Source organism: Natrix helvetica (assembly GCF_964273705.1).
Source record: "Natrix helvetica genome assembly, chromosome: 2".
Taxonomy (NCBI): Eukaryota; Metazoa; Chordata; class Lepidosauria; order Squamata; family Natricidae; genus Natrix; species Natrix helvetica.
Window position 1 is genome coordinate 242,762,810 of NC_138552.1, and position 72,089 is coordinate 242,834,898.

General features: G+C 38.2%; 1 long non-coding RNA gene across 1 annotated transcript; it reads right to left on the reverse strand.

The window, feature by feature from the left end:
* Positions 1 to 22,940: 22,940 nt before the first annotated feature.
* On the reverse strand, positions 22,941 to 31,227 carry LOC309386609. Its single transcript, XR_014174454.1, has 3 exons — positions 31,148 to 31,227; positions 26,305 to 26,431; positions 22,941 to 23,416 (listed from the first exon to the last, which is right to left on the reverse strand). It is a non-coding gene; the product is annotated as an uncharacterized lncRNA (long non-coding RNA).
* Positions 31,228 to 72,089: the final 40,862 nt, after the last annotated feature.

Below are 72,089 nucleotides of genomic sequence, written 5' to 3' on the forward strand. Positions count from 1 at the left end.
ACTTGGCAAAGAGGCTGCTTCTCCAAGTCCTCTTCTTTGAGTATAAATTCCATATGAATTTGTTGGAAACTGTGTAACATTATGACTTAATTTAGGACTTGAGGCTCAACCAATTATCCAATACAAAACCTTTTTCCCCCCTTTTAAGTGAATATATGAGGCAAAGGGTAAAACACATGGAATCCTTTTCAATGTATTTTGCTGTTCCCGGATCAGATAAAGATGAGTGGGACTTATACGTATTTGATATGCTGATGTTCCTTAAATCAAGGTGATTTCAAAAACTGAGTTATACATAATCCCTAGTGTACTTAATAACTGGATTTACAATTATTTGTTAATTGTAAATAATAACATAATTATTGGGATTTTAAAAATGCAGTAATACACATAAAATCATTACTTCTCCCTTCCCCCTTCTTGGTCTTTCTAAATTACATCCAATTCTATCCTCAAAGAAGGTCATTATATAAAGTTTAAATTCCATCTTTGAAGAATACCTCATTTCATTATCTGTCTGGCCCTCAAAACATACCATATACACACATATATATTAAGAAGTAATTTGGATTCTTTTCTTTAGGACTCAAGCTCTTAGCTGTGGGTTTTCCTACCATTTCCCACACCATGTATATTAAACAGCCAAGAACATTGGCCTGTTCCTTGAAAGTGACCTGAGACTTCACTCAAATAATTTTGTTGCATGGTTTCAAAATTGTTACACGTTAATGCATCTCTCCTTCTCTTTCTCTATTTAAAAACTTCCTAACAATCCCTGCAACAATTTTAAAGCCAATGTAACAAGATAAAAAAAAGAAAAGGAATATTAAAATTGTGGAAAACTTGCACAGGACTTCCCTTTGTAATTTTATCATTAGGATCCTATTCTATTTTTGTGAATTGATGGTGTGTCTCAAGATTTTTTCTGGGGAAGGTATACAGAATGATGCCTTCTCTTTCTGTATCAGGCCAATCAGCTCAGTAATGAGGGACCCAAACAAGACTATGCTAACTAAAAATACAGAACTACTGGGCTCAATGCTAATCTTTTGAAATAAGAAACAGAGAAGAGGTCAACAATCCTATTCTTCATGTCTGCTTCATCAAAGCATACAAGACACACACACACCCCATTATCTTCTACGTAGCTGCTGATTCTTGCTCAGAAGACAAACCAATTACTTCCTAGAAATGGCATAATCCAAATGCACAGCAGAGCTAGTTTAGAGTCCTTAAAATGACATTCCAATTACCTCCTAGTCCCACTCCTCTGGTTTGGCTTCCTGGACAATTATCCCTGCAGTAATAATCTGAAGGCAAGGATTCTGCAGCATGGGAAGGATCTTTCAGATCCATGCCTTCAAGGTCAGTCAGAGTCCTGGAAGACTAGTGATAGTTGCCTAAGCTTCTTGTGCTCTTTTTTTAATCAGTGACACGGTCCACTTGCAGAGCCCTTCCTGTGTCTCCAATAAGTAAAAGGCAAAGTTCTTTCTTCCTAGGGAAGGAGTGCCATTTCCTTTCCTCTGAAGGAAGCATAGATAGATGGAGAGATAGACTTAGGGAACCAATTTCATTGTATTGAAGTACAATGACAATAAAGATTATACTTATACCTATAAAAAAGAAAGGCTGAAACAGCGGCAGCTTACCTCCTCAGCACTCTGAGATTTAAACCTTGCTTGGTTCTAACTGTAAACCAGGAGCTTATTTTACCCCCTTGTCTTTGGTAGGATGCAGAAGGTGAATAATGAAATCCTTTTGCTAATAGTTTATGAGCCATGAGATTGGAAATGTATATGGATAGACCTGAGCCCCGGTCTCAAAATCACTTGAGAGCCTCTTGGAGCCTGCCAGAAGTAACCATTTAATATCCCCACCTTGAGCAGAGGGGAAGCAAGGCTTAATCGATGTATTTTTCCAGCTACTTTTTAGTCCCTTCCTACCTCAGATACATATTTATTGCAAACGTGGAGTGGATGGGCAGGTGAAACCTTTGTCGCGCGGGCACAACAAGCGCCCTTGGGTCTGCAGCATGTGTTTAATTAATCCGAAGGGAGGTATTTGCGGGGAGGAGGGAGAAATGAGACCTATATGCTAGACACCTCACCGGCCGCCCTTGCGATCACATGTGCACGGCAGCAGGCGACCCTTTCATTGTATATCATCGGGAGCCCGCTGAGCTGTCAGTTGGCCACCGATGTGTCCGCGGTCTGGATGAAGACAACATCCAGGGCGTCACTGACAGGATGGCAGATGAAAGCCTGTCGGGACGGGAGGGGACGGTTTTGGAAGACGCAATAAGCGCGTGTAGGAGGAGAAAGCGGCCCCCGAGTGGGCGCTCCAGAACTAACTCCGCGGCCTTAGGGAAGCTGCCCGAAGGGAGCGCCCAGCCGTAGGGGGGAAAACCTCGGGAAGAGAGGCATAAGGAAGCAGGAGGGCGTTAGATGGGCGGAAGAGGGTGGGGGAGAGACTAATGGCCCCAGAATAAAAGCAAAAGAAAGGAACAGGGTGCTCCAAGGAGAAATGAACTTTGAGAAGGGACAAAGTTAATTAAAGCGAGAGGCGAGCGGAGGGGAACCCCTCGAGGTTTTTTCCCACTGACTTCGCACTTCTCCGGGAGGGGGTCGGTTGGGGTTTCAGGCCGACGGCTGAGGCAGCTGGGAAAGCCCCGCTCTGAGGAGGGTGGACATTTCCCAGAGAGTCAGGGCGCACCTGACGCCAGGCTGCATCTCAATCACACACACGCGCGCGCACACATCTCCCGCCACTCTCAAGCCCTACGACCCTGGCTTTCTCAGGGCGCCCAGCCGAGTGAGAGCGAACTGCCCCATTCACAGAGACTCAGCCGGCTGCCCTCTGTCCCTCGAAGGGTCAGCACTTCCTCGGAGGGCAGCTCTGGCGGAAGGTTTGAGAAAAGGTCTTGCCGAGCTCCAGGGCTCCGGACTGTATCCTGAGCAGCCGAGGCCACCAATGGCTCACCGAATCCATAGGCCTTGGCGACAAGGGAAGCCCCCACCGCCAAGTGCCCGTCCTGAATCCAATGAAGGGGCGAGGAAATGTCTCCTCCATCCCGGTCAATGATACCGTTCTACCCTCCTGCAATTCTGCAGAAAAGCCTTAGATTGTCGCGCAAACTTATTGGCCGCCCTTGACTTGAGCGCGTCTTGTTGCCTTTTGATGACGTGAGTGTCGGCCTCCTCCTCACGTTTACTCGACGCCGAGGGGCACTTTTTCTCCGTAACGATCTGGGCGTTATTGGAGCGAAAAGGGCAGAAGAATGGGGCCCAAAACTCCGCTTATCGCATCCATTTTTCTAGGGCAAGGAGGTTTTAGGAAACCATAAAGCAATTCTGGACTTTACAATAATTTGCCCATCCTGATGCCGAGATCTGAAGGGCTACCGTAGGTGTAAAGGAGGCGGATTTCAAAATCTGAAATTCCAAGCATATGTGGGCAATTAAGAATCCACCAGCGCCCTAACAACACACAGTAAACATAAGCACAATTACCGCCGAACTAAATCCTTTTGCTACAGTACACCCACACTTTTCAACCCTGGCAACTGCCGGGGGGGGGGGGGGGTTAATCTTCCGAAGAGAAAGGGGGGCTCCCTGCGCAAAATTACGCCTTCTCTTCTCATTTGTTAGCTGATTCCATCAAAAGTTCGCTATTTATAGGCTACACACATGAACCTGGAGTAATGCAAACCCTCCCGTGTTTGTTCCCTTTTGCAAAGTGACCGGTGCCGCAGCTTTTGATTGCCGTTCGGGCAGCCGGAGCGGCGGAGAGGACGAGCTGCAATCAAAGGAGGCTGGGAGCAGATCTCCAGCTGCAGGGAGTCCGGGCAACGCGCTCGCCGCACAACCTTGTGAGTACCATACCGCGATCCCCCAACACCCCCCGCCCACCAAGCACAATTTGTAGATTCGTTTAGGAAAACCCATTGTGAAAGAGGAGGAGGCGAGCCTTAAAAAAAAAAGAAGACGAAAGAGACCGCGAACTCGAGGAAGAAAGACTTCGAAGCAGAAGAGGGCTGAGAATGAGCCCCGCCGTTATCGCGGAGTGTCCCTTAGATCCAATTATCTGAAGAGTGGCGTTTAGCGATTCTCCCTAAAGTCAGGCAGGATTGGATTGATCCGTCTGAGAATCAAAGCTGAAGGGAAAGGATCTTTGCGATTCCCAAACAAAAGTGATTGGTGGGCAGCTGCTTCCCAATACGATTGAGAAGCAGATAGAAAAGCACCCTAAAGAAGAGGAGTCTACTTTATTATTATTTTTTAAAATGTAGACAGAGGGCCCTAGAGAGCCCGTAAAGGATTGAAAATCATAGCTACTGACACCCACCCCCCCGGCCCCAATGGATTGTCGGTTGTTATAAATTTGTAAGGATTCCTTCTTGGACATTCCTTAAACTGCCTCACCATAAATTAACCAGATTCCCGCTTGAGTCGGGCTAAAATACCAGTTTGCGCGTGGGAAAGACCGGAGGGGATGCAAATCTTGCAGGGGCCGGGAAATGCGGCTTTGGTCAAGGCGTGCGTGCGATGGCAACCAACTGCCAGCCAGAGAACTCTGAACTGTGGAAGGAAGGAAGGAAGGAAGGAAGGAAGGAAGGAAGGAAGGAAGGAAGGAAGGAAGGAAGGAAGGAAGGAAGGAAGGAAGGAAGGAAGGAAGGGACGGGGATGGCTTTTTGTTAGCGAAGGAGTCGGACTTGCAGCCCATTGAGCTGAGCCTGGCCTAAAATCTACCCACTGCAGCGACAGGGTGCCCTGGATCCCAGCCCTGTCCTTAAGAGCGGCAGGAGCGCTCCGTGTGCTGCTCTGCCTGCCCTTGCACGGTGTCGACAGCCAGAGGATGGGGCTTGCTTGGGCTGGAGGTCCGGGCACCAGCTCCCGAGATGGGCATTCCGCGCGGGAGGAGGGTCTCCGTTCCTTAGGCGCATAGCGGAGGGGCCAGCGCAGTCCCAGAAAATAGCAGCAGCAGCAACTTGCTGGGGCTCCGCTCGAACTTTGCTGCCTCCAGTGGAAAAAGTGACTTCGATCCAAGGCCATTTATAGGCGACGGAAAAGTCTCCTTTCCTGTGAGCGGCGGCCGAGCGAGCAGCCAGCCTTTCAGCTTCCCCGCGGCCCCTTGCGAGTCCTCGCCTATCCTCTTTCGGGTGGGGAAGACGCGAAGCCGACGCGTTTGCTGACCCGTTAGGTTGGCGAGGCCGGACTTCTGGCAAAACTTTATTTCGCTAATCTTTGGGGTCGGCCTTATTAACGCAAAGAATGCGATGGATCACGGGGCAGAAATGGGGACATATTATATTTTTAAAAGGGGGTTATTGACACCACTTTACCCCCATATAATGGAACCGCTAGAGAGATTAACCCAGTTTTCAAAAGTCGTCTAGAAATAGGGCTGTATCGTCCATATTTTGCATTTCTCCCTCACTTTTTCATCAGGAGTTCTACAATAGGAAGACGTTTAATATTAAAAATTCATTCAGTACTTTAGGGGCAGATGCTCTTTCTTGAAACAAAGAGTCCTCCAACTTCACTTCCAATCTCTCTACACTGTTTATTTTTTTTCTTTTGACACTTTTTCTTCCATCATCAAAATTTGAAGAGTAGTGTAAAAGAGTCATAGTGTCAAAAGAGAAACAATGTCACAAACCTGGGAGATGGATGGGAGAGTATCCCTTTCTATAATATTTGATAAGGGGAGAGAACTTTAAATCATTTACATCATTACTATTTAACTGTAGAAAATTGACAGTTTTAATTGTTTGGCCCCAATAAAAAAAAAATTTCAGTTACAATACAGTTGCAGTAGGGCTCAGACAACTGAAATTATTTACAGTTAGATCTTTGTTCTATGTTCTGCTGCTTAATTTGAAAAGCTACTTTATTGGGGTCAAAGATGATTAAAAATTAAACTTGGCTTTGAAATTAGCTTGGCATATCTGAAAAGTTTTGCCTTTACTGTAAAGCTGTTTTGGGAAAGTACATGGTTATTTTCTAACTAGCTGAAACATGTAAAGAAAAACACAATGTAGTTTTGTGTTTTTATCCTCTAATTATGAAAAAAACTTATATATCCAGCCATTTCTATGTTGGAAGAGATTTTACAAAATATGAAACCCTCATTTTCCTAGTTGGGTAACATCATAGTTTCCTCCAATGGTAAAGCAGTTTACAGCCTATTCACAGCAAAATTTCTAAAGTTGTGAATAGTAGATATATTTTCTATATGTGAGTTAGGAGGATAAAAAAGTTTTTTTTTAAAAAAAGTCATCCCCTAGCATAGATTTAATGTTTGAAGTAAAGGAAGTAGAAGAGAGTGATAGGAAGTACTTTCATTATACAATAGCCTATATTTTCTTTCTTAATGGATGATACCAAGAACTGCAAAAGGTCAAATGTTCCTTAAAAAATCTTACAGTCTGTTTACATAGATTTCAAGTTAATTCTTTATAGGAAGAGTATAACTAATCATTACATTATAAAGTATTTGTTATCAAGAGTTAATTTTCTGAACCTACGTAGGATGTTTCTTTGCCTTGTTCTCTATCATTAGTTATAAATTTATTGGAATGATTATGATCATTAAACATAATGAAACTGGAATATTCTATATGCCTTCCCAAAAAACTCCTTGTTCAGAACATTTAGAATGATTTTATTTTGTAATATAATATGTTTATAACTGTATAATGAAGGTTCTAGTAAGTATGATTTCTCATTATTTACTTAGTTAATATTTTATTATTTATATACATAAATAATAAATTTATATACAAATTTATATACATAAATAATATTTCACTGTATGTATTTGCCCCCCTCCCTTTTCATATTCACGACTCTGGACTAACAATAGTTAAAACATCATGAAATTAGACATAACTATAGAAATAATACATATCTATCTGTCTGTCTGTCTGTCTGTCTTTCTGTCTGTCTGTCTCTGTGTGTGTGTATGCATTTGTGTGTATAAACACACACACACACACAAATACACACATACCTGGCAACTGATAACTGAATTATCTGATTACTTTCAGCTGAACAATTTCTCCTGAGAAGTACTATTTTGAGGAGTTAATCAGATGATAAAATGATGGTCCAATTTGGTATTCATCAAAAATACATCGGTTAAGTAATAAAAATATAGGAGTGTAAGCCAGTATTTATTTCTGAAATGTAAGGACTTGCTCTCCCTTAAATTTTTCAAACAGAATAACTTTTATTACTGTTAGTTGTAGTGGACTGCCTCTTTCAGCATGTGTGCATGCCTATATATGGAATTAATCCCTGACAACTAGATTCAATTTGATCCAGATAGTAGCCTCAAATTCTAGCAAACCTTCTTCTAGTTTTCCTTCTTCAGCCACATTCAAGATTCTCCACATACTAGTCCAATCTTCACATGTAGCCCATTGTTTTCCCTTTAGTCCTTCCTCAAACTACTCTTTCTATCTAGAGCTGTCTAGTATCGTTTATCTATTTCAATATTTCCATGCTTTTTCCTTTCCAAGAGAAGCTGCCTTCCTCAGAACCCTTACCTCTTAAAACACTGGGTTCAGCTATTCATCCTATTTGACCATTAGTTAATCAGACTGACAGTAGATTTCTACCACTCTCAAAGTGGTCTTTCCACTCATAATAACTCTTGTCCATTTGAGCAAGAAAATTTCATCTCACTTTTTTTTTCCTTCCTAGTTTTTCCCCACTTTTCTCTTTTTCACAGATCAGCCAAGTGTTGATTCATTAGTTACATGTTGCATGGCAAAATACTTTAAAAAGTATCTGCTTTTTCAATTTCTGATAAAAATAAATATCTTTAGAAATGTTATTAATGGGCCTCATATACTATTTGTAAATATCAGCCTGTGTACAGTTTATATATGTTAGGGCTATGTTGTCTTGGCACAGTACGGAGGATTAAAATGTAGGTTTCATGAGAAAAGCCCTCTATACGTTTTTAAATTTGAATGAAACAGATTAATAAGAGGGAAAGCCATTCCTTGTATATGTATCAATCAAAATGTTTATACATCTCCCAGGTGTTATGAGACAATGTGCATTTAATCTGAATCTTGTAAATGATAAAAAATGGGCAGAGAAACAACTTCACTGAAATTGTTAATAAAGAGTACAAGGATGCTTCATAGAGATTAAGTTTAGTCTTGAATGAAGGAAAAAGGTGAACACCAAAGGTGAAAAGAAGCAGGTACATTGTTTCATTGTGAAGATTTAAACACTGCTTTAGTTAAGGAACAGAAATCAGTTTATTTGGAATTGGTGGCATTTTCTTCAGAGTTATAAGTTGTATTTTAGTTTACTGTTGCAGTCTCTTAACTTTGTAACTATAGATAGTTCAGCATATATTTAGATTACAATAAACATAATTTTCCATGAAAGAGAGTGTCTCTGGTGCCACTGCTCACTTTTTCAGTAATGTCAAAATATGTGCTAGATAACTTACAAATGTCAGTATTGTTATCTCCCTCCCTTTCCCTGTTCTTCAAAACCATGCATGTACTTTTCATGCTAAAAACATATGTGTGAACCAATATACTATATATTATTAAACAAACAGAGAACAAAGCAGTCAAGGATAGCTATAAAAGCAAAAGCTGCATAATAATTTAACATTTTAACTAAATACATTTTTACCAGTTTCAACTCTCTTATATACAAGAGGGTCAGGACATATATTATTCAGTGTTAGTGCCATATAGGCAGAAGTTCCAATTTGAATCAGAGAGAAAAGGAAGATATAAATAGAAATACAGTGGAAAACAGGAACACATTAGAACATCTCTTACCAACTTTTATCTTTCTTGCATGCTCATTTGAGCAGGTACAGAAAAAAACTCCATTCTAGTCTTGTTTTCATTAAATATTCCATATATAAACTGTTTTAAAAGTGGTTTATCTCTCTTATTCCCAACCCCACACAATTTTGCTATATGTATTAAACTCTTAGTAATGTCATCCGTATTCCAAATTACTTTCAGGTTATAATCCTATTTAGAGACTGTACTTGAAATACGGTAATTGTACAGAACAGAACTTTAATTTAATTTGATAATTGGAGTAAAACAAAACCTAGTGTTTTCCTTCCTTCCTTCCTTCCTTCCTTCCTTCCTTCCTTCCTTCCTTCCTTCCTTCCTAGTTTTGTACATTTGTTGTAAAAATTCTGGTAATCTACTTAGAAGCAGTCTCTATTAGCCACAGAACAAATAAAGAAGGCAGCATAATGCTCCTAGTTGCAGAAGATCTAGCATAGAAAAACTACAGATAGTCCTCAAGTTAGAACAGTTCATTTAGTGACAGTTCAAAGTTACAATGGCACTGAAAAATGTAACTTATGACTGTTTTTCACATTTTTGACCATTGCAGGAATGTGGCAAGGCCATAACTGAATAAGTAAAACTATACTGCTTAGTGATTTTAAAATATTTTAGTCAATGACCTCAATCAAAGCAGAGTAATAACATCAGTAATTCAGCACAAAAGTACATGATCTTTTTCACCTGAGAACTGTGAAATTATCTAAGGCAGAAAATAAAAATGAAGCAATCCCCCCCCAAAAAAAAACTTAGAGAAGACAAAAATACAGAAATATAGATCTATAAAACTTTTAAAAAGTGCAAATGATAAAGAGAGATAGGGAGGGAGGAAGGTAAAGGAAAGATGAGTTAAGTGGAACACAAGAGAAAGAAAAAGGATTCCTTTTTAGAATGAACAAAATTGATATTGAAAACTAAAAGAGGAGGAGAGCACTCTCAAAGACTTCTCCACTGACTTGGCACTACTGGACTGGGTGATTGGGGTCTCAGGCCAACTGCTAATGAAACTCTATAAGCCCTGTTCTCTTGCAGTGGACATTTCCAAGAGAGTCAGGGCCACCTGGTGCCAGGCAGCATTCCAGTCATGTACACCTTCTGCTGCTACAAAGCCAGACAGTCTCCAGCACTTCTCAGCTGGATCAGAGTCCCACCAAGTGAATGGGAAAATTCACAGAAATGCCAAATTCACAGAGAATTTGGCATCTGGCTGTTACCTTTCTCTGATGGGTCAGCACTTCCTTGCCTGGCATCTCTGACAGCTTCCTGGCCAAGGGAAAAGGAAGCCCTTTGCAGAGCTTGGTAGCTATACCTCTAGAACCAAGCTCTCAAGTTCTAAAAATGCAGTTTAGATCCCCAAGTTCCAGAACCTTAGAATCAACAACCTGCCCCCCCCCCCTCTTCTCTGCCCCAAATGAATGAAAGGGGCAGGAAGTATAGAATCACACTCAAGCTAGCAGCAACTTCCTTCCTGCCTGGCTAATAATAGGTGCATAACGGTATGTTATATATTTATGCTAGGCCAGAATTATAATAGCCATATGAGGTATAGAACATAGAACAGTAGAGTTGGAAGGTCTTCTAGGCCAACCTCCAGCTCAAGCAGGAAACGGTATACAATTTCAGACAAATGGTTGTGTAGTCTATGCTTGAATATCTCCAGTGAAAGACTCCACAACTTCTGAAGGCACGCTATTACATTGGTTGAAAATTCCATAGGAATTTTCTTCTTAATTCTAATTGGAAAATAGTTTGAATCCCTCATCTTTGTAGGAGCCCCTCAAATATTGTTTCAATCCCATTTTACAGATTGGAAGACCATACAATGAATTCAATTAAATCAATATAAGATTTGAATGCATCCCTTCAGAGGTTTAAGTGACACACATACACACACACCCCGCCATCCAGAAACCGTCTATCAAATTCTACTCTGATTCTCCTTCTCCCTTTAGATTTTGGTCTATTGATACATTTCAGTGGAATTTTCCTGTCATATTTTCCAAGATTCAACAAGAGTAGCCAGAATACTACCGCATAGCAAAAAGTTTGTTCTATTAGCCACTGCCACTCTACCTTCCACCACTGTCAGAAGGCATCAGATCTATTTTGATCCTTTTGTTATTGCTTCTTCTGGGATAAATCAGGGATACCCCCAATTATTCTTGGCTTCCTAATCCAATTTTATTTTTAGAAGTGTTGCGTGAGAAAAAAAAATGTTTTGATAAGTATAGCCAAGCTAGAAGTAGGCTTGGTTATTAGCATAGTCATAAATCACAATAGTTCAACCAGATGCCAGAAGCACATCTGGGGACTTTCTAGGCCTTCCTCTCTAGGGGCCAAGGGAGAACAGACAAAGGTTATAGAAGGGAAAGTTACAAGGTAGAGAGGCAGTAAATGCGAAGATATGAAGGAGTGCTTTGGGCTCTCTAATATTTTGGGCTCTCTAATAATCTGTAGACACAAGAACTCATAGTTGACAAATTCTGGGACACCCGCAAAGCCCAAAATTACTTCACTGAATTTCCATGTTTCCCTGTCCTTAGTTCAGATAGGTTAAAGAACAACTCTCTCTCTCTCTCTCTCTCTCTCTCTCTCTCTCTCTCTCTCTCTCTCTCTCTCTCTCCCTCCCTCCCTCCCTCCCTCCCTCCCTCCCTCCCTCTCTCTCTCTCTCTCTCTCTCTCTGTGTGTGTGTGTGTGAGAGAGAGAAGCATGACTTTACATTCTCTTCTAGATGCTTCCCACAATTTAAGCTCCATTCCCAACTTCATTCAGGCTCTGCATAGACCTTTTCCACTCTTTTATTGAAAACCTTTGCACTAAAAAGTTACCATCAGTTTCAGAAACACAGAGTGGAAGATACAATTTGTTGCCTATGTGCTGTTGGGGTGCGGACACCCAGATACACTCAAGAAAATGGGTTTTTTCACTGCAAAACAATTCCTTCTGTCTCCTTTGCAGTGGAAACATACAGTTTGCCAGAACCTTGAGTATAACCAATCTTCCCGTTTTTCTTCCCCTTCTCAAAGTAACCGGGACTGCAGCTTTATCACCTCTTTGCTGAAGAAACAGCTCGGAGGAGCCACGACCCCCACCAAGCCTAGAGCTGCAGAGGTTCCGGGCCGAGGCAAGTTGCTCATCCCACAGTCATGTGAGTACCGCCCCGCCATCTACCGCCGAGTCTTGCGCTGACTCGCAGCTCGCGCTCCTACTTGACTTTAGCCTTTCTTCCTTGCTGTGCCTTCAAGCGACGTTTCTAAACAGCGCGGCTAACTGGCTTTGATCTAGTCGGAAAGCAATGTGGCCGAGAGCAGAGCAGGGAGAATGGGGGTGAATGGAGAGGGCGAAAAGAAAGTTTGCGATGCGAAAGGCTTTATCCAGAATCCACATCGACCTAGAATTTAGCCCGGCATCGTTGCATAGTTCCTACAAAGTTTGCAGTTTCAAAGAGCAACAAAAGCTTTTCACTACTTAAAACCGAACTTCACAGGGCTGAAAAAACAAACACCAGAGTCTTCGAAGAAAGCTGCCCGGGATGGGAGCTACGAGGCAGGCAAACATTTCAGCTAAGGAACCTGGTCGATTTCTTTAAAAAAAAAAAAAGAGCAACAAGGGACATTAAAAGTGCCTCTTTCCGGGCAAGGGGCATGGAGATGCTCTCTGTCGGTCTGTCTTCTCGTGCACTTTGGCGGTTTGCGCTTGGGAAAGACCGAGGGGGATGCAAATCTTGCAGGGACCGGGAAATGCAGCTTTGGTCAAGGCGGGCGTGGGATGGCAGCTAACTGCCAGCCAGCGAACCCTGGACTGGGGAGGGAAGGAAGGAAGGAAGGAAGGAAGGAAGGAAGGGAGGGAGGGAGGGAGGGAGGGAGGGAGGGAGGAAGGGACGGGGATGGCTTTTTGTTAGCGAAGGAGCCCGACTTGCAGCCCACTGAGCTGAGCCTGGCCTAAAATCCACCCACTGCAGCGACAGGGTGCCCTGGATCCCAGCCCTGTCCTTAAGAGCGGCAGGAGCGCTCCGTGTGCTGCTCTGCCTGCCCTTGCACGGTCTCGGCAGCCAGAGGATGGGGCTTGCTTGGGCTGGAGGTCCGGGCACCAGCTCCCGAGATGGGCATTCCGCGCGGGAGGAGGGTCTCCGTTCCTTAGGCGCATAGCGGAGGGGCCAGCGCAGTCCCAGAAAATAGCAGCAGCAGCAGCAACTTGCTGGGGCTTCGCTCGAACTTTGCTGCCTCCAGTGGAAAAAGTGACTTCGATCCAAGGCCATTTATAGGCGACGGAAAAGTCTCCTTTCCCGTGAGCGGCGGCCGAGCGAGCAGCCAGCCTTTCAGCTTCCCCGCGGCCCCTTGCGAGTCCTCGCCTATCCTCTGTCGGGTGGGGAGGACGCGAAGCCGAGGCGTTTGCTGACTCGTTAGGTTGGCGAGGCCGGACTTCTGGCAAAACTTTATTTCGCTAATCTTTGGGGTTTCCCTTATTAAGATTATAACGCAAAGAACGCGATGGATCACGGGGCAGAAATGGGGAGATCTTATTTTAAGATTTATTTTATTTGACTCAAATGAAATAGTTCCCCGTCCAATACTTTTTTCTTTCCGATGCACTGACGTTAAATAGGGCGGGGGCATTTGATAAGATTGGTAATGATGTCTTTCCTGCGGTATAAAGATCTAGCTGTCAGGACCATCCACTATAAACTTTCAGTTTTACATTTTAGTAGGATGGTAAAACAAGGTGGATTTGGGAATAGCCTTTTCTCTAAGCTGAAGGAGGCAGGATGGAAAGTAAACATGTCAATTGAAATATATAGAATAGTAAATAGCATTTTCTGTTTTATCAATAAAAAAGCTGAAGGTTACAGCAAACAAGGAAAATTAATAAAGCAAATTGCATAGTTTCTTCCAAAAAAATAGCTTAGGGCACACAGGCAAGGAACAAGACTTTGAGGTCATGTCCCTACTTGCACCTAAACATGGCACAAACATATCCTGGCAAAGCCTGTTTTCTTCTTTGACCCAGTGAGTTTGCCTTTATCTCATCTGCAGCCAATGGTCTAAATTGTCCTTAGCTGGACTGGTGTTAAAATAATATTTTCTCCTTTATTCCAACAGCGTACAAGGGCAGCCTCAAGGTGTATAAGATCTGTTAGGCTTTGTCACCTTGGAAGAAAGTCAGGTGACTGGCAGTAACTGTAAATAGAAGCAGGATAGTGATCAGAAGTGGGAACAACAAATTTCATGCCAGTACATTTTTCTGCCAGCAGAAGAATAGGTGGATAGCAGTGTAATTCAGCAGAGAAAAAGGCCTTTAGATTCCACTTGGAAGAAGATTTTTTTTCAACCCTCCATCCTAAAGATTAACTAAGAATTGTCCCTTAATTCTTATTTAGCAATAGAAAGTCAATGTGCTTCAATATTTGTTCAAATTATTGTAACTTTTGTTCTAAGTATTGCGTGCTGCAGAGCATCTAATACTATTTCAGATTTGCCCAAACATGAGTGAAGTGTAAGTCCAAAGTTGTAGCAGGCAAATATTATGGGGTAGGTGACATGTAGCCATTAAGCCTCCATCCTTTTGTCAGCTGCCAAAACAAAGTCCCAAGAATGACTTATTTTGATAAATGAAACTCTGAAAGGTTTTCAGTATGTATCTTCTGTGTTTTTTAAAGAAGCAAATATACTTTTTTTAAAACTTACAACTATCTTTGCAAACTTTTGAACTATTTCTTGTTTCTTCTTGATTTAATGTTAATGACTTACAGACAAATGTGTTTTCTCTCAATTGAAATATGTTGCCATGTGACATTGTACAATAGGAAAGTATTACCATAAGGTTTATGTATTCATTGCTTGCTGACATGTATAACCAGTCCAACCAACCTCAGTCTTGTGATTACATGCAATCCTGTTATTGGGGGCAATTTTACTGTACCTACATTGTGTGATGAGCAAATGATCTTTAATTTGTAATAAAGTGTAAAGAAGCAAAGAGATGACCTTGGACAAGGTATGCAGAGACTGTTAGCAAAATATGAATTAAGCCTGGGAAGGGAAGAAGGCATTAGAAAGACATTTAAAATGATTCTACTTTGACTCTCTTTGATATGAAAAGAAGCAAACGAGAAAGTCTGCCAGGCTTTAAAGTTGCTGTTACTCTGGCCGATATCAATAGATTTCTTATATGTCTTGTGGTGTCTGTTTCCTGAACTGGCCTTCCTGAAAGGGCTGACTGCAATATCTCTACATATCTTCTCCAAAGTCATTTCTGTGATTCCCTACATACGTGACCTCCAATACAAAACCTTTCACTTTTCAATTGTTAGTTCTTATTTTACATACATGTTTGACTACTCTTTGCTAATTCTTTTCCATTTCCTCCATCCCATTTGATCTACTTTCTAAAACTTTGATTTCCCTGTAGAAATGTATCAGTCTTCTTGGAAGCCTTGTCCTTTCTAATCTCCCTTCTTCTCCTCTTCCATCCATGATCTCCTTTACTTATTCCATTGAAAAACCATTTCCTAAAAAGCCATCCTCTTTCTAATCACTTAAAATTTCCTCTCCCAAGACAAATAGCAGTTTCAAAAGGCGATTTTCATTTGTGTATTTCAAGACCATTAACACTTGACTCAAAGGAACAGTACAGTACAGTAATTCTATCATCAACAATCCATTTCTACATGTTTGTAAAGTTTTTAGTGTGAACATTTTGAATTTACGGGGTTTGGAATATTGGGCTTTTCAGACATTTAAAATTACAGATTGATACAGCACTATGCCCTCTCACATATGCAGCTATAACTTTGTATCATTATTAAGATATCAAGTTAGGTCTGTTGGATATTGTAAAATGTGTGGTGATGCATATATAATCCAACAGGTTCAAATGAAAAGACACAGGTGAAGAGATATTTTGTAGAATTATCAAAAGGTATTCTTCATTTAATCAGGAAAAATTGTTCAAAAGGTATTAACACTTAGGAGAAATAAGTACAAAGGTCTCTCATTTGTCAGCAACACACACACTCACACTCACACTCACACACACACACACACACACACTCACACACACAATTCAATACACCATGCGGTATGAGCATTGAAGATTATATCCCTTTTATTTCCATCAGCCTAAATCAAAAGAGAAGAATATGGGTTAGCAGAATATATTTATTAACAACAACCTTTAAACCTATTCAGCCGTTTTCATCTAGTACAGGTCGTCCTTGACTTATGACCTCAACTGAGCCAAAATTTCTGTCGCTAAGGGAGTTTTGCTCCATTTTACAATCTTCCTTGCCACAGTTGTTAAGTGAATCATTGTAGTTGTAAAGTAAGTAACACGGTTGTTAAGTGTACCTGGCTTTCCTGTTAACTTTGCTGGTCAGAAGGTCGCAAAAAGTGATCACATGAACCTGGGACACAGCAACTGCCATAAATATGAGTCAGTTGCCGAGTGTCTCAATTTTGATTACATGACCATGGGGATGCTGCAAAGGTCATAAGTGTGAAAAATGACCAGGTCACTTTTTCCAGTGCTTTTGTAACTTTGAACTTACTAAATGAACTGTTGTAAATCAAGGACTACCTGTACTATTTTTGTACATGATACAATGAGGTTTTGATACAAAGAAATTAATTCATTAAAAAAACAACACAAAACTCAAAGGGCAGACTCTTTGAACCAATGGGTCTTAATCTGCTGTTGGTTTTCTATGTTTTCTATGGAGGGGTCCTTGGTGCTGTCTAAGTTAGTTGTTTTCTTGCAGAGATTTCATTATCCAATCTACCCATTTCTGCAAGAAAACAAATAAGCTCAGACAGCACCAAGGACCCCTCCTTTCAACCCTGAGCTATAAATATTTCCCTTTATTGATGTTTCTATGTTCCTATTCCTTATATACAGTGAGCCAAAAGAAGTATACAATATGGCTAATCTAAACTAGGTATGTTTATATATAAAAGAGTGTAATGCTGTTATTTTTATTTTTATACTTTATTATAATAGAACATGATTATTAAGTTAGTCCCAAAGAAGTTTACATCTGCGTGATTCATTATGGATTGTTATTTAATTCTTTGGACAGCGTAACGGAAGGTGAGATATATCAGACACATAATTGATTCTGGGGACTGGGACCATTCTATTTCCAGTTAGACATTCCAAGTATGAGGTCATTTATTCAAAAACTCTCCAGGGTTGAAATTATATTTTTATCCCTCATAATCTATAAACCTAAAGCAAAGCAGGAATGAGACATTACAAAGGTGACAGCAATAAATTGTCTATATTACATCACTTTGCCATGTGTAGCATAATGTAATTGTTGCTGCATTCAAAATTTACTTGAATTTACGTGGATTTACTTCATTGTTTTAATCTGCACAAAAGTCTGCATTTTCATTCGCATCTTGATTGTCAATGCTGTGTGCCTTTTTACTCCTTCTTCTGGGCATAAAATTGCTTCTTTGTGCTGCTTGCTCTCTAGCAATCACAACCCTGCTAAGAAAGTGAGATGAAGCAGCTACCTTGCTTGTTCTTAGATTGTGGTTTGCTCTTAGATGCCTTCTATGCGCATAGTAAATGCTGCAAACTTTTGGAAACTTTTTTTTCCTGTAATTTTAATCCTCCACAGTTTTTAACCAGAGTTTAGACACAATCTTAGCCATAGTAAATCAAAATAGTCCCACTGATATTTTATGAAATGATATGTTAAGGTTAATATTTCATTCAGATTAATAAAAATAATTAGGCTAATAATTCATTCAGATAAAAGCAGAACCAACAACCTTTGGATTCTACTTCTGTCTTTATTGGTGGAGTATACAGAAAGTCTTTGTCATTCTTATATGCCTCCAGCATCTTCCTACATAACTACTACCCAATACTTCAGCTTACTTGCTGCTAAAAGTTGACAATTCACGGCACATGACCAAAATCAATTAGGACGGTTTTTTCCCCCTGATACACATGTTAATGTTACAATCATAAGATGTAATAGGAAATCATCGTTTGATATGATGTATCTATGGGGATTCTCAGTCATCCAGGTCATGGTTGTCCCAAAGGTGCTTTTTCAAAAGGCAGCTTTCTTTGTTTTTGCTTGGACACATTTCACTTCTCATCCAAAAAGCTTCTTCAGTTCTGGATGGTTCTACTCATCCAGAACTGAAGAAGCTGTTTGGATGAGAAGTGAAATGTCTTCAAGCAAAAACAAAAGGCAGTTGCTTGTTTAAAAGCACCTTTGGGACATCCTTTGATATAAAGTATGACAGGACAGAATATCTGACTTGTGAATACCTTATTTTTTGCCTTGACATGGCTTTAAAAGATATTGCTAGACTTACAGTAAAATAAATTTTGTGCTTCATATTATATAGCTTCAACTAGAACCCATGGTAAATATTACAGGTCTTTGCATCAACATTACAATATTTACTTAATTTACTTTATTGACACATTATTATTATTTCCCTCTCCTCATTCTATATTTTCCCTACTTTCAGTTTTATTTTTGCCTTCATTTGAAGCAGAATGTAAGCATTAGCTCACCAACTTTTTTTTACTCTATTTTTTGTAGCGTTGTCCTCTATATCATTGCATTCTATTTTTTATGGCTAAGGTAATCAGCTTGCAGGTACTCAAAGATAGGAAACTTGTCGGCTATAGGGGAACTGTATATTTTTCATACAGGTTCTATACTATTATGTTTAGTTTCTGCCTTCATATTAATCCACAGAATATAAGAAGTGGTTTAATCCACTTTTTGTCTGCATCCCCTTAAGTCTGTGGAGGAAGGGCACGTTTGATGTCAAGAATGTCCTAAAGACTTATCTCAAGCACACCAGACAATTTCAAACATCTGATTCTTTGCTTGTTATACTTCAGCCTAGCACCATGAAAAAAATGGTCTTCAAATTTATCCCAAACAAAATAAATTAAAGTATATGAGATTTCTGTTAGTAATTGCTTGGGGGTGGGGGGGTATTTATGCCTTGATAAGTATTTCCTGTACTCTGTTTTGCAACTTTTGGCACAAGCACTTCTTCAATTGACTTTTGCAGGACAGCCAAAGAAATTGTTCTTTTTGAGTCACTACACTCAGCACTAGTTACAGCCTCTAGTCAATGGGAGCGTTAATAAAGACATAGCAAATATTCTTTTTTTCTTCTTTCCAGCAGCAAGAGATCCATCCATATATTTCATCTCCAGTTATCTTCATTGTTGAATGGGATTATCCTTTTAGAGTTGTCTGTATTTCTGTGATAGGAGAAGGTTTTCTTTTTATGATTTCCTCCCCTATATGTATCACATTTTCTCCAAGCTTTATTTGGTTTCCAAAGTGGGCATATCTTTTAGAAAGAAGCATTTAATAGTCTAAATAACTGTTGTATATTAAAAATAGAAACAGATTGCTATTCACTACAGAAGGTGTACGTGTTGCATCTGCATGTAATTACTTACTGACATGGGTGGGAGGAACATCCTGGTTATGGGTATCCTCCACTATAGAAAGTTAACTATGGTAGGAAAGACTCAAGGTGTTACTGCTTGTACTGCTGCCACCTAAGTATAATTTAGACTGTTGAGTTGACTATCATAGCTAGGTAGCTAGACAGATACATATATCTGATAGATGCCAATGATTTTAGATATAGAATTACAAGGACGTATTGTGCTCAATAATTTGGAGGCTTAATATTTTATCGCAATATAAATTCATTAACATATTTTTTTTTTGCATTTGCGATATCAAAAATCATCAAAAGTAATCTGAGGACAAATCATTCAATAAGGATTAAAGTTTGGATAGTGAGATGGAGGGGCATAAAATGTTAATAAATAAATAAAAAATAAAGTGGAATAGGAATGGAAGGCCAACATATCTGGACCACAAAAATTCAGATGACCAATTAATGACCAATTAATAGAAATTAATTTTCTATGTGATTTTATAACTGTCTATTGGTCCTCCAGATAACTTCCACCTACATATAGAATGCTTAAGCTTGGGAAATTTTATGATTTTGGTTTATGAAGAACATTTTCAGCCTTAAGCCACAACTACCCAAGTTGAGCATTCACAGCAAGGCATAAATTATTACTCCTTAAACAGTTCCTTAATTGGATAGAAGGCAATTTAACCCAGTAGAAACAAGCCTAGACAAAGCCTAGATAAATTAACACAATCCGTTTCTTTTCTCAAAGGAAATTCTAACTGAAGGGAAAATTTGAACTTACTTGTGTTTCTTGTGTACCTAGCTTCTGAGTGATATTTTCATGGGTATTTCTCCCAAGACAAAACTAACAGCTGTCCATGGATGATAACTAAGTCAAGCATTCATATTCATTCTAAATCACATTTTGGGTTTTAAACATGTTTAAATAAAAAAAATCTTAAAAATGGAACCACCTGACTTTTGCTGCAAATTGAACCTTTTTTGAAACTGGATTTGGGGTTAGAAATTCAAACTATGTTCTTCAGCTTTATTTATGTAGCTACTCTAAGTTAGACTGAAGTTGTTATCTGGTTGCTACTGGTTTTAGCTTTTCATTTGGTGGAAAAATCTGAAAGAGAAATAAAGAAGCAATGTTGTAATATCCAAATTCTTTTGTTACTTTATTGAATCCAACACTTTATCGATTTCTTAGTCCTCTGATTCTTTCCATGCTTTCTTCCTTGCACCTTCTACAGCAAGGTTAGGCAAGATTCAGGCTTACAAAATTTACTTTCTTTTTTTTTACTAGAATACTATGAGACACCAAGTAAAACTTTTGTAAAATAGATTACACATAAGAAATCTTGAACCTTGGAATTTCTTTTGAACAAGCAGAATAAGGACAGTGGAGAATATATGGTATCTATATACAGATAGTCTTTTTTAGCTACCAGTTGGGAATAGCAACTGAGTTGTTAAACTAAGTGCCACTAAATCACTAAGTAAAACCACAGCTCTGTTTATTATCAGCTTTCCTTTGCTTTACAGACATAGATTGGTTATAACAGGGCTGTCAAACTCCTGGCCCCTTGGGCCACATGCGTCATACGCTGGCCATGCCCATGCCCAGTTTAGCAAAGGCGGGAAAAGTCCCAATACATCATGTGATGCCATGACGATGTGAGTTTGACTCCCCTGGGTTATAGAGTTACTTTTACATCATCATCCTAATGGAAAATGGTTGTTAATTAAGGCAATCACTAATTGAGGTCTACCTTTAAAATTAAGCCCAGTTATACTGTCATCATTTCAGTAATATAAACTGGGGAAACAAATTCAGTAATATAAACTGGGGAAACAAATTCCGTTGCACCCGAGGTTAAACAATTGAGGTATACAAAAAAACCAAATCCCTTACTAATCTATTAGGAGATCTAGTGGTACCTAGCTAATAACCTATGAAGAGTATGGTATATCAGTAAAATTATAGCATGCTATCATCCTGATCAATAAACATTGATATTATTCAGAAGCAGACTGCCTTTTGATACTGAAGCTAACATATAGCTATAAAGTCTAGAATACTCTGATACATATATTCTCCAATTTGATTGAAATTGGTGACCAATATTGCATCTTTTAGCAAATTTCATAGTATTACTATAGTGTATATTATATGAAGTTCTTCCTTTTAGTTTTCCTGAATCACATATTGGATCGTGATAAAAAGTTTTCTAGATAGTTTTGCCATATCATGCAGAATGTTGTAGTCCCCTTCAAAACTTTTTATAAGCCACCCCTGCTTCCCTTCTCACGGATACAAGTCTTGTAATTTCATTCAGAACTCTTCCAAAATGCAGGGACCACAATTTAAACTCTGGTTAAATTCTGAGGTTGGTAAAATGAGGATCCACATATATTATGCTGACTCTGTAAACCACTTAGAGAGGGTGCAAAGCACCAATGAAGCAGTATATAAATCTAAGCTATTGCTGTTGCTATATATTCTATAAAATAATAGGCACTTCATGGCTAATTACTTATTGGGCTTTTCCTCCTTTTTCACTCTTGCCACATACTCAATCCACACTGTATCAAATGGTCTATCACAGTACCATAACCCTTGCCTAGTTACTAGCTCAGATTCTATAAGCACATATGTGAGTTAGGATTTTACTCTCTTGCCTCATTTTACACCAACTTATATTGAATAGCATTTGGCATTTTAATTTACTTAGTTGTTTACACTTTTAATATTTGGACACATTTCAAAACAAGCCCTATCATTTCATTAAAACAAGAAAACCACAATCCAACTCAGCATATGGCAACAATCTTTACAATTCTAAGACTGTATGTATATAGAAATGTAGAGATGACCTTGGAAGCCAATAAAGCAAGTAAAACAGTAATTCAGTCCTGGGAAAATGGAAAGCCCTAGGAAAGAAGTTCAAAATAAGTCCACCCTGATTCTTTTTGCTTTAAGGGGGAACAGAGAGAAACACTGACAGGTTTTCAAGGTTCTGTCATTGTTCCCAATAACACAATAAAGTAGCATTACTGGAATCCTTGTGATGTCCGTTTCCTGAAGTGGTCTGCCTCAAAGAGCTGACCCTATGGAAGAGCTCTTTTTAACTTCAATCAGAATAGATTTGGAAGGGACTTTGGGAGTCTTCTAGTCCAATCCCCTGTTTAAGCAGGAGACTTCTTTTCTTAAATGCTAGTAGGAATAAGTACCATCTAAACCTTAAGGAAGGCTGCTATAAAGGATGGGACAATTAGAAAAAAACAAAGCACAACACTGCCCTATGTAGGCCCTCCCTCTGGTAGAAATCCTAGTCCTACCTGAGAAGATAGGGGCTGGTGAATATGCTTTTCCAGATATATGGGGAATTTAAACTTTAAAAGAAGCCATATGCACAGGGTGGTAATACCAGAAGAAAAAAGTGCTGCAAGCAAAATAAAACTCTAAAAGGTTCTTACATAGAATACAATGACAGAGTTGGAAGGGACCTGGAAGGTCTTCTAGTCTGATCCCCTGCTTAGGCAGGAAACCCTACACCACTTCAGACAAATGGTTATCCAACATCTTCTTAAAAACTTCCAGTGTTGGAGCATTCACAACTTCTGGAGGCAAGCTGTTCCACATTAATTGTTTTAACTGTCAGGAAATTTCTCCTTAGTTCTAAGTTGCTTCTCTCCTTAATTAGTTTCCACCCATTGCTTCTTGAAGTTCAATGAGGACAGATTTCAAACAATGATAGTAGAAAGCTTGTTGTGGAGTGAGAAAGCATAGAAAACCAGGATAGAGAAGGAATAGGAATCTCAGAAAGAAGGTAGGGTTGTTTTTCTGAATAGTGTTACTCCACTTGCCTTGGATATGGATTGCATATGCTATAATAATGTGGTTTTTTTTTCTCCTGGCTTTCCTAAGTGACCGCTGGCCATGGTGCTTGAAAAAGGCTGCCATGCTTTGTAATAGTTTTATGTTTCTTTAAAATTTAAACTTATTTTTGGTCACATCTTTATTTGGAGATGGCAGAAATAGAGAACAGAACTTCCGGTTTAGTCCTAGAAGCAAGGGACCAGGCAGATAGATAGCTTCTTTTTCTCCCTCATTTTCCATTGTTTTCTCATAGGATTTTACCTGGATATGAAAATATTAGAAAATACAATTAAGCAATCCATGTCATATACACCAAATTATATTTGCATCATGTTCACTAAGTATATAAATTACAATGCATCAAGGTGAGACACATTTGTTTGGAAGGATACTCTTTGCTAATACCAAAGGATGCGTTCATGTGCCATTTAGCTTTCTGGGAAAATGTGCATGACCTTCAGTCTATAACAATGCTAAGGAAGAATCTTAATTTTCAACCTCCACAAAGAAAAAAGATCTCATGTTATTTCTTGGGACAGGTCTTGGCTCAGATATTTTGCTACCTGATGTAAGGAAACTTTCCCCCCCAAAAAGTGAAGGTCCACTATGCCTAATATCAAAAAAAGCACTTGAAAGTCAACATCTCACAAACACTTTTGGTCATCTTTTCAACACAAATCAGATCTATCACTATGATGTCTCTTGAAGACCCATTATCTTCTTGCCAATAACAGAACCAATGTGGTCCCTGAAAGTATGTATTTAATTATTCCTTATCTTTAAAGGCACCATTTGCAACTAATAGAATAATTCTTCTCCTTTCCACATCACTTTGAGAAAGTGCAGCATTGATGGTTCATATTATTCTATCTCCTAGGGGAGAAACTGTTGCCAATAGGAATGATGTAGCTGATCATGATATGCAAAGTTCACACCTAAATATTTCTTCTTCTTTTACATGAAAATAATGTTTATAGAGTGTTGTAGCTAGAACACTAAAGCACTAACTTCTGGTTTCTCTTTCAGCATAGAGTACAACCTGCCATTTTACTTTATATGGAAAGTTATCAAAATCTTATAATGAAAGTTTACTAGCCATTAATCATTATTTAGTCGCAAAGAGCACATTATCACTTCTGGTCTACTTTTTGAGCTTTAATGTATCTGTGTGACACATACTTTTAATTCATTATTTATTTTTACCTATTATTCATTGTTCTAGGTACCTCTGTGATCATTAAAATATCACAAAAGTACATAAACAATGATTATAGTGAGATGATTATAGTGAGATAATCTGATTATAGTGAGATTATGATAGCCAGATTGGTCTAGTGGATTAGGCACCACTAGATTAGAAGGCACCTACTTTTAGGAGGGATGCTGTGGCTCAGTGGCTAAGATGCTGAGCTTGTTGATCAGAAGGTTGGCAGTTCAGTGGTTCGAATCTCTAGCGATGCATAATGGAGTGAGCTCCCATTATTTGTCACTGCTTCTGTCAACCTAGCAGTTCAAAAGCATGTAAAAATGCAAGTAGAAAAATAGGGACCTTTGCTGGGAAGGTAACAGCATTCTGTGTGCCTTCGGAGTTTAGTCATGCCGGCCACATGGCCATGGAGACGTCTTCAGACAGTGTTGGCTCTTTGGCTTTGAAACGGAGATGAGCACCTCCCCCTAAAGTCAGGAACAACTAGCACATATGTGCAAGGAGAACCTTTACCTTTTAAGTTAAAAAGCAGGAAACTGTGTTAAGTCCCGCCTTAGCCATGAAAACCATCCTAGTGACCTTGGGCCAGTCACTCTCTCTCTCAGAGCAACTCACCTCACAGGGTTGTTGTTGTGGGGAAAACAGGAAGAAGGTATGTTTGATATGATCATCATCTCCAGTTATTTGTAAAAATATATTTTAGAAAAGGGAAATGACTAGAATCCTGAACAGAAGTTCTCCATATAACCATCTCATTTTAATGCAGGCTCATTTATAAGTGGATTTTGAATTTGTGGACATATGGAGGGTAAATTACTTTTTCCTCAAACTATTGAAATTTGGCATGAAAACAATATATAATTGATATGCGTTTCTTAACATTTCTATAATGACTTTGGTTTGCACTCTCCAGTTAGAAGTATGCATTACGTATTATTTGATATATGTATTCTTTCCTACATCTATTTTTCATCTATGATATTCTAGAGTATGCAATCTTTCTCTTAATTCCACCCTTGGTAGCCACTTATCTCAGTTATTTTGGAAGTCAGTTCAGACTCCGCGTCCTAATCCAATATTTTTGTAAATTCAGTAGAGCATCTGCAGGGAAATGGCACAATGTTATCCACTGTACGCAGTCAAGCCTAAATTAAGACAGTGTCATCCAAAGATAAAAGGCTTTTAGATAACAGAGCTGAAAGGACATCTGCTTAAGGTTTGGAAAGCCACTGCTTGTCAGAACAGAAAAGGCTAGATGAACTGAGAAACTTCACAGTCTCTACAGCTAGTACATCTTTATGTAGGCATCGCATTGTATTTCAACTTTTTATTATAGTCAGGCACTGGTATAACATGGATTTTATTCTCTACTGCAACAACACAATGTAAATCCCTAGCACACAGGGATTTCTTTTAGTTCTCATGTGTAAACTACAATGGATTTGTGTGTGCTTCAAAATTGAATAAAGACTTCACTTTTTGTGGTCAATAAAACTGCTATTTAAAGTTTTAAACAATGCTACACATTGGTATAGTGTAGCCAACATATTTTTAAAGTCATTATATTTCCTTTACCTATTTTAATTATTTGAATATTTGCCCCATTTTTTCCTATATTTTGGTAATCTTGTTTTGTACATCCATTGCCTCACATTATTTTTCTCAGCTCTTTTCAGTATTACTTGATTTTACTTTCTATAGCCTATTTAATGAAATACATGCTTTTTAAGAGTTTGCAAGGCTCGTGAGTTATTTTCAGTTAAATTATACAGGCTGCACAGCTGCACAATTTCTATTTGAGATTGTGCTTAGATATATTTATATTATCATTACTATAATTATCATTCTTAAGCTTTTTCAATTTTTGTTCATTTTCTTTTACCCAACTAATTAAGGTGTTCAATTTTTTGGAGGGTGTGTGTTAAAAAGTAATAAAACCTACCTACTAATTCTGAGAAACAGTAAGTATTTGTTTCAGTAAATCCAGTCTTCCATTGGGTATCAACTGGTTCTGTCCATTATTTGGTCCTTCTGATGATTAGCTGATTGTGCATGAACTTCTTAGGAAACTGAAATGAAGAAATGAATTTAAATGGATTTGAGAGATTACTGCATGTTTCAGATTTCAGTTAGCTTCTTCTGCAAGTCCATTTTTACATACCTCTTAAGTGATTTTTTTCTTTAACATTGCAAGCCATTAGCATCTTTTTTATCTGTGTTGTTAGACTCTAGCTACAGTAGTAATATATCTATAAAGCTATTCAGGATTTCCCCAAATAAGCATCTGCATTGGAATCAGCATTATCAATTTACAGTTAAGAGCTAAGAGATTGAAAGTACACTGCTGTAAACCTGAAGCCTTTTCAGTGGTGCTGTAAAAATGCTGATTTCTGTTATGTATTCCTTAACTGTGAAGAAAATACACTGCTTGGGGAATGCTTGATAACTGTATAAAAATGTACTTATCTTCTGTAAGATAATCTCTACTCTAACTTAAATATGCATTACAGGTGGCATGTGAGGGCTTTCTCTCCCTTCTTACACTCATTCCCTTTCAGAATGAATTTAATTCTAGTGATTCATTCAACATCTTCCCAAAATATATACTTCCTACTATAGTTTGGTTATTGTGTAAAATACACCAGCATGCTTTTAATAAAAATTATACTGTGCTTTAAATTGTGGCCAATGATTTCCTCTTTAGGCTGAATCAGCCTTCCAATTTTATAATGTTCCCATAAAGCAATGTTCCTGTGAGCTGGACACAGATATTATACAAACTCTTGTTCACTATGGCAATACTTCTCTGATTTCAGCAGTCTTATTCCACTTTGTCAGAATTTTATCTCATACTGCAAAATCTCTTGTGTTCTACTGGCATTCTTCTCTAAAACCTTTCACTGAAGCAACCCCTGCTCAGTGCTTTAGTTTGATATCTCAATTTCTAATAAAACAGTGTACAAGTTGTCTATATTTCTAAACTGACCAATAGACTGTATTTGATGTCTTAAAAGTATAATTCTCAGTGAATATTCCAAAGCCAGCCCTGACTTAAGGAAAAGGAAATATGGATATATTTCAAGGAAATAAAGAGACCAATGAGAATTGACCTTTGATAAACTATGTTCATCAAGGCCACTTAAATATTAAAGGTGTTTGCTTAAATATATATATGCTGGTTTTGTTGTATTCGGCCACTTAAATATTAAAGGTGTTTGCTTAAATATATATATGCTGGTTTTGTTGTATTCGGGTCTTTTCCCGTGTAAGGTTGAGATTGTCTTTGCAACGTTTCGGCAGGATCACACCTGCCATCTTCAAGCTTGAAGATGGCAGGTGTGATCCTGCCGAAACGTTGCAAAGACAATCTCAACCTTACACGGGAAAAGACCCGAATACAACAAAACCAGCATACCTACACCCGTGAAAATCTACGAAAACATATATATATATATATATATATATATATATATATATATATATATATATATATATATATATATATATATATATATATATATATATATATATATATATATATATATATATATATATATATATATATATATATATATATATATATATATATATATATATATATATATATATATATATATATATATATATATATATATATATATATATATATATATATATATATATATATATATATATATATATATATATATATATAAGTTTCAGTCCAAAGACCCCTGCACATAAGTATTTCTGCTTGTACATGTACGATTTACATATAGTCTATCTCCACATACATACCATTCATATGCTATCTATATTCTGTTCTCAAACAGCTTTAAATGGATTTCATGGGCAAATCTTAGTACTGGCATCACATCTTCAAATTGGATCTAATTGGTTTTCTTCACATTTTTATTTCTGTGAACATCTTGTGTGGTCTTCAACCAGAGAGTTGCTATAAATGCAGCCAAAATATAACATATTCAGCAAGATGTTTAATTTTTTTTTTTTTTTGCTGAGGCACCAGATGCTCAGGTTTGTAACAGAAACTGGTTTCATGTTTCAAAGCAATGAAGTATGGAGATATGAATTCAAATCCCCATTGGACAACAGAACTACATGCAAGTTTCTTACAATTTTTGGTTCCAGTCTTCTACATACTTGTTCACAAACACCTAGGTACCATTGTTCACAATGCACAAGTTTAAGAAGTTACACTTGTTATGATTTCTTTCACATCAAATTTTTGATTATTGCACATAAAACCATGTGAATTGAAGGTAACCAATGTTTCTTTATTAACATTTGTAATTTGTTAGTTAATTATTTGAACTTATAGAAATTATCTCATTTTCCAGTATATGAAAAATTATGCACAGGTGATGCAGATAAATTGATTGACTTCTACCAGTGGAGGTCAGTGAAGATTATATTATAAATGTACAGACATAAGCTTAATATGGGTGATTTACGTTTATTAGGAATTTATTTCTACATACATTACTGTCAAATGGAGCTCTAAATAAAACTATATATTTATAAATGTTGTTGATTATTGTTTTAACAGGTATATTGGAATACTGAAGAATATTTAGAAATATTAAACAGTCTGAAAACTTAAAAATCTGATGCATTTTTAATAACGGTATAGCTCTTGTGATACAGAAAAAAATCCCACTGTGTTCTGAAATCTTAGGACTTCACTGCATATTCTCTTATTTCTTTAATAATTCCAAAATGTATCAGTTTAATATATGGATAATCTTTGATGACATCAGGGTATAAACTGGGAAGAGCAGTTACAAGGTAATATAATTGTTATAGTAAATATAAAGAAACTAACGTTAGAAGAAAAACTTTTACAGCACTGATTTCCATAATTTCTTTTTAAATGTTCAGCTGTACATCTGGCCCCCTCTCAATTCGCAATATGTTAAACTATATGATTAAGAATGAAAAATTAAGAGTGATATTTCTCTTTCATCATGCTAATGGAAATTAGACATCCCATGACCTTTTGGGACATTGTTTCAGAAATATTTTCTTACCTAAACAAAGAAATTGAATGACCATGGATGGGCAAAAAAGCAGTGAGAGAGAGAATGATTTCAACATCATACTGGCTTCCCCATTGATCTTCTTTGTCAAGGATCATCCACAACTTTGCCAAATTTCAATCCATTGGGACTTATTGGTCCCAGATTTTGGACTCATTCTTTAAGTTAGCCCATTTAAGGTACCTTGATTCAAAAATTGTTTCCCTACAATGTATCATTTTGCCCAATTGAAAGTTACAAATAATCAAACAGACATGAGAGTTTTAGTAGTATATCATTTGGATGATCTAAAGCAAAGACCATTTGTGAAGCAATTTTGTTTTGCAATAAATGGCCTCCTATACCCAACTATTAGTATTTCCAGTATTGCTAGATTTCAAGGCACTGAAGATATACAAGAGTATCTTCTGTAACAGTTCCCATTTGATGGTCAATAATTTAAAACCCAGTATTTGGATTCTTTTACTTATTCTGTTATCTCTCTCTCTCCCCCCCCCCCCCCAATCCCCATTTGGAGTTGGAGTTGTCTGAAGCCCACATTATAATTACTATAGGTTGTACCACACAGGGCAACCACATTACAATTGCTATAGGTTGTACCATGTATGACCAGTTTAATTTCTTGTTATAATATACAAAAACTTTTAATAAATGGATTTCTGCCAATTAGCTACAAGTCAGTACAATTTTGCTTTGTGGATCTGATGGTTAAAGTTGACATCACTACTATGACACACATTGTGAGGATGGAGCACCACAGTTTAAATATTTCAGTAGACAGGCCCACATTTCTCTGGAGTAGGGCCATGTTCCTGCAGCATTGTCTTCAATTTGCCAAAGTATTCCACATAATGTAAATCATTGTGAGTTGTCTAAATGCTGGACTAGAACTAGAGAACTAGGTTCAAATCCTCTTGAACATGAAGTAAGTTCAGGTCAAAATCTGTCTCTCAGATAAACATATTGTAGAATTCTCAATAGGGAATGGATGAATTTGAGACCCATTTACCATTTTGCAGTCAATATGAAACCAAAAGGGCATGTTGGGAAATTTCTGTGCTTTTTATATGAGGAAGTTCCAGTTTGTTTCCCCTTTTTAAAAAAATACAATGACATGCTCCTTGATTTTCAATGTACAGAGTGCAATCACTTGAGGAAGTTAACCAGCAACTCAGATGGTAATTAGATGATACACAACTACTTCTGCTTTCCATCTTCTACCCAGAAAGGTGCTGGACCTCTCAAACAAATATATAGAGGTAGCTTTGAGATGGATGAAGACAAACTAAGTTGCTCAGATGTGCCATGGTGGAAATTTACAACCAGTTCTGGATACTGGTGGGGTGTTTCTGGAGGAAGCCTGGAATTGTTTAGGTTCTATCAGTGGAGTGTAGGAGGAGCCATTATGAACAGGGATGCTTTGAGAAGTTTTAGTTATGGGCTATAAATTACAGCCTTTAAAAAGGATAGATAAACAAATTGACAGTACTAAAACCATCTTTTTGGTTTTCCCCCCAAGAAAATTGAATTTATATCAGGACCACCAATTCTTTGCCCAGCCCCTTTAAGGAAACAACAGACACAGGCAGGCAGGCAAGCAAGCAAGCAGACTCAAACTAACAGCAGATACAGTCGAGAAGCAACTCATGATCCCCCGAATAGGCACAGCCGATCTTTAAAAAACACAAAACAAAACACCGACCATGTACGTATGTATATTTCAGAATGCATGCGAGAAAATACACATACCAAGCCATGATCTCAGCGCGAAGTGGCGGGGGGGGGGGGGGGGAGATCGCAGCTTTTCCCTTCTCCTGCCAAGTTATCATTGAGAAAACAGACAGGCAGAGTGACGTCCTGGGTCAGACTAAGTGCGGCTCGACTCTACCAAGGAAACAGGGAGGCCCGTGTATCCCTCGGATGCCCGCCGCCGCCTTTCTTCCACTCCCCAGCCCCTCCGCCTGATGCGGAGCAGCTGTTTCAATGGGCCCTGTCCTGCAGGCAAGCTCACCCATCCCCAGGCAGCTGCTTGAGGAGGGGGGCTCGGGCTGCCTCGGACCAGCATCTCCCCCCTTCTCCGGCTGAGGTCGCGGAAGCCCAGTGAAAGGAGGCGTGTGTAAAGATTTTGCAATGTCCCTGCATGGTGTTGTAGACTTTCCTAGCAAAAAAACCGGCTTCGGCTTCTTTTCAATCCCCGGCGACTCACCTGATTAACCCGCCTGCGGTTCTGCCCTGACCAGGTAAACCGAGTCCAGACCTTATATCATTATACACATCTGGAAGCAAACATCGCACCCGGGGCATTTTTATTTCCTTTTTTTAAAAAAGCCTTTTACAAATTGGAGAAGCTGATAGCGCTGTTACACTCCTCTTCCTCTCCTCCGCTCCTACCCCCCCCCCCCAAACCCTCTTCCGTGGGACTTGCTTAGGAATCAGTTCTTTTTCGTGGAAATCAAAGGGTCAAAGCTGCCAACCAGGCATTATTGATTTCTCTCTCTCTTTCTCTCCTCCGCTCTTTGCCATTTTAAGGGATAGCGCAGTTTTGTTTTGTTGTTTATGGGCATCCCTGACAGGTTCGGCTCTTGCTGGTTTTGTTCCGATTTTGCCCTTTGTGAGAAAAGCATTGGTTTATTTAACATACGGTGGGGGTAAAGTGCGGGGTGGGGAGTTAACAGGATGGGAGCGAAGGACGACTTTAAAGCTACTACCAGTTTGGTATGCTGGCAATCGTACCTGTGTTTGTTTATTATTATGTGCTGCTGCCCGGAATGTACCCCGTCCCACTTCTCCTTGAGCTCCTTTCAAGGATCTCAGAAGTTCCCGTTGTCCTCAGTTTTGCCAATCGGTTGCAACCTTTACTGTCTCTTCTCCTCTACTGCCAAGGGCAGCGCGGTCCGTCCGAGGACCTTGGTACACGGAACAGTGCACGAAACGCTACGAATGGGGCCGGTAATCCGGGAAGAGATAGTAGCGCCTCTCTTCCCTCCCTCCCTCCCTCCCTTCCTCTCCTTTTTAAAAACACTTTGTAGGAGTGATTTATAAGAGCCAAAGAAGCCTGCCAGTTAATGCCAGGAAATTTATTATCATTTGTTATCTAACAGTCTGTCTATCTCCATATATCTCTCCATTCTTCTGCTTATTAATACGATTTTGCTACATGACGCTGCTTGTCTGGGGCTGTTTAGGCTTCTGTGCTGTAAACTGAGAGATAAATACCATTCAGTACAATGAGCTTTCAACTTAATATGAACTGAGCTGTACACTGGAGAATAAGATTTTCTGAAGTGAGATGTGTGTGTGTGTGTGTGTGTGTGTGTGTGTGTGTGTGTGAGAGAGAGAGAGAGAGAGAGAGAGAGAGAGAGAATATGATTGAGCACTGATGAATGGTGCAGAGCTGCTCACAAAATCAAGAGTTGTGTGGGATTGTTGCATGAAGTTCTTACACCCCCTTCTAAAGTAAAAGCTTATGGTTTGACATGGACAAAAAATAGCCATACCAGACATATTAATATAATGGCAATATATCTTCATCCTTCTCTGATGCACAGTATATATTATTTGTACTAATTTGAAGAGCGTTACTGGTCTAAAAGCAGAAAGAAAAGATGGACATGGTATATGTGCATGCACGACGAACCCTTTTTTTGAATGAGATATGAGTTGGGGATGTAAGTACCTTCCTTCTGTGAGTTGTTTCACATTTTCTATTTCCTTAGGTGATGATTCAAATGTCTTTGGAGTCAGGGTGTTATATGTATTTATTTATTTTTATTATTCACACTTATAGACCGCCCCCTCTCCCGGAAAGGACTCGGGGCGGTATGATATGCAAGCATGTATTTTGATATGTATATAATGTACATATATTGCAACATAGGCATGGAGTGTGCAAAAATGGAGTTCAAAACATTTTGCACCCTCTTATTTGTTGCTTTCACACTTTTCTGACACTGAATGGAAATCATTTCAAATCTTAAACTTCACATCTGCATGTACAGTAATTAATCAAAGAAATAAACACGTGTGCAAAGGAGAACACCCTTTGTTTATGTAGGGGAAAACAAATAGGGTCACTTGTCTCTACCTTCCGAGTAACTTGAAAGGAGGGTTTATAACCAGGGCCTTTAAGGTTAATGTTTTTTAAACTTCATATGAAAATGGAGTTGGAAGTTACCCTTAGACTGCTGTATTAGGCTCCAAAGGAAAAACTGGTGGTGGTAGTGGAGGCGGAAGTTTGGGTCAACTGTGGTGATTGCTCAGGTTTGTATATTTTGTAAGCCTTATGAAATGCAGGAGAAAGCTCTGGCGAAGGAATACAAGAAGTGTTAGCCAGAACTATTAGGAGATATTAAGGGATAAAGTCAAGACAACTTAGTCCTAAGGAAGCAGGGAGTGTGAGAAAGAGACTCCAAATAACCCACCTTGATTCTACACAGGTATAAGGGATGACTCTGACCGGCTTTCCAAACTCTGTTGTTATAAATTACAGCATGTTTCTCAACCTTTCAGATGTATGGACTTCAACTCCCAGAATTCCTCCAGCCAATAAGAAAATTCTAGGAGAGTGATGGCGAACCTTTGGCACGTGTGCCACAGGTGGCACGCGGAGCCATTTGTCAGAGTATACGAGGCGCTGCCCTGTCAGCTGCGCAGCACGCATGTGCGTGCTGGCCAGCTGAATTCACCCTTTTTTAAAGCCATTTTTCGCCCTCCCCAGGCTCCAGAGGCTTTATAGGAGCCTGGGGAGGGCAAAAAGAGCCTCCCCTGCCCCTCTGGAGCCCCTCTGGAGGCTTCATGAGCTTCCCTGAAGCCTCTGGAGTGCAAAAAAATGGCCCTACAGGCAACCCGGAAGTTCAGGAACGGACTTCCTGTTTGCTTGGACGGTCGTTTTAACTGCTCTGGAGGCTTCAAGGAAGCCTCCTGAAGGTCCCTGAAGCCTTCGGAGCGCTCAAAACGACCCTCCGAGCAAAGTGGAAGTACTTTTGGTTTGCTTGGAGGGTTGTTTTGACTGCTCCCAAGGTTTCAGGAAACCCTCCTGAAGGTACCTGAAGCCTCCGGAGGGCTTCTGGGGAGCAGGGGAGGCTGTTTCCGCCCTCCCCATGTTCCTATAAAGCCTCTGGAGCCTGGGGAGGGCGAAAAAAGCATGCAAAAATGGGGGAGTCATGCCTGTAGTGTGCACATGCGCACTGGGGGGGGTGTTGCACATTGCATTATGGGTGCGGCACCCCTGCACACGACCCCTCTGCGCTTCCCCCACTTATGGCACGCAAGCCAAAAAAGCTTCGCCATCACTGTTCTAGGAGTAAGGCTGGCTGAGGAATTCTGGGAGTTGAAGCCTATAGATCTTAAAGTCTATGGAGATTCTCAGTCATCCAGGTCATGGTTGTCCCAAAGGTGTTTTTTTCAAGAAGCAACTGGACTTTCTGGGTTTTGTTTTTTTTTTTGAAGAGGTTTTGCTTCTCATTCAAGAAGCTTCTTCAGTTCTGATTGGATGGTCAGTCCTTCCCCACCAACATTTCCATTGTTAAGTGAAACATTGGTTAAGTGAGTTTTGCCCCACTTTACAACTTTTCTTTCCACGGTTGTTAAGTGAATCGCTGCAGTTGATAAGTTAGGATCCTGGTTGTTAAGTAAATCTGGCTTCCCCATTGACTTTGCTTGTCAGAAGGTTGCAAAAGATGATCACATGGTCCTGGGACCCAGCAAAGATTATAAATATGGATCCATTTCCAAGCATCTAAATTTTGATCACATGATCAAGGGGATGCTGCAAAGGTCGTAACTCTTCATAACTTTTTTCATAACAGTCTTTTGTCATATTTTTCAGTGCCATTGTAACTTTGAACGGTCACTCAATGAATTGTTGTAAGTCAAGGACTATCTGAATGAGTCCTCCTAGTAAACCAGATAGGAAACAGAACAAGATGAGTTAATTGTGCTCTATTGAAAAGCTACATGAATAGAATCTTGGAAATCTGAAAGTACAGCTCTCCCACTGTCGCTTTTAACTGCCTGATCCATTAGGTAGAAGTAAAGGTTCCCCTCGCACATAGGTGCTAGTCGTTCCCTACTCTAGGGGGCGGTGCTCATCTCTGTTTCAAAGCTGAAGAGCCAGCACCATCTGAAGACATCTCCGTGGTCATGTGGCTGTTAGCTTCCCACCAAAGTGATCCCTATTTTTCTACTTGCATTTTTACATGCTTTCGAACTGCTAGGTTGGCAGAAGCTGGGACAAGTAATGGGAGCTTACTCTGCTATGTGGTACTAGGGATTCGAACCTCCAAACTGCTGACCTTTCTGATTGACAAGCTCAGCACCTTAGCCACTGAGTCACTATTAGGGTGGACCTTTCTTAAGTTCTTTCTCTGTTAAGCAACTGTGGGCTTCCCCCTCTTGTCTCCTAGGCAGTTTTTCTTCCTCTCATCCCTCAAGATTATTCTCACATACCATTACAGTACTTTACATTACTTCCCATTTAGAAGGCATCCAACTGGCGAAAGATGCCATTATAGACTGCCGTCTTTTGCAATAGATCCCACTTCAAGGCATGTAACAGTTCAGTAGAATAAATATTGCAGTAGAATCTCCTGGAAGCAATCTCTGTTGAATCCAGTATATTATGTCCCCCAAAGTTTCCTTTTTTCTCTCCAGAATGTACATGGGGTGTAGGAAGGAGGATTGAAAGTCTTAGTACTGTCCAAATAAAAGTATATTGGGATAGGAATTTCTGGCTTATTCTAAAATTGCACAATATAGCGATCTAGGTGATAAACCTTGCTTTTAACGCCTTTGTAGGTGAGGACTCAAGAAGTCTTTGCTTCCCCTGCTTCTGCCTCATGATTATGGATATATCATTAGTTCCATTGTTATATTAAAGGGAGAGAACTCAGAAATTAAAATGATTTGCAGTCCCCATCCTTCATTTCTCTGCCTTTAGAAGCAATCATTTAATACATAAAGTGTGATGACTTTACTGAATATTTTGACTAGGAACATGCATGGAACCCTCAAGTAGCATTTGATGACCATACCAGTGTTGAAGGTCACAGCAGATAGTGGCCTATTAGGCAGTAGCGGAGATGCTGTGGCAAAAATAGGAGGCAAAAACTTTATGTGCATCACTTTGAGATGTACAAAATAAAGTTGGACTATACATGTCAACCCTGCCAACAAAACTATTTATAGTCAAGGCTATGGTTTTTCCAGTTGCAACGTATGGCTGTGAAGGTTGGAACATAAGAAAGGCTGAGCGCCAAAGAATAGAGGCGCTTTGAATTATGGTGCTGGAAAAGACTCCTGCGAGTCCCTTGGACTGCAGGGTAATCAAACTGGTCAGTCCTAGAGGAGGTGAACCCTGACTGCTCTTTAGAATCCAGATCCTGAAGATGAAACTCAAATACTTTGGCCACCTAATAAGAAGAAAAGAGCCTAAGAGAGAAGAGTCTAATGCTGGGAAAGATTGAGGGCAAAAGAAGAAGGGGATGACAGAGAATGAAGTGGCTGGATGGAGTCACCGAAGCAGTAGGCGTGAGCTTAAATGGACTCCAAAGGATGGTGAAGGATAGGAAAGCCTGGAGGAATGTTGTCCATGGGGTCACGATGGGTCAGACACAGCTTCACAACTAACAATAACAACATATATGTAATAATAATAACAACCAATACAATTTGTTTTATCCTGTTTTGCTTTTAATTATTACCCACCCAAAGTCATATATATGAAATGGGTGGCTATATAATGTATTCAACAAATTAAGTAATAACACCAATAATAATAATACATAGAAGAAGGATGTTTCAGTTGGTGAAAAGGCTAGTGATATATGGCAGTGACGGCGAACCTTTTCGGCACCGAGTGCCCAAACCTGAACGTGCATGCATGCATATGTATGTGCATGTGCTGGAGCACTGGAAACCTGAAGACCAGCTGGTCAGCATACAGCATACATTTTTGGCCATTTTTCAGTCTGTTTTCAGACCCCTTTTTGAGCTGTTTCCTGGGCCATTTTCCAGCCATTTTTGGGCTATTTTCAGGCTGTTTTTGGGCCGGTTCAGGTGCTCCAGTGCCTGCAAAGACCAGCTGGCCAGAAGATGAGAAACCAGAAGAGCAGCTGGCGACAGCGCTCATGCCCACAGAGAGGGCTCTGTCTGCAACCCCTGGCATGCATGCCATAGCTTCGCCATCACGGCTATGTGGAGTTATTTTAACAATATAGATGTTTGATACATTGTCTACATAACAGTACGTAAGAGGACCTAGTTACCTGCGGGATCGCATCCTGCCACACACATCCCTGCGACCAATCCGCTCTCACAGGGAGGGACTTCTCCTGGTGCCGTCCACCAGGCAATGCCAACGGGCGACGCCTAGGAGTAGGGCCTTCTCTGTGATGGGCCCAACCCTCTGGAATGACCTCCCTCCCGACATTAGAACCACCACCGACTTCCGCTCCTTCCGACAAAAATTGAAGACACACCTGTTCCGATTAGCTGGCCTGGCACAGCCATAATTTCTACCTCCTGGCAAATACATCTTAACTGGTATTTTAGGGGAAATGTTTTTAATTTAACTTATGGGATATTTTTAAGGGTTTTTTAAAACTATATTTTAGATACTTTACTTAAACATACAGCTCTTCTTTTAACCTCCTCCATAATTATTTAATTATCTAACTATTTAATTGTTTAACTATTTAATTATTTAACTATGCACGTTTTGTATTTCTATGTATGGACTGTACATCGCCCCGAGTCCCTTTGGGAGAGGGGGCGGTATATAAGCGCAAATAAAGTAAAGTAAAGTAAAGTAAGGAGTGATGATAATCTATAAGTAAAGTCCTAATATTTTTACCTATGAGAACCATTGACATAGTGGTTAAAAGTATCAAGCTAGAACTGGGAGGCCATGATTTTTAGTCTTGGTTTAGGCACAAAGCCAGCTGGGAGACCTTGGGCCAGTCACTCTCTCGCAGCTCTAATAAGAAGGCAATGGCAAATCTGTAATGAATCCTGCCAAGGAAACTTTAAGGACTAATCCAGGCAATTCTCAAGAATCAATAGTAACTCAAAGGCAAGCAAGCAAACAAACAAGCACCAAGCAAATACTAAACAAGAAAGATAGCCACTGATAAATCTTAGTATCCTTTTTTGGAGGGAAAAAACCTTGTAAGAAAACTGCAGGGATTTTTCCAGGCAGTCTCCAACAAGCGGACATGATTGAACAGAAGAAAAACAAATCTTATCTACAATCATATATGTCAAATGGTAATTTGTGGCTGTACTTAATGTATTAAATGTAAGTAATATGACTCTATGAAGCATGGACACTATCATACTTTGTTCTGCAATCTATTTCCCAAGTGAAAAGTTTAGTTAAATCTAAAATATTCTGTATCCCTCATGTTCCTACCTCAGCTGATTATGGCATCATTATTTTGATATTGAGTGATCTTAAAGATACTTCCAACTTTAATTTTGAATCCTAGAATTTGAATCAACACTGGAATCGCAGTGCTTTAGATAAGGCATAGAAAAAAGTGCTTTAGATAAGGCAGCTGAAGTGTTTCTGATGGAAGTGTCCCTGAAAATGAAAGCTAGGTCTCTTCTCTGTCATATTGTTTACAGGGAAATTTTTGTTGCAATCAGAAATTCAACAAGATTAATGTCCGAGAGTTGTTGTTTTTCTTTATGAATGTTATATGTGCCTTAACTGCGACACAAAATTGTTCTGAATGAGATGGGTGGCTATACCAATCTGATTAATTAATAAATAAACAAATTTAAAAACAAAATTAAAAACAAAATCATTAAACAAAATTAATAAGTAAACAAATTTAAAAAGGAACATGCATATATATTTATATGAATGTGCAAGATAAGAAATAATTTGATCTGGAGGATATTTTCAATATGTTTAAACACTGGAAGTTTTAAAGAAGATGTTGGATAACCATTTGTCTGAAGTGGTATAAGGTTTCCTGCCTAGGCAGGAGGTTGGACTAGAAGACTTCCAAGGTCCCTTCCAACTCTGTTATTCTGTTCTAGTATCACATTATAAGTTAGGACACTTCCTACTAGCAGAAATTAGCAATGCAGATTTGAATTAACCCTAACCGTATATTAAAATGTGACATTCACTGGGATGCTTTGAAATATCTTTAGAAGTTTCAGAATTGTGTATACAGATGTTGCATTAAGTCATCCTCACTTGTATGGCACTTAACATGAATTATACACCTTCCTTGGAAGTGAGGGATTTTTTTCTATTTTTACACATATGTTTTAAAATATACTTAAAGTTAAATGTTTTTTAAAAGTAAAATAAAATAAAATAAGCTGAGGTGAGATAAGGTAAAGCAAAGAGAACAATTCAGAGTTACATGCCAGAGGATATGTATTAAATGTCTTTGAAATACTTCTGCAAAAAAATTTAAAAATGTATGTAAAATATTTTATGACTTTAGTCCATATAATTCAATTAACTTGCCAAAAAATAATTTGAATTTAGTTTACAGCTGTACTCACAAGGATGAGTATGGCCATGCACACATCTCATGTTACAAAAGCTTTGTTATGGATTAGGATGTAATTTTAAGTTATTAGAAAAAAATGTTCCCAGACAAAATAATGAGGAAAAAGCTACTGTGGTATAAAACAGTAAAGATTGCAGCAATGAAACTTATCTGGTGCAATTTAAAATCCATTCACTAAGAAACCTTGACAGGATCTGCCTTCCAGATACTGCACATTTGGAAACAATATATCTCTATTTAAATGCAGATGTGCAGTTTTCTCCAGAGGGCAGTTGGTGAATCTTTTGACTGAACTGCTAGTACTTGAAAAACTAACTGAAGATTTCCCCATGAACAAGGGACCGTTTCAAGTCAGCTATTTGAATAATGATTATAAATTTTCTCTAATATTGCAGGTTTCTATTGATTTTTATTGCCTATGGAAAAATAACCCTTTAAAAAAAAACAGCCATCTTTTTTTCCGCTCTACCCATAGAGTATCTTATAGATATACTATAATTGAAAAATAAGTCCCTTGCTTTTTCCACTGCCATGATGGTTGCATGTGAATTCTTCCCTCATCAAATGGATAGGGCAGACGTCTTTTGATTTTGACCTAGATTTCTCTTGATTATTCCTATATAGGGAGCACCTGGTAATTTCCCGCAGGGAAAATAGGAGAACAACTGTTGATGCCAGCTAGCAGAGATGCATGAGGAAAAGGGGAATGGTGCACCTGCAGTTTAACTCTATTGCTCCTTGAAGATTTCATTAGGACAGAAAGATGAGAAGGGGTGCTTTGTTAGTTTGTGTGTGTGTGTGTGTGTGTGTGTTTGGGGGAGGGGAGGCTCCGGTCTTACAAATATTTTCTTTTGTGTGTTTGCAGTTGATTTTAGGGTTCAAACAGCATGACAATTTCACACAAAAAAATCAGGAGAAAATATTTTTAGACAAATAGCAAACATTGTACATTTTAAGTTATGCTTATGTTTGTTTAAAATGGGATGCCTCCAGTGGATATCCACATTCCTAAGCACCATCCTCCAATTTATGGATGCCATTCCTACCTGGCTGGAAAACTATACTGGATTTCTAGGCTAGGGAATATCAATAAAATCCCAAGCATTTAGGGCATCATTTTTTTTCTTGGTCATCTTCAACCATCTTTCTTGGTTCAGATTCTATTGTATGTTGTTGTTGTTGTTGTTGTTGTTGTTGTTGTTGTTGTTGTTAATAATAATAATACTAATAACAACAACAATAACAACAATAACAATAACAACAACAACAAGAACAAGCTATCCGAACAAATGCCATTAAGGCCAAAATCGAAAAATCCTCTGATGATGCCAAATGCAGACTCTGCAAAGAAGTTGATGAAACTGTTGACCACATACTCAGCTGCTGTAAAAAAATCGCGCAGACTGATTATAAATTGTGGCACAATTCAGTAGCACAAATCATCCACTGGAATTTGTGCACAAATTATAATATTAAAAAACAACAAACTGGTGGGAACATAAGCCTGAAAAAGTCACCGAAAATCAGATGGTTAAGATCCTGTGGGATTTTTGTATACAAACAGACAAAATGCTAGCGCATAACACGCCAGACATCACACTGGTTGAGAAAAATAAGGTTACAATCATAGACATCGCAATACCAGGTGATAGCAGGGTCGAGGAGAAGGAACATGAAAAAGTCGCGAAATACCAGGACTTAAAAATTGAAATTCAACGATTATGGCACAAACCAGCAGTGGTAATTCCAGTGGTAATCGGCACACTGGGTGCTATTCCAAAAGCACTGGAATTACATTTAAAACAGTTAAAACTTGACAAAATCACCATCAGTCAAATGCAAAAAGCTGCACTGCTTGGATCTGCACGTATATTACGAAAATACATTATGACGTCCTAGGCCCCTGGGTGGGGCCCGACTAGTAATCAATGCCAAATCCGGCGAAACAACTGGCCGCTGTGATACAATCGTATAACAACAACAACAATAATAATAATAACAATAATAACAACAATAATAAACAAAATATTTTTAACATACAAAATACAGTGGCTACCCTCACCTGAAATTTCTACAACCAGGATTGAAATTTTGAGTCATTCTGAATGCCGACTCTATACTCCTGAAATTTTATATAGGCCTTCCTATGGACAGATCTTCTGCTATCCTGATATGACTTCTTTATTTCATTCTTTATTGAATGCCTTTAGGTGGTTTTTGAACAGGTGTGGGCAAACATGTAGCATTGCTCTGCCACTCCTTTTTCAGGATTATAGTGCAGTTGAGGAATGCCACTGTAGTGGGAATGTTAATGGTTGATGTATTTTGTGTATGATCAACTTCGTTGGGTTTATTTTTTGTTTTATTATGATTATTTTGTTTTATACCATATACTGCTAAGGATATAAAAGACAGAAAAGCGACTTGTAATTGAAAATTAAATATATGGGAATTTTTCTTTTTAAAAAATAAACAACAATACCACTTTTTATTATTTCATTGTACTTATTCATGATTTTAAAGTAAGAATTCAGTGGAAAAATTCTCTGGAATGTACTTATTTGTTTTAAGGGTGGCCATAATCACACATAGCATGGTGTGATCTGTTGGTAACAAATAAAATCGAAACATGCAGTACTTCCATGCAAATATTTATGTACACACAGAATTATTTCATTTACTCCACCTAATATGCCACACAGTAACGAAGACTCTGCTGAACAAACTCATCACAAAATACATATCCATAAGAAAAAAGGAAAAATAACCCATTCCCACTTTCAATCAGAGCGTCCCTTCTTTTACTAGATGGAATAGATGATAGTGTTGCTAATGCCTGTTTCTGAGCCCTAGCAAAGAGCCAGCACATGAAGAAGAAACCTGGATGGAATTGGAGTTGAACAAACAAGAAGATGAATATGGAAGTGCAGTAGATGGTCTTTCAGGTAACTAGACCTGGAACATGTAGGCCCTATAGGAGACACCCTGAATTGCACCCAGAAGCTAACCAGCAGCCAGTACAGCTCCCTAAGCAGTAGCAGATACCCATCATTGTTCTGGCTTCTATGTTCAGTCCCAGCTGTAACTTCCAACTGGCATACATATAGAAATGATTTGCCATCATCAGTAGTTAAGTTTGACAGTAGGCAGGTTTTGTGTACTTTCGTATGGCCTAAGACAAGGGTGACACATGGCATATTGTGACATTTTTCCTTTTGTAGAGCTGGGGTGGGTGTGGCCTGCACATGACTCATCCGGCCCATGGACCACCAGTTAGATACCCTTGGCGTAAGACATGAACATTGACCTTCTAATAAATATACTGTACTTGTGCTGACTCTATATATATGATTTGACGAACAATCAAATGCAGAGAAGAAATGTGAAACATAACCCAACCTGCTCTTTTTGTTTTCTTTCTAATGTTTTCCCACAAGTGTGTGCTGTCGGTCTGTCTGTCTGTCTGTCGGTCTGTCCGTCCAAATGAAAAAGGTTCATATGTTTAAAATTGCATAATTGGCACAATAAATTGTCAAATATACTTTTTAAACACATAATACCAACCATAAAGAATTCTAGGACATAAGTGATGGTAAATAGAGAAATCAAGGGAATGTAAGAATTAATTAGTTTTTAATTTATGGCAGAAGTTCTTTACCACGGTAGCTGTTTCAGTGTTTGTGCAAAGTATATTGAACTTGTGAGTGCCAAAGTACAGAATGGCTACTTCTACAATATGAATCAGGGGTGTGATATGCTCAGCAAGATGAAGAGGATGATATTATAAACTTTGTTCCTTGCAAAGGAGTCCAAAATGATATTTTAACATATGGTAAGAACAGTATTCAATAAAATAAAGTATCAATAATCAAATAATTAAAATACAATCTCCATTCTTAAAAAGTAATCTACAAGTAGTCCGATCCTGGCCCACTGTCATCCTATGATTAGGGGACTGGAGGCTAAAACATATGAAGAACTGGGTGTGTCTAGTTTAATGAAAACAAGGACTAGGGGAGACATGATAGCATTGTTCCAATATCTCAGAGGTTGCCACAAAGAAGAGGGAGTCAAACTATTCTCCAAAGCACCTGACGGTACAACAAGAGGCAATGGGCGGAAACTAATCAAGGAGAGAAGCAACTCAGAACTGAGGAGATATTTCCTGACAGTTAGAACAATTAATTAGTGAAACAATTTGCCTCCAGAAGCTGTGAATGCTCCAGCACTGGAAGTTTTTATGAAGATTTGGATAACCATTTTGTCTGCAGTGGCGTAGGCTTCCTGCCTGGGGGTGGGGGTGGGGGGTTGGACTAGAAGACCTCCAAGGTCCCTTCCAACTTGTTATTCTATTCTATTCTACTAATGTTTCACAAATTTTGATAGGTTTACATGGAAGAGGTAGGCCTATATGGAAGTGGGTGGTTGTTCAAATAACCTGCTCCTGAGCTGTTTAGGGCTTTAAAAAAAACTCTGAAATTACTGATAAAGTACAGTAACTAAGAGATATCTAGTGCTGTCCTCACACGTTGGAGTATACATTAAGGGGTTCTGTTGAACAATTTATCCATGGCATTGTGCACAAGTTCTATAGCGTATATGATCAGCACAATATAAACAGTGTTACTTCTTCATATTACCAGTGTACAAACTATCATGCCAAAATTTCCCCCATCCAGATAAGACTATAGCTTCTGTAGAAACCATTGCTGTTAATTGGCACTTGGCCGCCAGTGACAATGATTAATCTCTATGCTCCAGGCTTACATCTAGCAAAAATGTAAGAGTTATTGAACTCAGTGAAGCTTTCTGGAGAGTAAGTAAACATAGGGTTATGGATTCTGAACCCACAAACACCTGTTGGGAATTTGGCAACAATTTTCTTTCCTTCTCTGTACAGCTACTTCCCGTTATTTAATGTCTGTCATATTTTATTCCCAAATTTCTCTTTACTTTCTTTCCCATTGTGATTATATCTCCCTCTCCCTATCACCATCTTTTTATTCATCTCTTTCTGCTATTCTTTTTGGAAAGACAGAGTGGGGTATGTGTTGAGCTTTAGATTTTAGTGACCATGGTCTAAAGAACAGATTTCCTGATGTTTCACCAGTAACTGTAGCTGGCATCTTCAGAGGCAAAGTGGTCTGTACTAGGCAGGGACTGTCTGGGCTCTTGTCTTTATGACCAGGTCTTCTGTACTTTCTGTCCTGGCTATGAAGACAGGAGCCCAATCAATCCTTGTTGGATTAGCTTTGTTCCTGAAGATGCCAGTTGCAGTTGCTGGTGGAACATCAGGAAATCTGTTCTTTAGAGTTTGGTCACTAAACCCAATAAGCCCATAATTGCCCAAGAGATATTGCAATCCTACACAGCCTATAGAGAGAATGTGTGTGAGAACAGAATATTTTCTGTCTACAAATGCACATATGGTGCAGATCAGTTTTTTTTACAAAAGGGGGCCTAATCCATTAAATCCATTTTTTTTTGTCTTGTCTGTCATTTTTGGACCTGGCTTTGGGTCAGTATCTGAATACACACCCACATGCAGATGCAATATATGCTAACATTTACTTTTCAGTTTTAGATATAGTCACTTCTAAATTGACTTTGAAGCTAGAAATAATACCAGCTGCATTGATCTTTGTTTCTTTTTAATAGAGGGACAATCGTTTTAAATTCAGGGTTATTTTCTTTCAAATAAATATGGTTCCTTGTGAGATGCCTCACAACAATATGCTATTGGGGATCTCTGTTGCCTTTTGCTACAGCCTAAAGGCATAGGAGATGATTTCATGATGCCTACTCACACAAGAAGTCCAGTCTATCCATAGATGGAATTCTGGATCTACCATACCATTTTGGAGCGTCCCCATCTGGTCTCAGGCCTGGGGTTGATGTTTATTGTTTAATGGTACTGTTTTGTTTCGTTAATTTTCTTTACAGATCATTTCTCTGTCTATTAGATTCTTTTAGTCTGAGCTATCTTTTTGATTTAATTTTTTTTAATTTTCTTATGTTTGTTCTACTTTTGTATGCCACCTAGAGCCCACTGGAGTTTAATGGGCAATAAATTTAAAGAATTAAATAATAACAAAAATAATAGTGATCTCCCTAAGACTGATATAGAAAAGAGATTTGTGAAAATAATGGAAGGTGTCTAAAGAAGGGTGTTTTTTTTAAAAAAAGAAGAGATGTAGCAGCTCTTTTCTTTCAGCGATACAAATGTTAGCTTGTCTTTTAATTACCATCAGTTGAACAGGGGATAGAAAAGTGCTATAATTCCAGAAAAATATGCAACTACTGGTATTTTGCATGCTGTTTTGGAACGGAATCCAAAATATTGCATGACTTCAATAATACATATAGTTACCTACCTTCCAAAAATCTAATCCACTGTTTTCATCTTTTGTCACATTAACAGCTATAATAGTTTATTGATAGCTTCATGCTGCCTTGGGGCTTCAGTCTACATATGACTGTTCCATACATATTTACCAGAGGATAAACCACAAAGACTTGGTAGGGCTTATTTCTGGTTTTACAGAAATTGGTTCCATTGTTTTTATGAGACTTAGATTGCTTCTGGCCATGGCTTTTATTTTTCCATTGCTCTTCTCATTCCTGGTGTTTTATGAGCCCCTAGGTATCACCATCTTTTTTTTTTATAATCCGTATGTTTTTCCCCACCTTTTCTTAAGACAAAATGGGGAAAAACAGGATGACTTTTTTGATAAGTAAAAGTGCAATTCTTATAGAAAGAAGCTTTCTCTTAAGACCTAAAAAGGAAAATACATCAACAGTATTGATGTAATCACTCTTCACACTACCAAGCTGTATTGTGGAAATTTGGTTGAAATAACTGGGATATTGAACGAATGGATTTGGAATAAGAATATAAAACATTCCAAAGATGTTAAAGATACATCTTTAAATTTAAATATATGAGAGTAAATTAAATTGCTATGTTTAAATTAGGACAGGAAATTAACAGAAGAATTTCCTGCACCTCTGCTGATTTTGAGTCATGTCACTGGATGGAAGCTAAGGCATTTATATCTTTTAAATATTGGATTTATATTCTGTTTTTCCTCCAGGAACTCAAGGTGGCATACCTAATATACCTTTCTCCAGTGTTTCCACATAACAACCTTATGAGGTAGGAACACAGAGAAAGCCTGGACCATTTAGTTTCCATAGTTGGGTGTCAACATAAATCTGGGTCCTCCAATATTTTAAACTCTCCACTATTTAGGATAGAGAAATTGCTCCTCCTGGAATTTCCTATCTGTTGTAACTTTTAAGGTACAGAATTCTTGATTCCTCTTTGTATCTGTAACTGTCATACTTAAAAGCTTTTGATTCAAGGGAGGCATAAGACCTGTGCAATTTTGGTATCTATTTATAAAAGGTGCATAGCTAAAAGTTTTTTCCCCTATACATGCTGCTGTAAATTTACTTGAATTATATGAAGTTTATAAAAAAATGCTTTGCACTGTACAGCTTGGCATAAGCTTCACTGAAATGTGATGCCATTGGTTTTTCAGTAAAGGTTTCTTTCTGCAGGGCTGCAAGCAGGCATCAGCTGCTACAACTAGGGAGCAAATCAGCCATTGTACTTTAGGCAGCCTTTTTCTCAAGGTTTCTTTTCCACACAAGAAGCATCATCTTTTCTTTTCTTTCCTTTCTTTTTAAAAAAAAAATAGTGTCAGACTTTGCATTTGGCTCCTATAATCAGATCAGAGTCAAGATCATTGCTGCAGACTAGAAAAGGCATCCTTAAGACATTTGTCCTTGAAACTGCACCAAACTCTTGGAAGAACCCAGAACCTGTGAGTATGATTTAGGCAACAATAGCATGGTGCAAACCTGCAATCAACTATTATACAGTATCCGATTAGCCCTCTGTTAGGGATTTTTATCTCCCTCTTCCCACATTATTTTACATTCATTCTCAATTCCTTCTGAGGAAACAAATCAATTCAGGCTTCTGATACAGTGACTTTGCAGTAGATGAGCTGGTAAAATGTTTGATTTAACTCTTCATTGCTTTCTAGAAGCTGATGAGATAGGCACTGTAGCCAATAAGCTCTAGGGAACTTTTCTGCTTCTTGTCTTTTAATGTTATTGTTTGGAATTTAAATGAGTGCTTTTGTCTACCTAATAAACAAGAGACAATTTTCTCCATATGCCACTTCAGACGAACAGTAAATGAACTAGGCAAATGCATTCCATCAGCATCTACCTTAATTAGCACTGAAACGTGGGTGTTAGCAATCATATTTTATTGGTAAATGATAACTATTGTTTTAACCGAGTTCTGCTCTTGTCTATTTTGACTATCCGGTCTAAGTTTCTTTGCTTGGACTGCAGTCTTATTAAAACTGTACTGAAACACTCTGTGTCTGCATTTCAGGGGCATCCTTTTTTTTCCTTTAAAAAAAAAAGAATTAAGGTTTGGAAAAAGTAACTGTTGAGAAGATAGGAATCTGCATGGATGAAGACAACCCACAAAACTGAATTCTCATTACACTTACACTTTAAAAAGTGCACTTTCAGTTTGGGGGATAATTTTCCGATAAAATTGGTTTATGATCAGAATGCCATAACTTAGCATAGCCTGCTTGCAGCTCTAACTAATAAAAACCCTTCCTTTTTAAAATTAAAATTTAATAAGAATCATTTTATATATATAAACTGTATCCCAGGTTAGGCTGATGGATAGCTGATTGTGATTTGTTAAGTGTGTTCTCCATGAAATCCACAGAGGAATTGCGTTCCGTGTAACTAAAAAGTAGCAACCCTGGATTCATCAGCCACTTACTACTGAATCCAATGTGTGGCTGTAAACAATACAAATGAGTGAGGGTGCCAGAGGCAATCAGATATGAAATGATTTTGAAAGAAATTATAGTAATGGTCAGGCAATGAAGTATTGGTTTCTGTTTATTATTAAAAGAAAAGTATTTCAATTTTACCACCACAAGGCTCAGTTTAAATAATGCTTATCTATAGGATTCATAGTGACATATGATCCATTTAAAAAGTTAGTTCTTCCAGGAATTTTGGGTTTGCTACCTTAGTAAGTACAAAATTAATATATGAAAAAGAAAATGCAAAATTAATAAGATGATGCATGCTGGACCAATGCAGATTTATCATTTCATTATACTGACCAGTTTAAATTATTGGTTGGCAATGATCAAATCTAATCTTTTTTTTTTTTAAAAAAAAACAGAATTACTAGAGCTAATTCTTAAATGTGTATACAGATATCTTAGCTGCCACTCCAAGAGTTGGACAAAATTTGTTAGAATAGGAGATAAAGTTGCAGGATCCAATCTTGGTCAGTCACAGGACCAGAATTTTTATATTCTGAGCTTTATTGCCCTATTTAGCTCCTTTATTCTTTTCATAAAGAAAGGGAGTGTTGCACTTACACAAAATAAGTCAACCTAACTGATTTTCTTAATTTATAGAATTCAAAAGCTGCAGTTTGATAACTTAGTGTTCTTAATGTGGATTGAGCTTCACTGATAATAGTGGAATTTACTCATGTTCTTAAATGGCCAAGTGGTTAAATTCAACTTTTGGTACAAAATGCCGATATTGTATATCCTTGAGTGCAAGACCATATGATCAGAGAACACATTCCAGATGGCATCTCTTTAAGAAACTATATTGTACTTGTCTAGTACTTTTGAAGTTAAGTATATTATTATTTTATACTCCAGTTATCAAATATCTTTAGGGAGAAATATATCCTTCTCTGTGCAATATTGCAATGTGTGTTTTTTAGCAAGCAACGTGTATTTGGAAGGAAAAATATTGGCTTCAATTTCTTTCTTTTTCGTCTGTATTTAAGCTTCTCGTGACTTTCTGGACCCTTTAATGGATTTCCACTTTAGCTTTCTCTAAATCTGGGGGCAGGAAAGATCAAATAGGTCACAGTAACACAATTTACTGAGATTTATTTTAGATTATTTAGATTTTTAAATCCTATATTAATTATTATTTATAAATAACTCACGATGGTGAACATACTCAATACTCTTTCCTTCTCCAATTTTCTCCACAACAACAATCCTATGACATGAAATGGGCTAAGAGAGAATGACTGGCTTAAAGTCACCCAGCCAGTTTTCATGTCTAAGGCAGAACTAGAATGCATGGTCCCCTAGTTTCTGGTCTTAACCATTAGACCAAACGTTGCACCTTGATGAAAAACCATCAAGAGGAACTAATTGGGCCGATGAGCTTTTGGAAAACAGGAGTTCAGACCAATAATTACAGTCAATAAATGTGAACTCTTGCCTCCAAGAGTTCTGAAATGGAATCATATCAGATTCTATGTATCTGAAACACTTTCATATTAAAACTGGTTTCAGAATTTGCATGCTGATCAGTAGATGGATTGCTGTGTTGGTTGCCAACCTGCCTACTTGTCTTTCCTATATGAGCCTTTAATGCAGTATGGATGTTCACATACACTTATTTTTAGTAGATATAGAAATTAGGGTGAGGTATTGTCCTTATTCAATTGATGAAGCATATGTGATATGGATATGTGCATGGCATGCAATACCAAAATGGATAAAAGATTAGTTGTTATGGATTCTATAGTTGTGAGTTTTTAAAGGAAACTTTGTAATTATCGAGGGTAATCTTGCAGAAAATTAAATCTTTGACTTTTGCATGTGTGAAGAAGTTGGGCTACTTAACTCACCATAGATTTGTGGAGGTGAAAACAGCTTTCTATTCAGTTGGTTCCTTGGCTTAACTATCAAACGTTTGTTGTATTATGTTTCACTGTTCTAAAATGTATAGAAAGTTGATTGAACAATTCTTCCAAGGATCAAACATCTTAAAACTCTTCTCAGTAGAGGTAATCCTAGCTTAGAGACTGTAATTGGGACTAGGGAATTTTTTGTTAAGTGATGTGGTAGTAAGGTGCAAGTTACGTGACTATGCTGACTTAGAACAGCAGTTCTGGCAGCCCCAGTGGCTGCAGTTAGGTAAACCTTATGTGGCTGCAGTTAGGTAAACCTTGAGTGCAATTTGCGACCTCCTGCTGGCTTTCTCATTGACTTTGCTTTTCAGGAACCAGCAGTGAAGGTTGCAAATGGCAATCATGAGATTGCAAGATGCTGCAGTCCTCATAATTGTGAGTTGAGTGTTGAGTGCCTGAACTGTGATCCCATGACAAGTGAGGATGCTGCAACAGCCACAATTTCGAGAACCCACCATAAGTCTCCCTTGTTCAGTACCACGGTAATTTCAACATTTGCTGAATGAGTGGACATCAGACAAGGACTACCTGTATTATCATGAAACTGCAAAAGGTAGGAGGAATAAAATTCTAAATATCATCCTGAATTCTTAGCTAAGGAGAACAATGCGCAAATTATTTTAATTACATTTTTTTTTAAAAAAAGCTCAAACTTTTCTCTTCTATTTTGCTATTCAGTGCCCTAATAAAATTCTACTAGCAATTTGTAGTATATCGTATATCTAAGAATATTTCCTTCCTTATAAATTTGGAAGACAATGGAGCTCATTTTGCAGCAAACCTGTTTAGAAATATAGTCATGCAATGCAACTCTGTGCACCTTTACTGTACTTCTGTTGATGCAGCTTAAAATTGTTTCCTTTGCCACCTGAATACCCTGCTGATTCATATTCAGTTTGTAATCAGCTACCATTCCAGGTTCTTAGTTATAAGCCAGGTATAATTACCAAGCCAGATAGAGCCCATTCTATATCTGTTCACTTAATTTCTGTTTCCTAACTGAAGAACATTGAATTTCTGTTAAATTTCATTATATTATTTTCAACTCATTTCTCTAACCTATTAAGAAATTTTATTTCTGACTTCCATGGTATTAGCTATCTCAACAACTTTTGTATGCTCTGCAGATTTAATAAGCATTCTGTTCACACCTCATTGGAGCTGTTAATCAAAACACTGAAAAGTACAGGATTGTTAGGCCTGTGTTGCCTCAATTGGTATCTCACTCTAGGCTGATCAGGAGCCATTGACAAGCAATCTTTGGGCATGAAATATTTTAATAAAATATTAAATCTCATTTTAATATTCACGCCATCCTGTCCATAATTTCTGATTAAAGCGTTGAGGGTGTTTTGTCATATGCTCTGCTGAAATCAAAACTAATTCTATCTGTAGCATTCCCAAAATTTACCAAGGAGATTACTGAATATTCTTTTCTCTCATTCCAAACATTGTACGGATTACATATTGAGATCATGATGTATATGTATTTTTTTCCCATTAAAGTAAACAATGTAGATAGTTAAGAGTTGTGGTGGCACAGTGGTTCAAATACAGTATTGCAGACTAATTCTGCCAACTGCCAGCAGTTCGATTCTGACCGGCTCAAGGTTAACTCCGCCTTCCATTCTTCCAAGGTCAGTAAAATGAGGACCCAGATTGTTGGGAGCAATATGCTGACTCTGTAAACCGCTTAGACAGAGCTATAAAACACTGTGAAGCTGTATATAAGTCTAAGTGCTATTCTATTGCTATTAACAATTAGTGACCAGTCAAAGTTATGTCAGACCTCCCCAAGGGTACTTAAGTCCCAGTTCTGGAATTTGTACATCAATACTCCTCCCTTGATCGTGTGATTGCATTTTCAGTATTTGACAGCTGGCTTGGACTTGTCCAGTCACAAGATTGCAATTCTTGGAGGTTTTTTGCTAGGTTCTAGCAAAAAATGCTCATTGAAGAAAACAGGTTCATTTAAGGACTGTGATGTTTTCTTGATAATTTGGTGTTTGAGTAGCAACCACTGCAAAAAGGCTTGTAAAATCAGGCAAGGTCATGTGGTGACCCACTTAATAACTGCCATGATTTACAACCATAATTCTGGCCTCAATTATGTCTGTAAACTGAGGATTAGCTGTAAATATTTAACTCTATGGGGAGCAAAGTGGCTCTGGGCAGTATATATCTTTTTTCTTAATATTTTTTTTAGTTATTTTAGCCTCATAAGCATATTTTCATCTAATTCCTCTTCCCTGGAGGCATATAATTACATTCTGATGTAATTGGTTTTTATTTTGAGTAAAAATACATGATTTATATTTTGTTATAAATGAACATCACTCAAATTTAGCTTAGAAGAAGCTCATCTCTCTGTATATTTCTTAAAATATCAAATACACATTTAACTTGTAGTGCATATTCTATCAAATTCAGTAGGTGTCCAGAGTTTCTCTTTACTGTTTCACTTTACTCCTTCCACCCTTCCAAGGTCTGTAAAATGAGGACCCAGATTGTTGGAGGCAATGCACTGATATTATAAATCACTCAGAGAGTGCTGTAAAAGCACCTTGGAGTAATGTAGAAGTCTGTAGGCTGTTGCTACTGCTACTGTAGTTTGCCTTATTAGCTAGGCAGTTATCAACTAATCAATCAGAATAGAGCTGGGAGGGACCTTGGAGGTCCCTTAGTCCAATCCTCTTCTCAAGCAGGAGACTCTATATAACATTTCAGATCAGTGACTGTCCAGTCACTTTTTAAAAACCTCCAGCGAGAAGCACCTACAACTTCTGATGGCAAGTTGTTCCACTGGTTAACTGAGCTCACTGTTAGGAAGTTTCTCTTTAGTTCCAGGTTGCTTCTCTCCTTGATTACTTTCCATCCATTGTTTCTTGTCCTGCCTACAGGTGCTTTGATAAATCAGTTGTTCCCCTCTTTTTTGTGGCAACTCTTAAATACTGGATACCACTATCATGTCACCTCTATTGCCACTTTTCTCTAGACTAGCCAAACCCAAATTCTGAAAGTGTTCTTCATGTTTTACTCTCTAGGCCATTAATCATCTTAGTTCCTCTTCTTTGTACTTTTCCAGAGTCTCAACATCTTTCTTGTAATGTGGTGATCAAAACTGGTGCACTATTCCAAGTGTGGCCTTACTAAGTCTTTATAAAACTGTACTAATACTTCACAAGAATTTGATTCTATTTCTATGCCTCTGTTTATACAACCAAGGATTGTATTAGCTTTTTTGGCTGCTGCCCCACACCGCTGGCTCATATTTAAATGATCATCCACTAGGCTAAACCAGCTCTTCCAGACCTTTTACTGCCATCACACAAAATGGTAGCAGGAGTAATAGAAAGGAACAAATCCAGACCTGATGTTGAGTTATTTAGTGGCATCTCACACTCTAGTCCTATGGCTAGTGTGCTTGTCCCCAAATCATGCATAGGACAAGTGTAGACACCAGTGGAAATCCCAGCAGTTATAGATGCAAGAGAGAGAATCTGTATTTTGGCCTTCAAGGGATTTTATGACTATTCCTTCAGCGTGATGTCTGAATTGTTTGAGATATAATTCATACAACTGAACAAATGGCTTTTGAAAATTAAGAAGTGTGTGTGAATATTTGATCAAAAGATTTGATTAAAAGGCAAATTTGGTTGATTTCTCTAAACAGAATCGCGTTTTTGAATGAAACTGTCAAATTAATTCCAGTTTGATTTAATTGCTTGATCAGATTTTGTGTATATACAAACCTCTCTCCTTTATGAATTACATCAATATTCCAAATTAAATCAATTTTCCTAATCAAATTCATCTCTCTTTCCAAGAGCTATTTTAATACTTAGCACAAATACTTTCTGTTTGTGCTGGAAAGGAACATTTGTCAGTTTCAAGCAACATTGCTCTGAGTGTTGATAGAACCTATGAAAGGCATGATCTCGATTAGGACTGTTAAGGAGAGTTAACATTTTCCAGTTTCTGCATAGGCTCAAATTATGATTATATGCACCAGGGCATTTTTAATGTTGTTTCCTAAGCTTATGAAGAACATTTTCATTTACTTTTCCAACCTCAATACCGGCGAGGAAATTACTTTATGAGCTCTAATACAGGATGAAAAATAAATTACGCAGCTAGATGGATTTTCCTAGTTTGTCTAGAGATAATCTATGTTTATAGGGACGTGGTGGCTCAGTGGCTAAGATGATGAGCTTGTCGATCAGAAAGGTTGGCAGTTCTGCAGTTCGAATCCCTAGCACCGCGTAACGGAGTGAGCTCCCGTTACTTGTCACAGTTTCTGCCAACCTAGCAGTTTGAAAGCATGTAAAAATGCAAGTAAAAAAGTAGGGACCACCTTTGGTAGTAAGGTAACAGTGTTCTGTGTGCCTTTGGCATTTGGGTCATGCTCGCCACATGACCATGGAGACGTCTTTGGACAGTGCTGGCTCTTCGGCTTTGAAATGGAGATGAGCACCGTCCCCTAGAGTCGGGAACCACTAGCACATATGTACGAGGGGAACCTTTACCTCTACCTTTATCTATGTTTTGCTCTATCACTTTGGATCAATTTCCATCCCTTGATTCTAGTGGCAGCTTGAGGAAGAAATCATTTTGATTTCCTTTTTTTTTTCATTCAGGAGAAAAGAATTGAACATCCCTCTTTACTCTTCTCCTAGATTTGATGGCATTGATAGTAAAAAGTGTTAGGACCTGAGAAAGCTGTTTCCTCTTTTCTCCATTTCAATTGATGTCCTCAACATTTCTTGGCTCAGTTTCCCTCTATATTCATAATCCCAGAGTTTAATTTACCAACTGTTATGCTATCTATATTTTTTCTTAGATATGCAAAAACTATGTTGGTCCTATTTTACTCCATAATGTGTAGGCAAAAGATCACCAGAGCTTTGTATTATACAGGCATGGTGTTGGCATAATTTTTCAGATCTAAACTTTGCCTTGCAGTTAGCCTTGAGCAGTTTATTGCCAACATATATCATAGGTACCTAGACTGCAATGTTGAATTGAGCTGGAAAATGATAATGAATTTAAGAACTGTGTTAGAAATTAGTATTCTGAACAGCTTGAAACAATATGTATAACAATGATTTTATAAGCTTGCTACTATAGCCTTTTCAGATCTTGAGAGAGACTTGACAAGTTATTTTTTTTTCACCACAGGGAAAAAAAAAACACCCTCAATTTCAGACATCTGAAAACAGAATTAATTTTCAAAGAGCACCTTGGTGCCAAGATGACTCATATGCCTTATGAATGTTCTAGATGCAAGAAGGAGGTGGGCTGCCATACCCTTCTATTTTGTAGTCTTGCCGCATTATCTGCTTGATAGCTACTTGGGCAGCTATAGAGATTCTTCCAGCTTGCAGTGGTCCAATGTCGCAGAGGCACATGATCTGAGAATGCCATGACAGCATCCTCTGCAACATTGCAAAGGATTCTGGGGCAGAATCTCTGCATTACTTATTACTTAATTCACATCTATAAAATATATATCTACTGGTTTTGTTAAAAGCCAGTGCTTCTCTTCTTGTATTTTTGCAGCTATGGATGGATCATGGATTTCTAAGAAGCACTAAAAGCAGTTTGAGAGAAGAACCGTGTCACGTATCTATTGTTTCCTTTTGGGGAGGCTTTTATAAAAAAAAAAACAGAAGCAGAAGTGAGATGAACGCCGTATGACATATAATGTGGAATATATCAGCTATCTGGAAAAAAAACTACAGTGTTGTCTGTTTCCAACTTAATAAACCCATTAATTTCCTTTGAAGCATATACAAAGATTTCTCAATGTATTTCTGGATCAAATCTATTCTCCTATAAAGCAGCTGCTTATTTCCTATTCAGGGATCCATGCATGCTCTTGCTTTATGTTAAAGTGGGAAAAAAGAAGAAAGCACAGATGCACATCTCTGTGTTCTTCCCATGTCAGTCTCTGTTGTATGCATTAAAAAAAATCCTGTATGGGTGGGAAAACCAGATGCACTGTGCCAGTACTACATACACAAAGTGATTTACATGCAGGGATAGGCACAAGGAAACGTCTTTCTTCTGAAGTTGGCAACATATGATTATTTATTCCTAAATGCAGGAACAAATAGTTATGATCAGTGTCACTGCGTTAATTGTTTGCTAGCCGAGCTGAAAAAGTTACTGCGCAGGTCATAGGTCCTTATCAGCAATGATTTACTGCGCATGCTTCTTAACACGTTTCATATACATCACACATTCCAGAGACTTCTTCCCTTTTTTGATCTTCTGTTCGTCTGCCAAGAAGGTGGGCGACAAACTGCTCTTGCCAAAATGTAACAATTAGATAGATTTGTTTATTTTCTTATTTTCATATTAAAAGTTTGTTTTAATTAGAACTTGTTATTGGACCTTACTTCACTTTCTTGAAGATATGCTGTTTGGAAAAGCCGTCGGTCTAAGATCTCATTAGCTCAGGGTGAAATTTCCCCTGACAATCAGTAGGCCTGCTTCTTCCAGTTTTTGCATTTGGAACAATTCTTCACTGTATTACCTTCGATAAGATAAGATAGGATAGGATAGGATAGGATAGGATAGAATTGTTATCGTCACTTTAAATGTACACTAATTAGCATACATTAAAATGTAATTTTGTTGTATCCAGCTTTCAAAATATAACCATTATGCATATACCCCACAGTATATAACACAGAAACATCACAGTCTACTTAGAATGTATACATATACAGGGCAAAGAAAAGAATCCTGCGAGTTTACAATCGGATGGCGTAAGGAACAAAGCTGTTACAGAATCTAGTAGTCCTGCTATAGATACTTCAAACCCTCCTCTCAGAGGAGAGCAACAGAAACAGATCGTGAAGTGGATGTATGGGTTCTCTAACAATGCTTCAAGCTCTAACCACATAATGTTTATAAGCAGTATCCTGAATAACGGGAAGCGAGCTTCCTATAATCTTCTCAGCTGTCCCTACCACTCTCTGTACAGACTTCTCCCTGATGCACTGCTCCCACCAAACCAAACAATGATGCAGTTTGTTAAAACGCTCTCAGTTGTGGAATATTAGCATGTGAGAAACTTGTATACAAGCCTTTCACAGCCATTCCAATATGACTGCCTGATGTATTAATGAGGTTCGAGGTTATGAGCCTACAAATATGTGCAAAGATATGGTGAAATTTCAGCTATCATGAAAAAAAAAGATTTGTGTACCAACTGCATGCACACTTCAAAGCACATGGCCATTTTAGTGCTTCAATCTAATTATCTGTGCTACTGATATACTTGAGTAATGTATCTACAGCCCAGATAATATTACTTCACAGTAGAAGATGTTCAGCCCTTGTGTGTCTACCTACCAGTTTCTTGAATCGCCTTTTGATTTTCTTTCTCAAAGCTTTCATTTAGTTTTGTGCTGTTTATGAACAACTTAACATTTTTTTAAATGAGGAGTTTTTTCCTTTAAAAGAAGTATTTCTTTTTAAAAAGGGAGAAAAATAATTTTAAAATAAAACATATTCTAATAATACTCTATTTTCCATTGCATTTAATATGCTGTTTATATAGCTTAAGGCAATATCTGACTTTGTCAAAGATAGCATATTGAAAATGAGTATGAACTTTTAAAGACACACAAAATGTAATCTGTTCTGTTAAATTTTGGAAATGTACAGGTAGTCCTTGACCTACAACCACAATTAAACCCCAAATTTCTATTGCTAAGAGACATTTGTTAAGTGAGTTCTGCCCCACTTTGCAATCTTTCTTGCCATGGTTGTTAAGTGAATCACTTGGTTGTTAAGTGAACCTGCATTCCTCATTAGCCTTGTTTGTCAGAGATCGCAAAAGGTGATCACATGACCCTGGGACACATTAACTGTCATAAATATGAACAAGTTGCCAAATGTCCATAGGTTTGCTGCAATGGTCATAAGTATGAAAAAGAGTCATAACAACATTTTTTTCAATGTTGTTGTAACTTCAAACAGTCCCTAAATGAATGGTTAATGGTTGAAGACTACCCATACCCTGGTGATGGACAAACAGTCCAATGGGCATACGGAGTTTGGACTCCCTTTGTATAATTTCTCTCTAGCATTTCATTGGTTTAGGAAGGGAAAAAATTGAGTAAAAAGATCAATTTTAAGTCCAAGAAAAATAATGACCAACAATTTAAACCACTGAAGTAGGTTTGAAGTCTGAAAATAGTGCCTTACTGAAGACCAACTATAATGTAATTTAAATCATACTAATCTAAAACATTGCTAAAACATTGCTATTATTGCAGATTAATTTTATCCTCATTAGGTTCAGTAATTTTGGTACTGCTACATTGTCATTGGAGACTGTTTTAAGTATTTGATAGAAATCCTAGGCCTCCATTTTTTCCTCCTGCATTTGAAAATATTTCAAGAAGCCTGAAGATAGAAATTTCTTTCTTTTTTACACTGAATTCAATAAGGAAAGGCTGTGGTTTAATAATTTCTACAAGCATTTGTAGTACCTTTTGGGGGGAAAGTACTGACCTTTCCCTATTTTTAATAAAAATCTTCAGTCTTTGCTTTGTCTGCAATACTAGTTCTACTGTATTCCCCCCAACCCTACCTCCATACACAGAAAGAATGAAGAATGGAACGAACTTCCTCCAGAGTTCCCAGGTTAGAAAAAGGCTGGCAAAACCCAAATGTAGAACTCCTGGACTTCATTATTTCCCATCTATGAGGGTGGAACTCCGTGAATAACGATACCCTATTTCAATTTGTATAGATAATGATAATTAGATGAAGAAACAAAAATAATCTGTAACTGATTACTGTAACCATAAGGTGTACAGGAGAGGTTAATAACACCAATAATTGTGTGGCAAAAAGAACTGAAGGGCAAAGTCGGTACTTGGTTGCATTTGCAACCACACTGTCTCTTAACTTCAGGTTAATGAGTGTCACATACATGTCTCTCTGGGAAGCAGTTGTTGGATCAGAACCCTTGCAGTCAGAAGGTTTTGTCTCTAATTCTGCTACTGTCTATGATATTGAGCAAATCCCCAATTCACCACATATAAAGATGGGAAAATAGGGGTATTCACTAGAAATTGCTTATCATACTTCAGATATATTATGTGAATATCTAGCTCTCCCAAGAAAGCTCTAATGCTGGGAAAGATGACAGGAAAAAGAAGGCTGCTATCAGCAGTAAGGTGGATAGATTCATTTACAGGAGAGAGCAGTACACTGTTGGAAGGGATGAAGGATCAGGTAAGGAACAGATTCTCATGGAAAAAATCTATGTGAATGCTAAGAATCAACAAGTTCATGGCATGTTATATGTATGTATGTATGTATGTATGTATGTATGTATGTATGTATGTATGTATATGTATTGTGTCACAACCCCTGGTATGCCCAAATATGGGAGGGAGCACACTGCTTCCCATTTCTGTCTTTCGGCTCACTCCAGGAGATCATCCAGGCAGCAAACCACCTTTTTATGTTGCCTTTGTTACATTTGTGTTGCATTTGTGCTGATGGGGTTGTGACACAATACATACCTATTTCCCTGGCTTAGCTGATAAAGGAGGAGAGCCTGTGGCTTAGTGGCTAATACAACTGCCTAATAAGTAATACAGCCCAGGTTCGATTCCCAGTAAGAGTATGGCTAGCTGATGAGAGCTAAATAGCTTGAAATAGATCTATACTAGTCTCCCTTTATTTTTTTATCAGCACAAATGAAACACACACACACACATACGCACACATATATATCATGAAGCTGAGTTCATTGACAACAAAAGATATGGTCTGGATGTCTTTTCTGTAAACAAATGCCAATACCAAGATATAAAGAACTCTCCCAAATTCTGTACACTAAAGAATGTTCCCCTTTTATTTATGCTGCCCATGTGTCAGGTTATAGCTGTCCTGATAACAGAATTGTCAGCTGACAAGCTGAGCTGTATAAAACAAGGCAGATAAAGCTATTGCTATTAGAGTTTTGGAAAGAGGAAATCCTGTACAAGGTTGGAAACAAAATGGTTCCCGGGCAGCTGTTGTTTTATCGATTCCAAAACAATTCCACTGCCAGGAAGGCCCTTGCCAGGGCTAGGTCCATTCATGTCCCACATTGGCTAACCATGTGTAATGAGGCTAGAAATGCATTTTACTGTAGTCATATCCATGTTAAACATCTGCTAGAAAACCAAGCTGGCTGCTTAGGATGCTTCTTCTTGATGAAGACTATCTTTTCTCATTCACCCTTTCCCACCATCACTCATACAATTGACGCTCTAATTTTTAAAACAAAGATCGCTTCATTTGCTTTGAAAGACTATTACAAAATATTCTTTACATCTGTCAGAGGCAATTCAGGTACAATGCTAAATTCCAGGGGTGGGATTCTACTACTTCGGACTGGTTCAGATAACCTGTAGCTCCAAAGATCAAGTGGGAGCAAACCGGTTCATTTCCACTTGTAACTGGACCCATCCGGCCCCTCCTGCGGTTTATCTACCTTTATCTTCGCAGTTGAGACGCGCCTCAGCTGTTTTCGTTCCCAAGCAGCAATCCGGAAGGTAAGTATTCTGTAAACTCTGCATTTGCGCTCAGCGAAAAGGTTGTTAAACAGGTAGGATCGCACCACTGCTAAATTCCTATCATGCATTCAACAGTATCATACTACATACTACAACCATTTGGCCTCCAAAAACGTAAAAACATATACCTTTCAAGGAGATCTTTGTTCATGTTGTGAGGAAAAAAATGCTGTCTTATGTGTTCTAAAAACAATCATCTTCCACTGAAACTTATAACAAACTTATACCGCTATCCTGCTTTTCTTTTCTGAATGCCTCATATTTTTTGAAACACTCATATTGCACAAACTGTGAATGTTTTATCTCTATCGAAACAATATAATTTGTGATTCATGAAGCTAAAGGCATCCCCAACCAAAATAAGACTTTTCAAACACTAGATAAGCTTGTTTTGCTACCTGTCTGGCACTGGAAAACATGGCGTATTATTATTGGGACATTTATATGTTAGGTATGCAGACATGTGTACATATGCAGACATATGTACTTATTTACTTTATGCTTATTAATATTATTCTAATAGAGGAGTTAGAGAGGGATTCTAGGAGCAGAACCTCTGATTAAGACGTTTATGAATATATTTAATGTTTATCTTGCCTTCATTTTTTAACAAGGCAATTTAAGTAATTAATGTTCCTACCTCTTGCCCCAATATACTATGAAATGAGGTGGACTGATGAATGTAGAGTGGCCTAAAGTCACCCAGTTGGCTTTTACTGTTAAATGAGAATTAGAATTCCAGTCTTCTGGTTGCAGACGCAGAACCTTAATTATCGTATCAGACTGGATGGATGGATGATAGATGATAGGTAGGTAGGTAGAGACAGACAGACAGACAGACAGACAGACAGACAGACAGACAGACAGACAGAGGCGGTGGTCTTTATGGCAACCTGATTTCAAGTTGTCTAGGTAATTTTACATTTAAAAATAGCTGTTTATATTCTTCTTAGAAACAAACCCTGAAGCTGATATGATTAAATGTTACAGTTCGAGTTGTTAATCTCAGGAGCCTATTCTAGACAATTTGCAGTTTCTAAATAATTTTTAACAGTACCATTATATCTACTGCATTGTAATAGTCAAAATGAGAAGTTTCTGCAAAATGTTTAATTGTGAAGTAAGCTATTACAATGTGCTTAAACTTCCTTGGTAAAGCTCAATCAAAAGGCATACACAGATTGCAAACTAGATCATGTAGTAGAATTCAGTGTCATATAAAATAGGCTGAATACTATTTACTTGGTTGAATGAACTAACAATCAACAGTCCTCTACCTAGCTTAGAACCTCAATTCATTTGTACAATAGTTCTCCAGTCCATTGTGATATGCAGCTGCTTCTTCATACCTATGACTGCTCATGTATAACCAACATTACAAGCATGGGTGTCATTTAGATCCTGCTGACACTTCAGACTAAATCTCTGAATTATATGTCTTGTAGCAATTGTACATAAATTAGAGATGAGGAAATCAGTGTCTCACCAGAAGTTGTTCAAATATAATTTCAGTAATTTCATTGGATATGTTTAGCCATGAGAAGAGAAAACTAAGAGGAAGGAGACTATCTCTTCAAATACCTGAAGGGATATAAGCTATAAAAAGAAATGGTCTCTTCTATCCCAGAGCACAGCCTTCAAAATAATAGCCTTAAATTATGGGAAAGCAGATACTAATTGAGTGATGGGAAAATCTATGTAACTAAGAACAGTTCAACAGTGAATTTCTTTTTGCTGGAAGCATCTAAGCAGACATGGAACATATCTGTCAGGGATGCTTTAATTCAGATTTTTGCACTGAGCAGAAAGTTGGAGCTGATAGCCTATATGCCTCCTTCTAAAACTGGGGTTTTATGATAGCTTTCAGAGGTTCAAAATATCAACTGAATTGCAGTACATTTGTCTTTTTCTCAATGTAGTTCTCAGCATAATTTTAACTTGAAATGAATTTAGATATACAAGACTGTCTAAGGTTGCTAAGCTACCATACTCTATTACTTTGCCCACAAAAAGAATATTAGTCACTGGTCTGTAATTAGTAATCTCATCTAGGACAAGCTTATTTTCTTTAGAAAACTCAAAATATGCCTTCTTTTGGAAAAACTGAAGCATTTGCTTTCTCAATAAAGCACTTATAATTGCTATCGGGCATGCCCTCCCTTCTGCAATAAGGAAAACAATATTTGATCAAACTAGTTACTGAAAGGTTAGACAAACTCAGCCAACCATCTTGTTCACATTATTGAGTTCTATTAAATCAAAGTTATTCCATAAGAACTAGACTAGATAGTACTTGAGATATCCCTGAATAATGGTGCTAGAACACCCATGAAAGTCCCCATATGGGCATTGGGCAAGCTTATTTTCAAACAGTCTTGTAAATATTTTGCAGCATGCCAGCAAGGACTCTACTGTGTCTTTCTGTGGTTTAAATTTCAAAAGCGTTGTGGCTCAGAGAAAAGCTCCATTGAATAATACTGTAAAAGTACAAGGATGGTGATGGAGGATAAATTCTTCATTTCCATTACTACCTGAGAGTAAGGCAATTCAGGATGTTTCCTCCCCCCCCCTCTTTTAACTGCTTTTCAGCCATTTTCTTCCTTGTCTTATTATCCCTGTTTGCTTAGTTCAGTTCAGGAGCAAGAACAGAAAAAGAAGACATAACAGATGCAAACAGCAAGCAATGAAATAGAACAATTAAAACCCATGATTGATAACAGTAGTAAAGTTAAATCTAAGCATATAGGCCTGCCTGCCTTTATAGGACCTGTGATACCATTTTCCCCATAAGAGTTATAGTCAGATAACTCTTATAGACCAATGCTATTATTTCATAGGTTTAGATCTGTTAAAAGGAAGAAACTTGTGTATTTACAATACAATAGCAGAATTGGAAGGGACTTTGGAGGTCTTCTAGTCCAACCCGCTGCCTAGGCAGGAAACCATATACCATTTCAGACAAATGGCTATCCAACATCTTCTTAAAGACTTCCAGTGTTGGGGCATTTACAACTTCTGGAGGCAAGCTGTTCCACTGATTAATTGTTCTAACTGTCAGGAAGTTTCTCCTCAGTTCTAAGTTGCTTCTCTTCTTGATTAGTTTCCACCCATTGCTTCTTGTCCTGCCCTCAGGTGCCTTGGAGAATAGTTTGACTCCCTCTTCTTTGTGGCAACCCCTGAGATATTGGAACACTGCTATCATGTCTCCCCTAGTCCTTCTTTCTATTAAACTAGACACACCCAGTTCCTGCAACCGTTCTTCATATGTTTTAGTCTCCAGTCCCCTAATCATCTTTGTTGCTCTTCTCTGCACCCTTTCTAGAGTCTCCACATCTTTTTTACACCGTGGTGACCAAAACTGAATGCAGTATTCCAAGTGTGGCCTTACCAAGGTATTATAAAGTGGTATTAACACTTCATGTGATCTTGATTCTATCCCTCTGTTTATATAGCCTAGAACTGTGTTGGCTTTTTTGGCAGCTGCTATTTGATCTATCTGTGTGTTTGTTTAGAAAAGGCTAAGCATCCTTATTGAAAGAACAGTAGAATATAACAAGTGCAATTCACTTAGCAAACCCACAGGTGTGAACTTCAAGTCCCTGAATTCCTAGTCAGCATGGCTTCACTGGCCAAAAATATGAAATATTGTTTTGGGTTTCCATGCACCTGGATATTAGGTTTAAATACAAGATGAATGGAAAATGAGTTAGTATACAGCCCAATTTCACTCGTCGCTTTGTCCTTGGGCATTGTACATTGTCCTTAAGAATATCATTCTCATGAAGTTTGGTTTATAGTTCAGCTGATTGGTCGGATAGCTTACTTTGTCCTGAATATATTATACAAGTATTAACATAGAAACCATGGAGACATATTTCTTTGTTTCTTCTGTTTTTAAAAAAAACAATATTAAGCTGCAGTAAACAATCATAGCATATGTTTCAGTGATTTAATATACAAATATTTAAGTATTTGTTTTGTGCATTTCACTGACTGTTTTAAAGTGCTAACTATCTTGGGTGCTCAAGTTGGCATATTAAAGAAAATGTCACATTAAGTTCTCTTGTATTTCCCCCCTTTAGTTTAATACTGCAAAAATCCTTCAAATGAATATTTATTCTTCTTTTGTCTATTCTGGAATGGGGGCAGGGAAATATTTATGACTTGACCTTGTTCTAACTGCATTATCTTGTTTGTGGTCCAAGAAAAGAGGAAAACCATCAGAATGCCACCTGTTTATTTTTGCCTATAAACCTCTTTTGGCAATGCCAACTGTTCTCTTGTGGGACTTGCTGCACAGACCAATGTGTTCCAAAATCTGTTGTAGGGTAGCACAAATAAAACAAATGACTGGTTTGTTAATTTTCCTTAAAGCTATTGGATGTTATTTTGGTGACTTCTAGAGTATTATCATTTTAATCTAGCATTAGAATATTTGGGAATATTTATAGAGGCCTAATAAATTTCTTAATTAGTTAATTAAATAATTAAGTAATATCATCTGGATTCCACAAACATTGTCTAATACTCAGTATGATAGAAGGCTACAATCCTGTCTTACAGAACAAGCATTTATGAACTCAACAGTACTTACTTCTGGGAAATTCTTCCTTCAAGAAATTCAGATTATGTTACACTTGCATTTAGCTATAACAGTAGAACCGTATCATGTGCTTTTGGAAAATCCATAATTTCAATAAATCACATGCTTATAATAATATGTTTATTATTTGCTACTCCAGGAATATATTGAGATCACTTTATAGTCCTCATAATCTATGGACCTTCTCTTCCCATAAGGATTTCTATCTCTCCCACCAGATCTGACAGGGTCCCCTTCTATTAAATAATGGCATGGTGAGACCCAGGAGATGTGCTTTCTCTCTTGCAGTGTCTACCCTGAAATCTAGAGTGTCCCAATTCTATTGTCCTTCCAGAAAACTAGGAACTGGGCTGCAATATATTGTTGATTGCTGGTGTGGATGAGTTTTTGACTTTTTGTTTCTTTTTTGGCTTTTTGATTGTCTTTTTCGAATACTTTGTAAAAGTTGTTTATCTCTATGTGGCTATTGATGGCCAATTTGCTTGAGTGCCAGGCTTCCAGGAATTCTTGAGTGTTTTGGGACTTGGCTTGATCTAGGATGCTCACAGTTTCCCAGTTGAAACTATGGTTAAGTCTGTCCATGCGTTGTGAAATTAAGGAGCTTTCATTATGTCTTCTGACTGCCAGTTGGTGTTCATGAATGCACTCTGGTAGTCTTCATTCTATTTGTTCTACATAGTGGCTGTTGCAGTCCTTGTTTGTTGTAGATGGCTTCTGTTTTTTTCCATTTGGAGTTGCTGTGTGTTATAGTTTATTTAGGATGTTTTGGAGAGTTTTAGTTAGTTTGTGTGCTACAATACCATATGGTTGTAAGTCTATTAATGATTTCTGGTTTTGATATGTGGCAGGTTTTTTTTTACACCTTGTGTTGGTTGTGCTATAGCAATATCAATACCAATAGCACTTAGGCTTATTTACCACCCCATAGTGTTTTTCAGTACTCTCTAAGTTGTTTATAGAGCCAGCATATTTCCCCCAACAATCTGGGCCGTCATTTTACTGTCCTTGGAAGAATGGAAAGCTTAGTCAAACTTGAGCCCTGTCAGAGTCAAACTCCAAGCTGTGGGCAGAGTTTGCCTGCAATACTGCACTATAACCCAGAGCTATTGGGCTAAGTGGTTAAGAGATTTTTTTTAAAATAAAGTTGCAGGGGTATCCATTTTGTTAGAAAATATGGCATAGATGATCTGTTTTTTTTTTTTTCTGGTGTTCAAGGATGCTGTAGTTTGATTGTGCTTGTCTAAATAGTGATTTTACATAACTTCTTTTGTGGGAGATTGGATTGTTACTTTGGTAGTGGAGCATTTGGTTGGTGTGAGTAGTTTTACAATAGACTTCTGTTTCTGATTTGCCATCACTGCCTCTGCTGATGAAGAAATCCAGAAAGGATAGCAAGTTGTTGTTTTCTTCCCTTATCAATTTTATTCCTTTGAAGATGTTGTTGATAGTTTCATGTGTGTCCTCTAGTTGGTCCGTTTGTTATTATGACAAAGATATCATCTACCTAACAGATCCATACTTTGGATTGTATGCATGGGATTGCTAGTGATTTTAGACAATGCATTATGATCTCTTTTATGAGTCCTAAAAGAAGTGACAACATGAGTCTTCCTTTGATTTGTTGATATAGTTCTCTGAACGGAAAGTATGAGTTAGGCAAAGATTGAGTTTGTGTGTCTTTGACTTCATACAAAGAATATCTGGTGTGAGTTGCACCATTATTGACAAGGAAAACCAGATATGTACAAAATATTGTAGGTGGCATAGGTGGCACGCGGAGCCATATTTGCCAGCATGGCAGCCCTTGGCAGCTCTAAGCTCCCCCAGCTGATTTTCAGCCTTCCGGAAGGCTGGGGAGGGCAAACATTTCCCCCCGTTTGTGCATGCGCTGGTAGGGGGGTTGCTCGCACATGCGCAGGTGAGTGGGCAGACATGCCGCAGGGTAGCATGCACTCACATAGTGTTGGCACACCTTTACCGTATTTCCCTGAAAATAAGACATCAAGGGGTCGCCGTCCCTTTAGCGAGCCGACCCTTTAGCGAGGTGTGGCAGGTGGGGGGGAGAAGCGAGATGTACGTCCTAGCGCTACCAGAGACTGACAGTTCTGTTGCGTTCCTTGCCCTTTCACCCATTGAAGCCCCTTGTAAAAAAAAACCTCACAAGTTGAACTCATGAGGTTTTTTTTACAAGGGGATTCAATGGGCGAAAGGGCGAGGAACGCAACAGAGCTGGAAAGGTAAGAGGCACACCTTGCTTCTCCCACCCCACCTGCCACCCCTCTCTAAAGGGATGGCGGGGAAGGGAACCAGGCAGGCTGCCTTTACCATTGGGGCGAGGTGGGTGGTGTTGGGCCGCGAGGCACACCTCTTACCTTTCCAGCTCCATCACGTTCCTCGCCATTGTGTTCAGGGAAGCCCTCTGGTTAAAAATAAACCCTTCTCATGACTTCAATAAATTTGATTGAACTCACGAGAAGGGGATTTTTTAGCAGCGGCTTCCCTGAACACAATGGCGAGGAACACGATAGAGCTGGAAAGGTAAAAGGTGCGTCTCGCTTCTTACCTGCCCCAGAAAATAACAAGCCCTCACCTATAATAAGCCCAATGCCATATTTCGTGGGGCAAAAGAAAATAAGACCCTGTTTTATTTTCGGGGAAACACAGTAGAAAAAGATTGGCCATCACTGGTATAGGGATTGACATCATCATTAAGCATGTATTTGCTGCTTGAGAAATGTGCAATTTACTTAATTTTAAATGCTTAAAAAATAACATGACCAAAATGTAATTATTAATGGGAGATTAAAAACACAGGTTAATAAAATCTTGCAAGTATATTTTGAGTGGTAATGCAGAGACTGGAGCTTGCACATGCATGCTTAGCCATAGATTTTTCTCAATATTGGTGTGTTTTGAATACTTCTGGAAGGAGCTGACATCTAACTGTGAATAAAACAAAACTCTGAAGAGTCAGTGTAATCATTAACAGACACATCTTCTGGTTGTGACAAGTGATGAATCAGCTTTCTTGCCTGGAGCTTTCTTCGGGATAACACCCATAGGGCAGTCCTCAAATGCTCAAGCAGAGCTTTATCAAATGGCTCCAGTATTCTTCCCAAGTGCCCGAAGTTCTTTCCTGTCTTCTCACTAACCACCTTAGGACATTTCAGTGCTGATCTCAGCTTCTTAGCAACAGTTGTGTCTTGGGGCCTATGAACAAAACAGCAAAACCCTATCAAAATCTTTGCACGGCAGTAGGCTCTCCCCCCCACCCTGATGTCAGGTTATTTCTACAAGTAGGCAAAACATTTGATGTGCCCTTATTGGAGTTTATGCTTTTTGCAAGCTCTGTTAACTAATCGTTGGTTTTTTCCACTGTCTTGCTTCGATTTGGATGACTGCTCAAAGCACCTGCTAATGGCCTAGAGCATTCATGCCTAAATTTGCAGTATCTGTAGCACTTACACATGGGTGGTTAGTACACAGCCAGTGAAATGCTATATGAAGCACCTGCTGCATTATCAAGCTAGTTTGCTTTCTGCTCACTGATGGAAGAATTTCCTTCCTTCCTTCCTTCCTTCCTTGCTTCCTTCCTTCCTTCCTTCCTTCCTTCCTTCCTTCCTTCCTTCCTTCCTTCCTTCTTCCTTTTTCCTTCCCTCTCTCTCTCCCTCCCTCCTTCCCCCCCCTTTCCAGGTTACTTAAGGAGTATAGGATAGTACACATAGTGCTCCCTTTGCCCATTTTTCCTGGCAACAGTGAGCATTACCAATGGAGGAGAATATTTGTAATTCATGGTTGAACTGTAGGGTCCTTGGTGTTCTCTAAACTTGGTAGATTTCCTGAAGACATTTCATTACCAAATTAGGTAACATCATCAGTGCTAATAGGGAGAGGGGTTTGCTTTCATTTTATATACTACTGTATATAAATCGCTCCCTGTTACCCTTGATGATGTTACCTAGTTTGGTAATGAAACATCTGCAAGAAAACTACCCAGCTCACAGTGTACCAAGGACCCTGCAACAGTGAGTATTGTGCCCAAACTTAACCAGTGAGTTTCAATGTCTGAAGGTGGACTTCAACCTGTTCAGTTTTTAAATTTTAACATGAAACATTATACTATGCTAGCTTTCTATCTTGCTCTCCCTGTAGTTTAGATTTTTGGCATTTCACACATGTCATTTCCACATTCTTTTCATGTTTACAGTTACAATTTTGGAAAACAAATTATTCTGCCAGCACAGGAATAGCTTGTACATTTCCCATAATTTCTTGTTTTCTATACAATAACTACAGCAATGAAGGCCCTAAACAGCTGCAAATCCTTCACTATTATCTCCATTCAAACATAACTGTATATACTGTATATACTGTATATACTGTATATACTGTATATGCTGTATATACTGTATATACTGTATATACTGTATATGCTGTATATGCTGTATATGCTGTATATGCTGTATATGCTGTATATGCTGTATATGCTGTATATACTGTATATACTGTATATACTGTATATATGTACACACACACGTATGTATGTATGTATGTATGTATGTATGTATGTGTGTTACAACCCCTGGTATGCCCAAATATTTACTTACTTATTTATTTATTTATCAGCACAAACACATCATGCATCATGCATACACACACACACACACACACACACACACACACACACACACACACACACACACACACACACACACACACACACACACACACACACACACACACATATATATATATATATATATATATATATATATATATATATATATATATATATTTGTGTTACAATCCCTGATATGCCCAAATATGGGAGGGAGCTCACTACTCCCCCTTTCTGTCCTTCGGCTCATTACAGAACACCACCCAGGCAGAAAACCATATTTTTATTTTTAATGTTGCCTTTGCTATGTTTGTGTTGTATTTGTGCTGATAAATAAATAAAGGGAGACTAATATAGATCTATTTCAAGCTATTTAGCTCTCATCAGCTAGCCATATCCTTACTGGGATTTGAACCTGGTCTGTATTACATATTAGGCAGGTGTCTTAGCCACTAAGCCACAGGCTCTCCTCCTTATCAGCTGAGCCAGGGAAATAGGTATATGTTTGAGTAGTGAGTACTGAGCTCCCTCCCATATTTGGGCATATCAGGGGTTGTAACACAAATATATACCTATTTCCCTGGCTCAGCTGATAAGGAGGAGAGCCTGTGGCTTAGTGGCTAAGACACCTGCCTAATATGTAATACAGCCCAGGTTCAAATCCCAGTAAGGGTATGGCTAGCTGATGAGAGCTAAATAGCTTGAATTAGATTTATACTAGTCTCCCTTTATTTATTATCAGCACAAATACAACACACACACACACATGTATGTATGTATGTATGTATGTATGTATGTATGTATGTATGTATTTGTGTTACAACCCCTGGTATGCCTAAATATGGGAGGAAGGTCACTACTCCCTCTTTCTGTCCTTTGGCTCATCACAGAAGACCATGCAGGCAGAAAAACATATTTTTTTATTTTTAATGTTGCCTTTTTATATTTGTGTTGTATTTGTGCTGATAAATAAATAAATAAAGGGAGACCAGTAAATAAATAAATATATATCAAATCCCAGTAAGGGTATGGCTAGCTGATGAGTGCTAATTAGCTCGAAATAGATCTATACTAGTCTCCCTTTATTTATTTATCAGTACAAATACAACACAAATATAAAAAGGCAAATTAAAAATAAAAATATGTTTTCTGCCTGCATGGTCTTCTGTGATGAGCCGAAGGACAGAAAGAGGGAGTAGTGACCTTCCTCCCATATTTAGGCATACCAGGGGTTGTAATATATATATATATATATATATATATATATATATATATATATATATATATATATATATGTGTGTGTGTGTGTGTGTGTGTGTGTGTGTGTGTGTGTGTGTGTGTGTGTGTTTTGTAATTGTACTGATAAATAAATAAAGGGAGACTAGGATAGATCTATTTCGAGCTAATTAGCTCTCATCAGCTAGCCATACCCTTACTGGGATTAGAACCCGGGCTGTATATATCTTAGGCAGGAGTCTTAACCACTAAGCCTTTGTGATAAGCCGAAGGACAGAAAGAGGGAGTAGTGACCTTCCTCCCATATTTAGTCATACCAGGGGT